This window comes from Erinaceus europaeus, chromosome X (assembly GCF_950295315.1).
Source record: "Erinaceus europaeus chromosome X, mEriEur2.1, whole genome shotgun sequence".
NCBI lineage: Eukaryota > Metazoa > Chordata > Mammalia > Eulipotyphla > Erinaceidae > Erinaceus > Erinaceus europaeus.
The window spans coordinates 56,293,222-56,365,310 of NC_080185.1; the positions used below are offsets into that span (position 1 = coordinate 56,293,222).

The 72,089-nt window shown below is 43.6% G+C and overlaps 1 protein-coding gene across 1 annotated transcript; it reads left to right on the forward strand.

Annotated features, from left to right (window-relative positions):
• Positions 1-15,608: 15,608 nt before the first annotated feature.
• Positions 15,609-45,630, forward strand: LOC132535747 (ribose-phosphate pyrophosphokinase 1-like). Its single transcript, XM_060182657.1, has 7 exons — positions 15,609-15,815; positions 26,841-27,024; positions 28,148-28,246; positions 31,168-31,292; positions 37,900-38,073; positions 40,065-40,224; positions 45,538-45,630. The coding sequence occupies exons 1-7, from the start codon at positions 15,694-15,696 to the stop codon at positions 45,628-45,630; spliced, it is 957 nt and encodes a 318-aa protein (XP_060038640.1). The 5' UTR covers positions 15,609-15,693.
• The last annotated feature ends 26,459 nt before the right edge of the window (positions 45,631-72,089 follow it).

Below are 72,089 nucleotides of genomic sequence, written 5' to 3' on the forward strand. Positions count from 1 at the left end.
CTCTTATCTGATGTATGGCATGTAAAGATCTTCTCCCATTCTGTGAGGCGTCTCTTGGTTTGGGTAGTGGTTTCTTTTGCTGTGAAGGATCTTTTTAATTTGATGTAGTCCCATAGGTTATACTTGCCTTAGTCTTCTTTGTAATTGGATTTGTTTCATTGAAGACGTCTTTAAAATATATGGGGAAAATTGTTTTGCCAATATTTTCCTCTAACTATCTGATAGTTTGTGGTCTAACATCCAAGTGTTTGATCCACTTGGAATTTACTTTTGTATTTGGTGAAATACAGTGGTTCAGTTTCATTCTTCTGCATCTTTCAAGCCATTGTTTCCAACACCATTTGTTGAAGAGACTCTGCTTTCCCCATTTAACAGTCTGGGCCCCTTTGTCAAAGATTACATGTCCATAGGTGTGGGGGCTTACATCCCACTTTCTTGCCAGACTTCTCGCTGAGCATTTAGCACTATTTGGCATACCACACCCTTTCCTTTCTTTCTTTCTTTCTTTCTTTCTTTCTTTCTTTCTTTCTTTCTCTCCTTTCTTTCTTTCTTTTCTTTTTTTTATTTTCTTCCTTTCTTTCTTTCAACCAGAGCACTATTCAGTTCTGGCATATGGTGGTGCAGGGGATTGAACCTGGGTCTTGGAGCCTCAGATATGATAGTATCTTTGCAAACCCATTATGCTATCTACCCTTCGCCCTCCACACCCTTTCTTTAGCCACTAATTGACTGTTTAAAAATATAAACATGAAGGGAGTCGGGCGCACGTGGCGCAAACCGCAAGGACCGGGGTAAGGATCCCAGTTTGAGTCCTCAGTTCCCCACCTGCAGGAGCGTATCTTCACTGTGAAGCAGGGTCAGCAGGTGTCTTTCTCTCCCCCTCTCTGACTTCCCCTCCTGGCTCCATTTCTCTCTGTCCTATCCAATAACAACGACATCAATAATAACTAAAACAATAAAAACAAGGACAACAAAAGGGAATAAATAAATATAAAAAAATTTAAAAAATATGTAAACATGATGAAAGCAGGAGTTATTGATTATCCACCATTGTATTCTCAGTGTCCAGAACAGGGTCTGACACATAAGAAATATCTAATACATATTTATTAGATGAGTGACTCTCTTGAGTGTAAACTCTGCATTGTTCTCTCAGTGCTCAGCATGCTGCCTTTTTTTTCCCTTTCACCAGAGCACTGCTCAGTTTTGGATTATGGTAATGCAGGGGATTGAACCTGGGACTTTGGAGCTTCAGGCATAAGAGTCTGTTTGCATAACCATTATGCTATCTACCCCCGACCCTACCATACTGCCTTGTATGCTGTAAAGCACACAGTAAATATTTTATGTGTAGCGCTAATGGGGAGACTACCAATATTCTGCCCTGCAGTATATATATTCAAGCCCACATTAAATTCTGAATTCAGAAAAGTATGATAGAATGTTGTTAAAGTTTCAGGGCTCCAGCAGGCCAGACTAGCTTCGTGGCGGCGAACAGAGACAGAGGCGTGGGGACACACGGCTGGGCTGAGAAGCTGCAGTTTAATCTTTATCCATGAATGGGCAAATCACCACACCATGTGCTTCCCCATCAGTCTCTCTCCGCGGCTGCTGCTGGGACTCTGGACGTCCTTAGCATAGGGGGCGGGGAGAAAGTGGGGCAAGAAACTAGCAAGGGCCAAACCAATTCTCTCAGAGGTTGGGGGGAAGAGGAGCAAACCAATATGAAACATACCAACAATTCTCCCTTCTGTTTTTAACTAAATGACCATGGTATCAGGGGTGTGGGGTGAACAGAAACCTATGTCGTACAGGCATTTTCAAAAAAGAAACTGGCACAAACATGGAGAAACATGTAAGCGAGTAACAAGAACCAGTGTGCTGCCAAGGGAAGGCCCGAGGGGGCCATTTTTGCCTCTGTGGGCAAAGCTTTATCAGCTAAAGAACCTTTGCTGCCTCTGGGGGCTTTTGCCTAGATGGGCATTTTTTTTTCTCTGTGGGCATTACCTAGCATGGGGGCGGGGATATGGCCTAGAGTCACAAGGCAGCTAGCTGCAGTCAGTCTTTGAGAAACCCAGCAGCATAAGGGGAAGCTGCTAGTTTTGTGCAAAGTGTCCAAGAGTTGTACCAGTGAGTCTGATAGAAATGCGAGGCCAAAGCAGATGTCCACCGAAGAATTGCACGTCTGTCTCGATGGAGAATGTCAGCCATCAGAATTCTGCTTTTCTGTAGAGAACTTGACAGCTGCAATTCACTTACTTATAAAACAAAACTTGTAGCAGGTTAGAAGTTTACCACAATTGATAACTCTATTACAATTGGAAGTCCCTTCCAGCACGATTCCAAGGCTATTTAATGTTCAAACAATAAAATGTGGAAAGGCAAACATGAACCATGTTTGAAACCACTTTGAAAGCGGTGAAGCAGGTCTGTAGTTGTCTTTCTCTCCTCCTCTCTGTCTTCCCCTCCTCTCTCGATTTCTCTCTGTCTTATCCAACAACAAGGGAAACAAAATGGGAAAAATAGCCTCCAAGAAATAGGCTGGGGGTATGGATCAACTGGCCAATTTCCATGTGTAGCAAAGAAGCAATTAAGGAAGACCGAACTCCTACCTTCTGCACACCCCTCCCGACAATTTTTGGTCCATACTCCCAGAGTGGGGTAAATATTAGGGGTAAATGACCAGAAGTAACTGAACATTACACCTGGATTTCTTTTTTAACCATAGCACTGATCGGCCCTGGTTTATGTTGGTGTGGGGAATTCAACCTGGGACTGGACTTTGGAGCCTCAAGGCTCCAAACCGGTGGCTTACTGATGCTTGGTGAACAACCGGTGGCTTATTGATTAGGTCCTGTATCTAGAGGAAAGGGCAATGAATTTTCCATCTCACACTAAGCAGAAAAGCAACTATACTTAAAACTTTAAAACTACTGCATCTAACATTCCCCACTAGTCTTAGCTAAGAATCAAATCTTTGTTTCATCTTCTTCCTCTTCCTCTGTATAAGCTTCTATATACTCTGTCCTAAGGACCATTACCTTCTCAGATTTTCTCCTGATCAGGGAGATCAATGATGTTAATAGACAGGGTCCTAGGGTAAAGATTAGGAGTAAGTGATCAGGGCCCTGCCAATGAGCTGGCCAGTGTCGTCAAGCAAGGGGGCCAGGAGAATAAGTTTGTAAACCAGTTGCCCCAGTTGCTCAGCTCCTTCAGGCAGTCGCCCCTGTCCTCTATTCTTTTCTTCACTTCACTTAAAGTCTCCCTTATCATCCCCGAGTGGTCAGCATAAAAGCAACAAGCCTCATTTAGGGCCACACATAATTGTCCCTGTTTCATGAACAGCAAATCAAGCCCCCTACGGTTCTGCAGGACCACCTCGACCAAGGATGACAGCGACCCTTCAAGGGATTCGATGGTGCCCTCTAGTGTCGCCATATCCTGAGTGATCTGAGTGTCTAATTGTACTAGAGTGGTCTCTTTGGTTAAGCCGTAACGCCTATTGCTTTTGACCCCGCTATTCCTGCCACCACAAGTAGGGGGACCACTACTGGGGTGTGCTTCCTTCTTATTGGTCCAAGGTGTTCCTTCCCCTCGCCGTTCAAGGTACACCCACCCTACCTCACCATGGGAATAGTACACATGTGGCAGAATGTGGGTCAAAACACAGAGGTCCTCCTTACTCATTCCATAAGGGGTAATACAGGGAGACATGCCTGAAGTGCAAGCCCACCAGGTTCCCTCGGGGGACTTGAGGAGAATGGCCCACTCCTGGGTTTTACTAACTTTAATGGTCTGGTTGCAATTGCCCATATATGGGGAGGAGTCCAGTTTATAACTGGCTGTGGAAATACAAGTTCCTTTTCCCTGAATATCCCCCAGTGTCAGGTGAGGCTGCACTCCCCACTTACACTCCGGGCCTTTAGAGTTGCCAGAGGATAGAGTCAGTTTCCTGATGTCCCCCTTCTGGCTACCTATCCCAGCAGAAGCAGCCACACCTATATAATAAGGAGGCTAAGGGTGTAAACACAGCCAGCAGTCTCTAGTTATGTTGGGGTTAGACTCATTCAAGAGATGATACATTAATTCCACAGTCTCTACTAATGACTTCACCCTGGGATGCAGGGGCTCCATGTCAGTTGGCCTAGTGCCATTGGGTTTAGTGTCAGTTCTATTAGTATCAGTCCCATTCTTTCTCTCTGTCCCTGAGGACAGGGACGATGTTGGTCGGGGGTCCTTATCTAAGATGATTGGTCTCAATGGTGCAATAGGATTTTGAGTCCATGGCAGCATCCGCAGTCGGATAGTGAATAGCACACTAGAGTCTTTCCCCGTGAATGCTATCTGGATGCCCCACATCCTCCCGTTCACCCAGGAGTCAGTTTCATACCAAGTCTTAACCTTCACTTCCATAGGGTTACAGTCCCCTATGTTGCAGGTACCCGGTTCAGGTGGGGCGCCTGGGTGAAATACTCTTGAAACCTTCAAATGTTTATCTCTGTCCCTCAGCGGAGATGCTGTCAAGCATTCTCCCCTTAGTCCACAGAAAAAGTATGTCTCTCCTCTGCACTCGCTGGGGCGGCCTACCCTGGGGCAGACGTAGTAGGGTCTGTCCCAAAGGCGACTCTCTAGGGCGTAGGAGCCACACCCTCCATCCGAAGAAACCTGGCTGGACCAGTTTGCACTGGACCATTTTGCACCAAACAAATCACACAAATCAAAAGAGAATATAGGCTGCCCAGCGGTTGGCTGGCTGACAATCACTTTCCCTTCCTTATTTGATAGTTCCCATATGATCAGTGGGGACACCTGGGGATGAGTGGCGTGAGAGGTCAAGCCGGAGCAGAGCAAAAGCGCAAGAGTCAACAGGAGACCAGCCGGACCTTCATTGGGTCTCTGGTAGGCATGGCACGCCATCCTCTTAGGTCCTCTGCTACCGGTGGGTCAGCAATGGATCTCTTCAGGCGAGTGTGATGAATCCAGTGGCGCTTCCCTGCGACCTTTGCGGCAGTCGGTGTACTCAGGATCACGGTGTATGGTCCTTCCCACCGGGCCTCAAGGTGGTTGGGATGCAGCTTCTTTACCAGTACAGAGTCACCAGGCTCAAACAGGGGGGCTCGGTCTCAGCTCTCCTCTCTCCGGGTTCCAGGCTTTGCATCCCGGACAGTGGCTCTGGCCTTCCCTTGCACCACCTGTAAGGCCTGTAAAGACTTAAGGAGACTGCCATGCAACACCTCAGCCAATTTCACAGCCTCAACCCGGGTTACAGGCTTGGTTGTTTGCCATACATAATTTCAAAAGGGGTGAATCCAGACACGCATGGGGTATTCCTACTTCTAAGCAAATCAAAGAGTAAAAGAGAAATCCAGTCCCCGCCAGTCTCCATTTTTAACTTGGTTAAACTTTCCTTAATAGTCCTATTCATTCTTTCTACTTGCCCCGAACTCTGGGGGCGGTAAATGCAATGTAACTTCCACTTAATTTTTAAAGTTTCAGCCAATTGTTGGGTGACCTTGGCAATGAATGCCGGGCCATTGTCAGACCCCAGTGTATAAGGGAGCCCAAACCTGGGGATAATTTCAAAGACCAATTGTTTCACCACTACCTGGCGAGTCTCTTTCTTAGTTGGGAAAGCTTCAGCCCATCCTGAAAAGGTATCTATCATGACTAAGAGATACTTATATCCTCCTCGAGTTCCAGGCATCTCAGTGAAGTCTAGTTCCCAGTGTTCTCCAGGTTCCTCTCCTCGCCACCGGGTTCCGTTCCTTCACTTGCACTGGATTAGCGTTGACTCTGGCACACGTAACACAGCGGCCTGCCACACTCTGGGAGATTCTATGCAAACCGACTATCAGATAGAATTTACTGATCAACTCAGTTAATTTGTTTCCCCCCACGTGGGTATCTTGGTGCGTCTGATTGACCACCTGTCTTCCCAGTGACTGGGGCAGTAGAATTCTCTCATCCGGGAGGATGATCCATCCTTCCTCGTTGGGTCTTCCCCCAAGCTTCTGGCTCAGCTTCTCTTCTTGTTTGGAATACTCAGGTCTCTTCTCTTTGGTAATTTCTTCTGGTGTGGCCACCAGCTACTGGGTCTTGGTCCCCACTAGTCTTTGGGCTGCCTCCCGGGCTGTCTGATCTGCCAACCAGTTGCCTCGCAAGACAGAATTCTGAGTCATCTTTCTGGTGTCCCTTAGAGTGGATGACAGCAAACAGCCGCTAGCAGGGCTAGTATTTCCTGGGCATGCTTGATAGCTTTTCCTCCAGCTGTCAGCAATCCTCTCACTTGGTACAGAGCCCCATGAACATGGACAGTGGCAAAGGCATACCTGCTGTCGGAATATATATTCATCTTCTTCCCTGCTCCCGACTTGAGTGCTTGAGTGAGGGCGATCAGCTCCACCTTTTGGGCTGATGTCCCTCGTGGCAAAGATTCAGCCCACAGGCCCTCCTGGCTTGTGACTACTGCGGTGCCTGCGCACCATACACTGTCCTCCACAAAGCTGCTTCCATCCGTGTAGAGGGTTCCCTGTGCATCCGGCAGTGGGACGTCCGTCAGGTCAGCTCTCAACGAGGTCCGGGCTTCCAAGATTTCTCCACAATCATGGGTGACATCTTCTTCTGGGTTGGGGAGCAGGGTGGCTGGATTTAAAGCTGCAGTCTGCTTAAAAGTAATGCGAGGTGGGTCCAGCAACAGTACCTGAAAATGGGTGACCCGAGAATTGGTCATCCACCTGTCCGGAGGGCAGTGAAGTAGGCTGGTCAGGTTGTGGGCTGTGGCAATTTCTAGGGTCTGCCCAAAAGTCAGCTTGGTAGTCTCTTTCACCAGTAGGGCAGCTGCTGCCACTGTCCTCAAGCACCCCGGCCAACCTGCTGTTACTGGTTCTATCTGTTTAGACAGGTAGGCAACAGGCCTCTTGCAGGGTCCCAGAGTTTGAGTGAGTACCCATTAGCCACACCGGCACTTTCTTCTACAAATAACTGGAATGCTTTGTTAAGATCAGGGGGACTCAAGGCGGGGGCACTCACCAGAGATTTCTTCAGTGCCTGGAAAGCCCTTTCCTCTGTCTCAGTCCATCTCAAAGGTGTATCGCCTCCGCCGATGGCAGTGTAGAGGGGTTTTGCTAGCTTGGCGAACCCTGAGATCCATAGCCTACAGTAGCCCACCGCTCCCAAGAAATCTCGGAACTGTCTCTTTGAAGTGGGGGTCGGGATCTTCAAGACGGCCTGGATCCTTCACTCAGACAGGGCTCGTTGCCCCTCCTTGATCTGATAGCCCAGGTAGGTTACTGCCTGAGTACACAACTGAGCCTTTTTAGCGGATACCCTGTACCCCAAGTTTCCCAGTACCTCGAGCAGGTCTTTGCTGTTTCGCAGTCCTTCCTAGGGGGGCAGCAACGAGCAGGTCATCCATGTACTGCAGAAGGTTGCACTGGTGTGCAACCTTCTGCAGTAGTATTCCATTCCTTCTGAGTAGTAGTATTCCATTCCTTCTGAGTAGTATTCCATTGTGTATATATACCACAAGTAGCTCAACCACTCATCTGTTGTTGGACACCTGGGTTGCTTCCAGGTTTGGGCTATTACAAATTGTGCTGCCAAGAACATATGTGTACACAGATCTATTTGGATGGATGTGTTGGGTTCCTTAGGATATGTCCCCAGGAGAGGAATTGCAGGGTCATAGGGTAGGTCCATTTCTAGCCTTCTGAGAGTTCTCCAGACTGTTCTCCACAATGGTTTGACCAATTGACATTCCCACCAGCAGTTCAGGAGGTTTCCGTTGACCCCACACCATCTCCAGCATCTGTTACTGTTACCTTTTCTGATATATGACATTCTCACAGTATCCCCAATCTCTCTATCAAAATGATACAGTATCCCACTTTCTTTTTTTCCTTTATTGGGATATTAATGTTTTACATTCAATAGTAAATACAATAGTTTGTACATGCATAACATTCCCCAGCTTCCCATATAACAATACAATCCCCACTAGTTCCTCTGTCATCCTTCTTGGACCTGTGTTCTCCCCACCCCAGAGTCTTTTACTTTGGTGTGATACGCCAATTCCATTTCAGGTTCTATTTGTATGTTTTTTTTCTTCTGATCTTGTTTTTCAACTTCTGCCTGAGAGTGAGGTCATCCCATATTCATCCTTCTGTTTCTAACTTATTTCACTTAAGATGAATTTTTCAAGGTCCATCCAAGATCGGCTGAAAACGGTGAAGTCACCATTTTACAGCTGAGTAGTATTCCATTGTGTATATATACCACAAGTAGCTCAACCACTCATCTGTTGTTGGACACCTGGGTTGCTTCCAGGTTTGGGCTATTACAAATTGTGCTGCCAAGAACATATGTGTACACAGATCTATTTGGTTGGATGTGTTGGGTTCCTTAGGATATGTCCCCAGGAGAGGAATTGCAGGGTCATAGGGTAGGTCCATTTCTAGCCTTCTGAGAGTTCTCCAGACTGTTCTCCACAATGGTTTGACCAATTGACATTCCCACCAGCAGTTCAGGAGGTTTCCATTGACCCCACACCATCTCCAGCATCTGTTGCTGTTACCTTTTCTGATATATGACATTCTCACAGTATCCCCAATCTCTCTATCAAAATGATACAGTATCCCACTTTCTTTTTTTCCTTTATTGGGATATTAATGTTTTACATTCAATAGTAAATACAATAGTTTGTACATGCATAACATTCCCCAGCTTCCCATATAACAATACAATCCCCACTAGTTCCTCTGTCATCCTTCTTGGACCTGTGTTCTCCCCACCCCAGAGTCTTTTACTTTGGTGTGATACGCCAATTCCATTTCAGGTTCTATTTGTATGTTTTTTTTCTTCTGATCTTGTTTTTCAACTTCTGCCTGAGAGTGAGGTCATCCCATATTCATCCTTCTGTTTCTAACTTATTTCACTTAAGATGAATTTTTCAAGGTCCATCCAAGATCGGCTGAAAACGGTGAAGTCACCATTTTACAGCTGAGTAGTATTCCATTGTGTATATATACCACAAGTAGCTCAACCACTCATCTGTTGTTGGACACCTGGGTTGCTTCCAGGTTTGGGCTATTAAAAATTGTGCTGCCAAGAACATATGTGTACACAGATCTATTTGGTTGGATGTGTTGGGTTCCTTAGGATATGTCCCCAGGAGAGGAATTGCAGGGTCATAGGGTAGGTCCATTTCTAGCCTTCTGAGAGTTCTCCAGACTGTTCTCCACAATGGTTTGACCAATTGACATTCCCACCAGCAGTTCAGGAGGTTTCCGTTGACCCCACACCATCTCCAGCATCTGTTGCTGTTACCTTTTCTGATATATGACATTCTCACAGGAGTGAGGTGGTATCTCATTGTCTTTATTTGCATTTTTCTGACAATCAGAGACTTGTAGCATTTTTTCATGTGTTTCTCAGCCTTTTGGATCTCTTCTGTGGTGAAAATTCTGTCCATGTCCTCCCCCCATTTTTGGATGGGGTTATTTGTTGTCTTGTTGTTGAGTTTGGCAAGCTCTTTATATATGTTGGTTATTAAACTCTTGTCTCATGTATGGCATGTAAAGATCTTCTCCCATTCTGTGAGGGGTCTCTTGGTTTGGGTAGTCATTTTTTTTTGCTGTGAAGGAGCTTTTTAATTTGATGTAGTCCCATAGGTTTATACTTGCCTTAGTCTACTTTGTAATTGGATTTGTTTCATTGAAGACGTCTTTAAAATATATGGGGAAAATTGTTTTGCCAATATTTTCCTCTAACTATCTGATAGTTTGTGGTCTAACATCAAAGTGTTTGATCCACTTGGAATTTACTTTTGTATTTGTTGAAATACAGTGCTTCAGTTTTATTCTTCTGCATCTTTCAAGCCATTGTTTCCAACACCATTTGTTGAAGAGACTCTGCTTTCCCCATTTAATAGTCTGGGCCCCTTTGTCAAAGATTACATGTCCATAGGTGTGGGGGCTTACATCCCACTTTCTTGCCAGACTTCTCGCTGAGCATTTAGCACTATTTGGCATACCACACCCTTTCCTTCTTTCTTTCTTTCTTTCTTTCTTTCTTTCTTTCTTTCTTTCTTTCTTTCTTTTCTTTCTTTCTTTCTTTCTTTCTTTTCTTTCTTTCTTTTCTTTCTTTCTTTCAACCAGAGCACTATTCAGCTCTGGCATATGGTGGTGCAGGGGATTGAACCTGGGACTTGGAGCCTCAGATATGATAGTATCTTTGCAAACCCATTATGCTATCTACCCTTAGCCCTCCACACCCTTTCTTTAGCCACAAGTTGACTGTTTAAAAATATAAACATGAAGGGAGTCGGGCGCACGTGGTGCAAACCGCAAGGACCGGGGTAAGGATCGCAGTTTGAGTCCTCAGTTCCCCACCTGCAGGGGCGTATCTTCACTGTGAAGCAGGGTCAGCAGGTGTCTTTCTCTCCCCCTCTCTGACTTCCCCTCCTGGCTCCATTTCTCTCTGTCCTATCCAACAACAACGACATCAATAATAACTAAAACAATGAAAACAAGGACAAGAAAAGGGAATAAATAAATATAAAAAATTTAAAAAATATATAAACATGATGAAAGCAGGAGTTATTGGTTATCCACCATTGTATTCTCAGTGTCCAGAACAGGGTCTGACACATAAGAAATATCTAATACATATTTATTAGATGAGTGACTCTCTTGAGTGTAAACTCTGCATTGTTCTCTCAGTGCTCAGCATGCTGCCTTTTTTTTCCCTTTCACCAGAGCACTGCTCAGTTTTGGATTATGGTAATGCAGGGGATTGAACCTGGGACTTTGGAGCTTCAGGCATAAGAGTTTGTTTGCATAACCATTATGCTATCTACCCCCGACCCCAGCATATTGCCTTGTATGCTGTAAAGCAGACAGTAAATATTTTATGTGTAGCGCTAATGGGGAGACTACCAATATTCTGCCCTGCAGTATATGTCCTTCTCCAAGGACATATATATATTCAAGCCCACATTAAATTCTGAATTCAGAAAAGTATGATAGAATGTTGTTAAAGTTTCGGGGCTCCAGCAGGCTGGGCTAGCTTCGCGGCGGTGAACAGAGACAGAGGCTCGGGGTCACACGGCTGGGCTGAGAAGCTGCAGTTTAATCTTTATTCACGAACGGGCAAATCACCACACCATGTGCTTCCCCATCATTCTCTCTCTGCGGCTGCTGCTGGGACTCTGGATGTCCTTAGCATAGGGGGCGGGGAGAAAGTGGGGCAAGAAACTAGCAAGGGCCAAACCAATTCTCTCAGAGGTTGGGGGGAAGAGGAGCAAACCAATATGAAACATACCAACAATTCTCCCTTCTGTTTTTAACTAAATGACCACAGTATCAGGGGTGTGGGGTGAACAGAAACCTATGTCGTACAGGCATTTTCAAAAAAGAAACTGGCACAAACATGGAGAAACATGTAAGCGAGTAACAAGAACCAGTGTGCTGCCAAGGGAAGGCCTGAGGGGGCCATTTTTTGCCTCTGTGGGCAAAGCTTTATCAGCTAAAGAACCTTTGCTGCCTCTGGGGGCTTTTGCCTCGACGGGCATTTTTTTTTTCTCTGTGGGAATTACCTAGCATGGGGGCGGGGATATGGCCTAGAGTCACAAGGCAGCTGGCTGCAGTCAGTCTTTGAGAAACCCAGCAGCATAAGGGGAAGCTGCTAGTTTTGTGCAAAGTGTCCAAGAGTTGTACCAGTGAGTCTGATAGAAATGCGAGGCCAAAGCAGATGTCCACCGAAGAATTGTACATCTGTCTCGATGGAGAATGTCAGCCATCGGAATTCTGCTTTTCTGTAGAGAACTTGACAGCTGCAATTCACTTACTTATGAAACAAAACTTGTAGCAGGTTAGAAGTTTACCACAATTGATAACTCTATTACAATTGGAAGTCCCTTCCAGCACGATTCCAAGGCTATTTAAAGTTCAAACAATAAAATGTGGAAAGGCAAATATGAACCATAGAAAGAAAAAAGCCTCAGGCATGAGAATTATTAGCATAACCATAGCGCAATCTAACATTTCTAATTGAGAAGGAATTTGAGAGTTTTACATATCAACAGCGTCTTTCTAAACTTTTGTTACACCCATTCAAGATGGAGACACACCCTAGGTGTGCACAGGTTTTTTTTTTGACCAACTTAGTTAAAATATATTGATTTTTAACTAATTTTTACCTCAGACTTTAAATGTAAGTTAATTTTATCTTTATGAGAATTACGTTTAAAACCTTTTTCATTTAACTTTGCCTGGTAAGAATTTAGCCTTAAAGTTACGTTTTTAACCTTAAAGTTACTGTTTACCATACTTTAAACACACACATAAACATGGTCATTAATACACAAGTAGAGAAACCTTTGTTACGAAGACATGTCATTTTAAACACGAATTTAAATCTGTACTGTCTTAGCCTTTTGGGGAGTGCGTTGTCCAGAGGTGGCCTCTTGGGCAACTTCACTTCTAGGAATTGCAGGTGGCGATCTCTGGATGAATCTCTGTGTATTCTAGCTTGTCTGCCTTCAGACCCAAGCTGGAGATCTCGTCCAAGGAGGCCCAATTTTGGCAGGGAGCCCGCAGTCTCCAGGTGGTCCAGGATCTGCCCAGACTTCATAGCACGAGGGTGGGCGGGCCAGCCGTGCAGAAGGCGCGGGCCAAGGTGCCCTGGGGTGGCAGCCAGGATAGGCCGCCATGTCTGCTGCCCTGTTCCAAGCAGCCGAGCAGCGTGGAGGGAGCCCACGCCCAATGTCCTGTGCCACGTTTCGGAAAGCCGGCTCATGCAGGCTGGTGTTGGGCTCCTGCGGGCTGGCGTTGGGTGGAAACCACAGAGTGGTCCAGAGATAAATGTTCCAGAAACAGCTAAACAGTCTTGTGAAGAAAGGGCAGAGGCCTTTGGAGATCTCTTCACAAGCAGAAGAGAAGGCCATAGTACATACGGAGCCAAATTGTCTTCACTTATCTGAGAGAAGCGCAGGTCAGGTCCACATGAGCGCCATTTGTTGTTAAAGTTTAGGGGCTCCAGCAGGCCGGGCTAGCTTCGCGGTGGTGAACAGAGACAGAGACTTGGGGACACACGGCTGGGCTGAGAAACTACAGTTTAATCTTTATTCACGAACGGGCAAATCACCACACCATATACTTCCCCATCATTTTCTCTCAGCGGCTGCTGCTGGGACTCTGGACGTCCTTAACATAGGGGGCAGGGAGAAAGCAGGGCACGAAACTAGCAAGGGCCAAACCAATTCTCTCAGAGGTCAGGGGGCAGGGGAACAAACCAATATGAAACATAGCAACAATAGAAAGTTCAAAGAAATCCTCCATGTATGTCACTGAAAATGGTTGGAAGAGAAAACCAGGCTGCTAATGGGAGTATTTTCTGCCTTTGACACTTGGACAAAACCCTTCCATCTCTGAGCTAAGAATCACCATATGTAAAATGAAGCTAGTGACTAGATGATTGCCAAAGTCCCTTCTATTTTCACAGCTTGCACTGCGGTGAGCATGACTAAAATTGTTTGATTCTAAAATGGGAATTTTTTATTGTTACAGTTTAAAGTTGTAAGCTTTCCTCTTCAACTAACCCATCATCAGAAGATACTTAGTGGAAATGTGATGCAAGACTAATGGCCCTCAGAAAGGGAGACAACAGGGGTCTGGCGGTGGTGCAAAGTGAAAATGACTGGCGTAAGGATCCCGGTTCGAGCCTCCGGCTCCCCACCTGCAGGGGAGTCGCTTCACAGGCTGTGAAGCAGGTACGCAGGTGTCTATCCTTCTCTCCCCCTCTCTGTCTTCCCCTCCTCTCTCCAATTCTCTGTCCTATCCAGCAACGAACAACACCAACAATGGCAATAATAATAACCACAAGGAGGCTACAACAACAAGGGCAACAAAAGGGGGAAAAATGGCCTCCAGGAGCAGTGGATTCATGGTGCAGGCACCAAGCCCAGCAATAACCCTGGAGGAAAAAAAAAAAAGAAAGGGAGATAACACAGAATGCATGTCTGAAGGCCCAGAGGCTACAGGCTCACTCCCCAGAGCCACCCTGTGCCAGAGATGAGCATTAATCTGGACTTAAATATCTCATATTTTCTCTTTCATAATAACAATAAATGAATACATCTTTTAAAGGGGGGGGAGAAGGACTGGACTCTCTTTGGTCCAGCTTATAGTCATAGAAAAATAGTAAGACATGGTAAGTAAGGTTACATTTGCAGCATGCAGATGATAATACTGAGGTTCACGTGAAGCAAAGAGGACCAAAGCCATTTTTTCTCTCCTTCAGGACTGTTTATCTTAAGTCCCACAAGTCGATTATATTTGTTATCCTTCTCAAGGCTCAGTCAGACCTACATTGCCCAGTTATTTTGGAAAACGCTTCACTTGTTTTAAAATATTTAATTTCTTTATATTTATTTTTCCCTTTTGTTGCCCTTGTTGTTTTTCACTGTTTTTGTAGTTATTGTTGTTGTTATTGATGTCATCGTTGTTAGATAGGTCAGAGTGAAATGGAGGGGAGGGTAAGGCAGGGGGGGAGAGAAAGATATGTAGACCTGCTTCACCGCCTGTGAAGCGACTCTCTTGCAGGTGGGGATCCGGGGGCTCGAACCGGGATCCTTATGCCGGTCCTTGCTTTGCGCCACGTGCACTTAAGCCGCTACACTACCGTCAAACTCCCCTTAAAAATATTTTTTCTGGATGACTCAGGTGTTATGCCTTTAGCCACTTTCCCTTTGGGACTTGTCTTTCCAGGCAAATACAACACCACAGCTAAAGAGGGGCAAAGGAGCCCTTTAGATATGCCTGTGTTATGGGTGGTTGATGTGAAAGTGTTAAGTCAGCCTCGTTCTTACAAAGAGACAAAACCATGCTCAACATATGCAAGTGAATTCATGTTTAGGTCCCCCCAACCCCCCTTTCTGATCAACCGTGGCTGTCAACATTAAAACAAAAGAAAAAGGGAAAGGAAAGAAACTGTAGACTTGAGTCAGTCTTAACTTTCACGTTCTGGGAGGGAAGAAGGAGGAGGAGGAGGAGGAGGAGGAGGAGGAGGAGGAGGAGGAGGAGGAGGAGGAGAAGAAGAAGAAGAAAGAAGAAGAAGGAAGAGGGGGAGGGGGAGGGGTAGAGGGGAGGGGTAGAGGGAGAGGGAGAGGGAGAGGGAGAGGGAGAGGGAGAGGGAGAGGGAGAGGGAGAGGGAGAGGGAGAGGGAGAGGGAGAGGGAGAGGGAGAGGGAGAGGGAGAAGCAGCAGCAGCAGCAGCAGCATGTCCAACTTCCCAGCTACTGGGAAAGATCAAGCCATACTTCCCACATAGATCCCTCCACCCCCATGGTAATGCAGATGGTCGACTTTACAAGATGTTCAATCAACCCAACTTCTTGGTATCATCCACCCTCAAACCCTCCAAGCCAATATTTGAGAGAGTCAGGAGGAGTTACCGCGAGAAACCGCCCCTCGCAACATGTCAACCAATCACAGTGTGAACATGTGTCCTCCCCCCCCACCCTCTGACCCCGCCTGCTTGGCACCAGGCAATTTAGAGCCGCGTGCCTGGCGGGAATGTAAGAAGGCAGAGTAGTGATCCTAGGCAGTTAGTACAGAATCTCAGGGGTCACTTCGGCTCACGTCTCCTCAGCAGGTGTAAAGTGCTGAGCGAGGAGTGTTTGGGGTACTTGGCCAGGATGCCGAACATCAAAATCTTCAGTGGTAGCTCCCACCAGGACTTGTCCCAGAAAATTGCCGACCGCCTGGGCCTGGAGCTCGGCAAGGTGGTGACTAAGAAATTCAGCAACCAGGAGACCTGGTAAGGGCGACGTCGGGACCCCAACTAACCTCATCTGCCGCGGCGGGACGGGGCTTGGACAGCAAAGGGCAGGGGGATGGGCCTGCCGCGGGATTTCACAGGGCCCTGGGCAGAGGCGGGGGAGCAGAGCAGGAAGGGACTGCTGTCTGGCGCGTGTGCCCCACGGGCTCTTTCCGTCATTATTATTACTATTTTCTCTTGCTTGAGGGTCACGTTCTCACCTTTGCAGTGGGGCAGTGTCCAGATGGAGCATGAGGGCCAAGCTGCGGATTTTGGATTTTTGAATTCAGGATAGTGGGTTACAAGGACCCGACGCGGCGATTGCGGCTGCACTGAGCGGCATGAGAGCAGAGAGAGCTTAGCTGGGGTCCTGCAGACACGTGGCTTTGTCGTTTCACTGTTGAGCCACCCAGGCCGGGCTGGCTTGCCTTTAGCTTTGGAGCCAGCTTGCATGGAAGATCCTACAGCTTACCTATTCCTCTCTGTTGTTTCTCCTGGAGTCTGGGAAACAGCTTTTGCATTCGGAACGGTTTTCAGTCGGGTTTGATGTTAAGAGAACCTGACATTCTTTTAAATTTTTTTTAAAATTTATTTCTTTATTGGGGAATTAATGTTTTACATTCAACAGTAAATACAATAGTTTGTACATGCATAACATTCCCCAGTTTCCCATTTAACAATACAACCCCCACTATGTCATTTATCATCCTTCATGGGCCTGTATTCTCCGCACCCACCCACCCCAGAGTCTTTTACTTGGGTGCAATTTGCCAATTCCATTTCGGGAACCTGACATTCTGTACTGAGGGCGCCAAAACTATTAGCAAACAACTACCCCTAGATTGGCGTGTGTCGATTTTTCACATCTTTCGAATCGGAGCCAGACTTAAATTTAGTCGATTGGATAACGTGATGCATTAAACTCTGCATCCCCATGGCCAGCATCTCGGTTGGAGCCGTCTAGAAAGTCTTAGGGAACCTGAATTCTGAAATCGTTGACCTTCCTCTGTGCTGCTGCTGCTGCTGCTGCTGGTACAGATAATAATACAAAAGCTTATTTTTCAGCAGAATCAGAGCTGTATGAGGGTATTTAGGAAGCTATTATTGTATTTTTTTCTCTTCTTATCTCTTTTTTTTTTTTTTAGTCCAGAGCACTGTTCAGCTCTGGTTTATGGTGGTACGGGGGATTGAACCTGGGACTCTGGAATCTCAGGCATGAGAGTCTGTTTGCATAACCATTATGCTATCTACCCACCCGCCCTGTATCTTTGTATCTTAAGATAACTGAGGAAAGATAATGGAGTGAAAGGCTGCATCCCACAGTGCATTGCATCTCTTTTTTTTTTAATTGCCCTGTGGGTAATGCTTGCTTCCTCCCTCACTCTCAGTCCCTATTTCCTCTCCTCATGCACCTTGGGGCCATCTTACAGATAACTTAGCTGCCTGCTCTTTTTGATACCCCTTTCACCCCAACTGTAGACTTTTCTAGTTCTACAGTGCTCTCACACCCTGTTGATCAAATCAGAGCAGTGTCCACAATCTTATAGTCATCTATTAAGGGGAAAGTTTACAACAAACAGAAACACCATTACTTCCATTAGTGAAGATTCCTTTTAACATCTTTTCCCAAATATTTTTCTTTCTTTGGTTAGCCTGCCAAACTTTAGCTCTCCTTGTACTTTTTCAACTCTGCTGATCAAAAACCATTCACCCGAAGTAGACAGCTTACTTCTGGATCTTTTATTGTGTTAATGATTTTGATGGGAATGCTACTGCAAAGATGGATGCCTACAATAACCAGGCAATACCTAAATGGAAAGAGGCTAATTGAGCTGTTGTCTTAAGTTTTGACTGCACCATTAGGACTCTCGGACCATCATGAAACCAAAGCAGAGCCAGCAGATTTTGCAAGTGACAATATAGTTGAGGGGCAAGAGTAATTTTTATCGAAAGGGATCCCATCCACCCAGAGGTGATTCCAGTTTTATGAAATCCTCCTATGCTTCTAGAAAAAAAAAATCAGATTATTTCCTTTTTAACTCTCCCTCCTTTTTATAATGCAACACAGTGTCCTAATAGACTTCTGAGATTAGGCCTGAAAACATTGAATATTAAACTCAATGTGGAGTTTTGCTGACTGGTTAGGTTTCCTTTTTTATGGCTTAATCACTAGCTTTTGGGTTCCTTGGATGTTCGGAAATCTTCAGTGACAATGCCATGGGACACTAACCCACCCACACTCCTCCAATCACCCACAACTGTGACTTTTCTGTGCTGCAGAAATGGTCCTTGCTGTCCCTTCTTGCTCTCAAAGGGTGATGTGGGCCATCAAATGGGATCTGAAGAGCCAACCCATCCTCAGATGAGAAAGCTTTTATTTTAATATTTTATTTATTTATTAATTAGAAGGGTGGGAGGGGAGAAAGAAAGAACCAGACATCACTCTGGCACTTGTGCTGCTGCTGGGATTGAACTCTGGACCTATGCTTGAGAGTCCCAACATTGTATCTACTGCATCAGCTCCCAGACCACAAACTTGCTACCATGCTATGGGAACTATACATATGGCTGTATCTCACAGAAATATGTATAGGAAGGATCTTACAAACTTCAGGCTTATTGCTAGAAAAGCAAATTTGAATCCTTAAACTTTCTTTCACTTGATAACCTGATTTACAAAGGATTGTCTGCCCATATAGCTCCCCTGGGGATTAAGTAGGATAAAGTTCTTCTTTTTTGTTTGTTTGTTTTGTTTTTAGAAAAGGTATATTTATTACAAAATGTTAGGTACTAAAGCTAGAAATATATAAATCCAGGTCAGAATATATTAAAATACACACATACCCCTCTTTGCAAAGGTATTAGAGGTTAAATTAGACAGATACTTAAATAAAATAAAGTACATTTTTATTTAACTGTATCAGTGTAGTGTCATTTTTAAAATTACAGTTGAAAAGGGTAGCTGTCTTCAAAGTCAAACTTAACCAATGCAGTTTTCTAAGACTGCCCAATATGAAGCCACCATGCTGGCTCAGATGGGAAATTTCAGTCATGCCATTGAAGCCTATATGTTAGAAGTCTCTAGTCAGTCACCTGGAATATGAACACAGAATAGTCAGGCGTACATAAAGGGCTATATAAGGGTAAAGTTCTTAGAACATTATTCTGGATGCATAGCCATTAACATAATGGCTATGCAGAAACTCTGTTATGGCCTGAGGCTCCGAAGTCCCAGGTTCAATCCCCCGCACTACCATAAGCCAGAGCTGGGCAGTGCTCTGGTAAAAAGAAAAAAAAATTACTCCGCATAATAAATTTTAAGAAACAGTGGTGGTGGTGATGTTGTTACATGGAATTGGGAAATTACAGAAGATGGGAGAAAAGAGACCTCATATAACTCCACTACCTGACATAAACACTTCACATTTTACTTATAACTTCACGGATGGTTATACATATTTGATTATTTAATTTGTCTAGTTTTACCAAAGCACTGCTTAGCACTAGCTTATGGTTGCCTGGGGAATTGAACCTGGAACTTGAGAGCCTCTTTGCATAACCATTATGCTGCTATCTACCCCCCACCCATGGCTGTGCATATTTGTATGTGTGTGTTTCTATACTTCTTTTTTTTTTAAAAAAGAGAGTTTTAGGCATCTTGTTTGTAGCTTTCATCACTCTGTGATGCATTCTGAATAGCTTCTCCCCTTAATATTTAGTCTATACGATTTTAAATAACTATGCTCTTTATGATTTTTAATTTCAAATGATCTCTCTTATCTCCAGCTTTCATGTTATATGAAAACGTTGGGACATAACTCTGCCCATTTATTGTGATTTCCTTGGGATAAATATACTCAGAAAAGCAAGGCAGTGCCTTGAATTAAATGTCCCACAGTGTATCATATGCATTTTTCTTTCTTTTTTATATTTATTTGTTCCCTTTTGTTGCCCTTATTATTTTTACTGTTGTAGTCGTTGGATAGGACAGAGAAATGGTGAGAGGAAGGGAAGACAGAGAGGGGGCGAGAAAGACACTTGCAGACCTGCTTCACCACTCGTGAAGCAACTCCCCTGCAGGTGGGGAGCCGGGGGCTGGAACCGGGATCCTTACAGGGGTCCTTGCCCTTTGCACCACGTGCACTTAATGCGTTGTGTTACCGCCTGAATCCTGCTTTTTTTTTTTTTTTTTAATATTAATCCATAAGAGCAATTCACATGATACAGAACACCACTTTATGCATATATGTATGGAAATTGATTCAGCAACTTCAGACATACAAGTCCAACATTCTACCAGTTGAGCCATTTCTAAGCCACAAAACTGCCTTATTTTCATTACATTAAGATTACTCTCTTTTTTTTTTTTTGCCCCTAGGGTTATTACTGGGGCTTCTTCTTCTTCTAGCTTTTGCCCTTCTTCCTTAGCCAGTCAACAACATCAGGTTGAGCCTGATGTAAAGTTTCGAGACCTCCTTTGAATCTGGAGAGGTGGCAGTCGTTGACTATGTGGGTCATAGTCTGTCTATAGCTGCAGGGGCAGTTCGGTTCGTCTCTGGCTCCCCAGCGATGGAACATAGCAGCTCACCGGCTGTGGCCTGTTCCATAGCGATTGAGGAGGGCCCAATCATAACGTGCTAGGTCAAAGCCGGGTTGACGCTTGCAGGGGTCTGTGTTGAGGTGTTTGTTCTTTACCTCAGCTGACTGCCAACTCTGTTTCCAAGAGACTGGAACAGAGAAGTTCAGTGTAGGCATAGGGGACCAGATTGGGTGACGAGACGTCAAGCGTCGGACAGGGTGGGCGAAGATATCCGCATATATTAATTAGCAGGTCCGGTCGAGGGAGACTGGGGCTCATTGGTGGTTATGGTCTCACTACAAATCCATTCCTCCTAGTGGCACTTTCTCCCCCCTCCCCCCATTTTATTGGATAGGACAGAAGTTGAGAAGGAAGGGAAAGAGAGGGAGAGAGAGAGCACCTGAAGACCTGCTTTACCACTCATGAAGCATTCCCGATGCAGGTGAGGAGTGGGGGCTCATAAGCTAGTCCTTAAGTAGAGTGCTGTGTGCTTCACTGGGTGTTCCACTACCAGCCCTCCCCCCTCTCCAGTTAAATGACTTTTCAAAGTTATTAGAAGCATATCCTGTCATTACATCTTCCTAGTCCTAAATGTGATTGTGGTAAATGATCATATCTACCAACAGTTGTTGTAACAACCCACACACAGGGGTTCTAGTGATTCTGTTGGAGGATGAACTAATTATGTTTTTAACAATTTCTCAAAACTTGTGATTCTTAAAGGAATTATGCCTTCTAAAACTATATATTTAAAAAGTGGTCTGATGTTTAAATTGACAGTGATCATTTTACTTTAGATTTAATGTCTCCGGGAGTTGGGCAGTAGTGCAGTAGGTTAAGCGCATGTGGCGCAAAGCACAAGGACTGGCGTAAGGATCCCGGTTCAAGCCCTCGGCTCCTCACCTGCAGGGGAGTCGCTTCACAGGCCATGAAGCGGGTCTGTAGGTGTCTGTCTTTCTCTCCCCCTCTCTGTCCTCTCCTCCTCTCTCCATTTCTCTCTGTCCTATCCAGCGACAACGACATAAATAACTACAACAATAAAACAAGGGCAACAAAAGGAAATAAATATTTAAAAAATCAAAGAGTGGTCTGAGAGGTGGCATAGTGGATAAGACATTGGACTCTCAAGGATGAGGTCCCGAGTTCAATCCCCAGCAGCACATGTATCAGAGTGATGTCTGGTTCTTTCTCTCCTATCTTTCTCATAAATAACTAAAGTTTTTAAAAAGAATGTGTTGGTTCGGTAGAGGGATAGAGAATGGGAAAGCTACTGGGGAGGGTATGGGATATGGAGATTGGGTGGCGGGAATTGTGTGGAGTTGTATCCCCCCATCCTACGGTTTTGTTAATGTCTCCTTGCTTAAATAAATAAATAAATAAATAAATAAATAAATAAATAAATAAATAAAAGTATTAATGCCTCACCTACTTTCAGGTGAGGATTTCATGATAATCACAGGTACAAGAGGTTCATTAAGTAGATACATCAGATACCATATAGAACAAAGAACTATAGTTATTGTGCCAAGAATTTGGCATAAAATGATTGCTGGGGTTTAGTGCTACTTTACCTGTATCCCTTGGTTGTCTGGCAGCCAGAGGAAAAAAGGCTTATGCAATGGCTTATGTAGTTATAATTTTCATAAAGCTGTTTAAGACGTAACATTTCTAAGAATTTTGTGAGCCTTAGGGCAACAAAAGTGGAAAAAAAATAAATCTTTTTAAAAAAAGATTTATGAAAGAGAAAGAGGTCAAACATCCTTTCATGAACAGCCGGAGATCATACCCGAGGTCTCGCTTGCCAGCCTTGTGCTCTACTCGCTAAGCCATCCCCTAGGCAAAAAAAAAAAAAAAAGAATTTTGTGAGCAGCATTCCTTAAATAATGAGTACTGGGGGGTCGGGCGGTGGTGCAGCAGGTTAAGCAAACAAGGAGCAAAGCAAAAGGACCAGTGTAAGGATCCCGGTTCAAACCCCTGGCTCTCCACCTGCTGCGGAGTCGCTTCACAAGCGGTGAAGCGGGTCTGCGGGTGTCTAGCTTTCTCTCCCTCTCTTTGTCTTCCGTTTCTCTCCATTTCTCTGTCCTATCTAACAATGATGACAACAATAAAACAGCAAGGACAACAAAAGGGAATAAAAAGATAAATATTAAAAAAAAATAGTACCATAATGAAGAATGTCAGTGACTACACAAGTATTTAAAATATATATTTATTTATTTATTCCCTATTGTTGCCCTTGTTGTTTTATTGTTGTAGTTATTGTTGTAGTTATTAATGTTGTCGTTGTTAGAGAGGACAGAGATAAATGGAGAGAGGAGGGGAAGGCAGAGAGGGGAAGAGAAAGACAGACACCTGCAGACCTGTTTCACCACCTATGAAGCGACTCCCCTGCAGGTGGGGAGCCAGGGGCTCGAACCAGAATCCTTACTCCAGTCCTTGTGCTTTGTGCCACCTGTACACAGGTATTTTCTATACTGACTGATGAGGCATTTGTAAAAAGAGAGAGAAGCTACCATATGTTGATAAGTATGTTTTCTGGTTTTGCTTGATAAATAAGGAAGCCAATACTGTCTTCAGATCAGTTTGTCAAACTGCTAGGCTCTAACTCTTAATCAAACCTCACTCTGGGTAAGTAAATGATTGGGGGGGGGGGCACATATGGTATTCTGTGATCTTGACTGAAACAAGAACTTCCAATACCATGTGTAAGAGATGTGGTTGACTTTTTATTTGAAATGGTGGACGTTATTGTGAGTGAGCGTATCTCACTTGGGTTCTAACCCAGGAGAACTTAACATTTCAGTCAAGGAAGAGGGAGTTATTGGGCAAACTTAAAACTTTTCTCAGTTTTTGAAGTTGCTCAGATCTGGCAGTATTTGGTCAGGACCCCAGAATTGTGTACCATAAAACGTAGAAGGGGCTCTTCTAGCACGAAATCTGTACGTAGTGGTAGTAAAGGAGGTGTGAGAAGCCCCACTAGAAGACACTAGCTTTCTCTGCCAGCCTCTATGGGTGACTTGGAGGTGTTATTTAGTCCTGTCTGTTTATCTTTTAAGACATTTTAATTGGATATTTGTCCCAATATATTTCACATATTATAATTTAAGCATGTACTCAACATAAAATGAGGCTTTTTCCTTTTTGAGATTTTATTTCTTAATGAGAAACATAGGAGGAGAAAGAACCAGACATCACCCTGGTACATGTGCTGCCAGGGATTGAACTCAGGACCTCATGCCTGAGAGTCCGATGCTGTATCCACTGTGCCACCACCTGCACCACGCTTTTTCCTTTTTTAATTGTACCGCCTTCATGATAAGTTATGTGTATAGCACATGTCATTTTTTTTTGTTTGTTTTGTTTTTTAAGGCTTCCTTTCATTTCTTTCTTTTTCTTTTTTTTTTTGGATAGGACAGAGAGAAATGGAAAGAGGAGGGGAAGACAAGAGAGGGAGAGAGAAAGACAGACACCTGCAGACCTGCTTCACTGCCTGTGAAGCGACTCCCCTGCAGCTGGGGAGCCTGGAGCTTGTACTGGGATCCTTAGGCCGCTCCTTGTGCTTTGCGCCATGTGCGCTTAACCGCCTGCACTGCCGCCCTGACTCCCTTCGTTTTTATTTTTATGATGAGAGGGAAAGGGAGACAGACACCTGCTGCACTTCACTATTCGTGAAGCTTCCCTCCTGCAGGTGGGGATTGAGGGCTTGAACTCAGGTCCTACGTGTTGCTTCTGTTAAGATTTTTAGGTCACTTTTAGTAAGGTGGATAGGGTCAATACATAGATTGGAGATCTAAGAAATGAAAGAGCTTTAGGAAGAGCAGTCCAGGTAGTGGGAAAAAGTGTGAACTTTTGAAATGAAATGGGGTGTATTTGAGGAAAATAAAGGGAGACAGTGTGACTGCACGGTAAATTAAGAAGAGACTATTTCAAGAGGAGCTATATCTCAAAACTAAAAATAAGACTTTTAATGTCTTCACAGTTCTGAAGCTATGAAGTTGATTTGATAAGTCTTCGAGAGGTTTATCAGTTTTATTTATTTCCCACTCCATCCCTAAAACCAACTTTTTTGTTTCATTGATTTTTTGTCTCGTCTGAAGTTGCATCAGTTTCTGCTCTTAGAGTTATTTACTGTTGTTCTTGCTAAGTTTTATTTATGTTTAAAATTTTTATTATCTTTATTTATTGGATAGAGACAGCCATAAATCAAGAGGGAAGGGGTGATAGAGAGGGAGAGAGACAGGGAGACACGGAGACAGCTGCAGCACAGCTTCACCACTTGCAAAGCTTTCCCCCTACAGGCGGGGACCAGGGACTCGAACCCAGGTCCTTGAGGATTGTAATACGTTTGCTCAACCAGGTGTGCCACCACCCGGCCCCGCTAAGTTTTATTTTTGTTTATTTACTTTTATTATAAGAGTACTGCTTAGAGTGTGGTCCAGGGGGGTGGCGCAGTGGATAGGACATTGGATTCTCAACCATGAGGTCCTGAGTTCGATCCCCAGCAGCACATGTACCAGAGTGATGTCTGGTTCTTTCTCTCCTCCTGTCTTTCTCATGAAAAATAAATTCTTTAAAATAAGTAAGTAAATAAATAAATAAATAAATAAATAAATAGTCTGTGTTGATGTATCAGGCAAGAAGAGTCTGCTTACACAACCATTAGCTATCTACTCCACCCAGCTACTGGTACAATAAGTGGCATACAAATGGTCAACATTTATGACAGGTATTGTCAATATAGCATATAGAGAAATCTCATTACAGAGTAGTGGTGTTTGACTCTGTTTTTCTTTTTCTTTATTTTTTTATTTTTATTTTTATTTATTTATTGGACAGACAGCCAGTAATCGATCGGGAAGGGGGCTGATAAGAGAGAGAGAGAGAGAGCAACGAGAGATGCCTGCAGCCCTGCTTCACCAGTCGTGAAGCTTTCCTTCTGCAGGTGGGGACTAGGAACCCCAGGACCTTGAACCCAGGACCATGTACATTGTTTTTTTTTTTGTCAGTGATTTTTATTGGAATAGATGAAGGACCTTGTACATTGTAACATGTGCATTCAACCAGGTGCGCCACCACCCGGCCCCAGCTTTCTTTCTTTCTTTCTTTCTTTCTTTCTTTCTTTCTTTCTTTCTTTCTATCTATCTTTCTCTCTCTCTCTCTCTCTCTCTTTCTTTTTTAAACTAGAGCACTGCTCAGCTCTGGTTTACGGTGGTGCGGAGGATTGAACCTGTGACTTTGGAGCTTCAGGCATGAGAGTCTCTTTGCATCACCATTATGCCATCTGCCCCTACCCTGTGTTTGGAGCTTTTTTAAAAAATATTTTGTTACAGGAGTCACGTGGTAGCGCAGCGGATTAAGTGCAGGTGGCGCAAAGCACAAGGACCCCCCTTAAGGATCCTGGTATGAGCCCCCGGCTCCCCACCTGTACGGGAGTCGCTTCACAAGCGGTGAAGCAGGTCTGCAGGTGTCTTTCTCTCCCCCTCTCTGTCTTCCCCTCCTCTCTCCATTTCTCTCTGTCCTATCCAACAATAACAGCATCAATAACAACAACAGTTAATAACAAGGGCAACAAAGGAATAAATAAGTAAATATTAAAATATTAGTGTTTAAATTTTTTTACATATGAATCGTGAAAGTCACAACTACTATAGGAAATTTATTTTCACATGTTAAAAACCTGAATGAAATGAGAAACAGTCTGCCTGCTGGAATTTTGATCCAATTACTTATACGTTGATCTCTTTCGTGTCATGTTACATGTAAAAACAGGTAATATTTATTTTCATAGTACACGTGAATAAACTGCTTCTGGTGTGGTAGACCTCCTTTAGGATCACCTAAAGTGAAAAGGGTGCAATGCCCATATGTAGTTGTTACCTATTTGTAATGTATTACTGTAGAGAAGCTATACTTTTTTTAAACATTTATTTCTTTATTCCCCTTTTGTTGCCCTTGTTATTTTATTGTTGTAGTTATTATTGATGTCGTTGTTGTTGGAGAGGACAGAGAGAAATGGAGAGAGGAGGGGAAGACAGAGAGGGGGAGAGAAAGACAGACACCTGCAGACTTGCTTCACCACCTGTGAAGCGACTTCCCTGCAGGTGGGAGCCAGGGGGCTGGAACCTGGATCCTTAGGCATTTCCTTGTGCTTTGCACCAAGTTAGCTTAACCTGCTGTGCTAACGCCGACTGACTCCCGAGAAGCTATACTTTTTAGACCTTACTTACTGTCTGTAGAAACATCATACATGGGTGGGGTGGATAGCATTATGTTTATGCAAACAGACTGTCATGCCTGAGGCTCCACAAAGTCCCAGGTTCAATCCCCCACACCATCATAAGCAAAGCAAGAGTTGAGCAGTGCTCTTGTTAAAAAAAAAAAGAAAGAAAGAAAAGAAACATCTTACAGTGCTTTATTTATTTATTGTTCTTCCTTTCCTATAATAGTGTGGAAATTGGTGAAAGTGTACGCGGAGAGGATGTCTACATTGTACAGAGTGGTTGTGGTAAAATCAATGACAATATAATGGAACTTTTGATCATGATTAATGCCTGCAAGATTGCTTCAGCCAGTCGAGTTACTGCAGTCATACCCTGCTTCCCTTATGCCCGACAAGATAAGAAGGACAAGGTAAGACCAGTGTCTCCATTACAAATTTATAACCGGGGAAACAGAAACACTTGCCCAAAGTCATAAACATTTCTTAGTGATTGGAATTAACACACTTTCTTAGGGTACTGCTGGTCTTCAAAAACAGTAGGCTTGTGATAGAGTCATACAGTTGTGATGTTTAATTTATTTCAGTTCTAGTTGTGACCTCTTCATAGAACTTGAAGTCTGTTTTCTTTTTTTTTAATTTTATTATATTTTAAAATTTATTTTCCCTTTTGTTGCCCTTGTTTTTTTTTATTGTTGTTGTAGTTATAATTGTTGTTGTTGTTAGATAGGACAGAGAGAAATGGAGAGAGGAGGGGAAGACAGAGATAAAGACAGACACCTGCAGATGTGCTTCACCGCCTGTGAAGCGACCCCCCTGCAGGTGGGGAGTCCGGGGCTCCAACCGGGATCCTCACACTGGTACTTGTGCTTTGCGCCACGTTCACTTAACCCGCTGTGCTACCGCCAACTTCCTTCTTCTTCTTCTAGCGTTTGCCGCCCGACTCCCTGAAGTCTGTTTTCTAAGTACTTGGTTAAGACACACCTTATTTATGTGTTTGAGCATGTGTACATTAAATCTAATAGGATTCTTTAAAAAAAAAGTTCCTGTTTTGGGGCCAAGTGGTGACGCACCTGGTTAAGTGCACATGTTACAATGTGCAAGGACCCAGGTTTGAGTCCCAGGTCCTCACCTGCGGGGGTAAGCTTCACGACTGGTGAAGCAATGCTGCAGGTGTCTCTGCCTCTCTTCCTCTCTATCCCCCCTTCCCTCTTGATTTCTGGTTGTCTCTATCCAATAAATAAATAAAGATAATAAAAAATTTAAAATTCCAGGCTTGCCTAGCAAATTGTACAGATTAAAATGTACCAGGAAAATATTTTTTGATGTTTACTAGTTGGAAAAGTGATGTTCCACTAATATTTATCGTAAGTTGAGATCTACTCATTCTCAATGACCATGTTACTGTTCATGATTTCCTGGTGGTGTAGTGCCTTTAAACATAGAATATGCACAACAAATAAATGTTTATTGAGCAAAGCAAATGTATTGTTTCTCAAATGTGACTTTTTTTTTTTTGCTTTCACTTCCATTTAGAGCCGGGCTCCCATCACAGCCAAGCTTGTTGCAAATACGCTGTTGGTAGCAGGCATAAATCATATCATTACCATGGACCTACATGCTCCTCAAATTCAGGTATCAGTGGAGGAGGCTAACTATGGGAGTTTAGAAAAGAAAACTGCCTTGAAAACCGCTCAAATAAAATTAACACTCTCAGTAGAATAAACATACTCGTCTCAGTCATAGTTCGTAGTTTGTGATCAAGAGAATTTAGCTTTGCTCATTTGCTTTGTAATCTTGGGCAGAATAAATAACCCATTGGGTGTCTGATAGTTACTTATTCCCCCTCTCAGACCACAGTTATTTAACTTCTTTGGACATACACTGGTTTGTTATTTTAATTTTTTTATTTCTTTATTGGGGAATTAATGTTTTACATTCAACAGTAAATACAATAGTTTGCACATGCATAACATTCCCCAGTTTCCCATATAACAATACAACCCCCACTAGGTCCTCTCATCCTTCATGGACCTGTATTCTCCCCACCCACCCACTCCAGAGTCTTTTACTTTGGTGCGATATGTCAAATCTATTTCAGGTTCTACTTGTGTTTTCTTTTTTTTAAATTTCTTTATTGGGGAATTAATGTTTTACATTCAACAGTAAATACAATAGTTTGTACATGCATAACATTCCCCAGTTTCCCATTTAACAGTACAACCCCCACTAGGTCCTCTATCATCCTTCATGGACCTGTATTCTCCCCCCTACCCACCCCAGAGTCTTTTACTTTGGTGCGATACGCCAATTCCAGTTCAGGTTCTGCTTGTGTTTGCTCTTCTGATCTTGTTTTTCAACTTCTGCCTGAGAGTGAGATCATCCCATATTCATCCTTCTGTTTCTGACTTATTTCACTTAACATGAATTTTTCTTTTTTTTTTTGCTTTTTTTTGTTTGTTTTATTGTTTTGTTTTTTTTATTTAAGAAAGGATTAATTAACAAAACCATAGAGTAGGAGGGGTACAACTCCACACAATTCCCACCACCCAATCTCCATATCCCTCCCCCTCCCCCGATAGCTTTCCCATTCTCTATCCCTCTGGGAGCATGGACCCAGGGTCATTGAGGGTTGCAGAAGGTAGAAGGTCTGGCTTCTGTAATTGCTTCCTCGCTGAACATGGGCGTTGACTGGTCGGTCCATACTCCCAGTCTGCCTCTCTCTTTCCCTAGTAGGATGGGCCTCTGGGGAAGCTGAGCTCCAGGACACATTGGTGGTGTCTTCAATCCAGGGAAGTCTGGCCGGCATCCTGATGACACCTGGAACCTGGTGACTAAAAAGAGAGTTAACATACAAAGCCAAACAAATTGTTGAGCAATCATGGACCCAAAGCTTGGAAAAGTGGAGAGGAAGTATTAGGGAGGTACTCACTGCAAACTCTAGTATACTTCTGCTTTCTTACTTTGGTGCCATACTCCAAACTCAGTCAAGTTCTGCTTTGCGTTTCTACTTCTTTTTTTTTTTTACATGCATAACATTCCCCAGATTCCCATTTAGCAATACAACCCCCACTATTTCATTCATCATTTTTCATGGACCTGTATTCTCCCCACCCACCCACCCACCCTAGAGTCTTTTACTTTGGTGTAATACTCCAATTCCATTTCAGGTCCGACTTGTGTTTTCTTTTCTAATCTTGTTTTTCAACTTCGGCCTGAGAGTGAGATCATCCCATATTCATCCTTCTGTTTCTGACTTATTTCACTCAACATGATTTTTTCAAGGTCCATCCAAGATCGGCTGAAAACGGTGAAGTCACCATTTTTTTTTTTACAGCTGAGTGGTTGGTATTCCATTGTGTATATATACCACAACTTGCTCAGCCACTCATCTGTTGTTGTGTTGTTGGACACCTGGGTTGCTTCCAGGTTTTGGCTATTACAAATTGTGCTGCCAAGAACATATGTGTACACAGATCTTTTTGGATGGATGTGTTGGGTTCCTTAGGATATATCCCCAGGAGAGGAATTGCAGGGTCATAGGGTAGGTTCGTTTCTAGCCTTCTGATTATTTTAAGTTTTAAATAAGGTAGCAAATCCATAATAATTGATGGCTTATGACAGGTAGCTAAATGAGTTGCATCCAGCTGTTCCTTTGAATAGTCAAAGGTTTTAGATGTAAAACCAGAGCTATTAGAATCTATAGAATGCCCTTTGTATAAGGCCATTTCCTTCTACATCACTTTATTAAATGCCAATGAAAGAAAATTTTGGCCGCCATAGAAGGAAATGAAGTTTTCCCAGGACCTACTTTATATAAGATGCACAGTCATTTTCCAAGAATAACCAATAATGTTAGGTGAGGATTTGCCATACATTTATTATTTATTTACTTATTTTGAGAGAGTAAAGCACAATTTTTAAAAGACTTTCGAGTCACCATTTAACATTATCATTTGATTAGTTCTATATTTATACAACAGTAAAGAATTTTAGGGCAGGGGTAGATAGCAAGCATAATGGTTATGCAAAGAGACTTAAGACTGAGGCTCCAAAGTCCCATGTTCAATCCCCTGTATCACCATTATCCAGGTTAAGCAATGTTCTGATTAAAAAAAAACATTATAAAAGAGGGAACAATTAGTTTGAGAACCTCAACATAACTCAAACAACTGGTATTTGAACATAGATCTTCTGACTTCTAGTCTCTTCTTCTCTCTGAACATTTACTATATTCTCCACTAATTTATGTACAATTTATGTATCTCCACACTAGTCAGCTTTTGCTTCTGCCAGCCCACCATTTAGTGGCATGAGGCAGTAAATATTGCTGAGGCAGTTCTGGTCTCAGCTGAACCCAGATGTTTTTCCCTAAGAATTTGTGTGTTTTGGTCAGGGCTCTGTTGCACAGCTCAGACTGAGGACTTCATTTTGCAATCTTCTACACAGGGAATGCCTTCTAATCCATTTGAATGTTGCAGTAAGGTATTCTTTGAACTAGCTGCTATTTTTATACATGGAAGAGGACAGTGAAACAACTCACCTTGCTTCTCCAGGGCTTTTTTGATATCCCAGCGGACAATTTGTACGCAGAACCAGCTGTTCTGAAGTGGATACGAGAGAACATCCCCGAGTGGCGGAATTGCACCATTGTCTCACCTGATGCAGGTGGTGCCAAGAGGTAATGGATGAAAACATTCCCAGTGTACTTCGAAAACCTTTTAGACAACTAGATCAGAAAGTGATGTTTCTTTTTTACACAGGTGACATTTTTTAAGTACTTAGAATGGATATACCAGCTGCTGAGAATAGAAACAATGCTTATTTATTTGCCTGAATCACTTCCTGATGAAGCAGATGATAGCAGAGAAGCATCCCTAAATGGTTATGATGCTGTGGGCTTTGACCGTAACCCAATAGTTATTTTGCACTGCAAAGGTATTAATACTGTTATAAAGTTGTTGGGGATGGTTGGAAATTTGGTTTTCTAATAAGTGGCTTATTACTGAATCACTTGTTAGTGGACAAATACGATTTTACACACCTATAATGCTGTTGGCTAGATCATTTTAATTCTGGGATTGAACTATGAAGCGGGTAGAAAAATAATGCCTGGATAATTTTACTTAAACCTAAGATCTTAAGGACAAACTGATTGCCAGGGACAATCACAGTTTGAAAGCTCACATGGCTCTTGATTTCCTTAGTAGATCACTCATTAGTAATGCATTCAAAATATCACACAGGTTTTGTTGAGGGAAATGAAGAGCTAAAACTGAGATCATTAGGAAAAGCTAATTCAGACCCTTCTCAAAGTTACTCAAATCTTCAGTGACTGTTTCTCAACAACCCCATTATATCAGTAATTCAGAACTTATTGAGCATTTGTTTTATTACCCAGCCAGATGTATGGCTTTGTGAGTTCCATGTAATCACTAGTTACTATCAGTGATGGGGTAAAGGTCACACCTCATCATTATATGTCAGTACACCACCAGTTCGCCATTTCCTTCCCAATCTTCTGTCAATTAGAGGCAACATTCCCCCAATAACTCACTCTCTTCTTTTTCTTCTTTAACTTTTTTTTTTTTTTTACCTGAGCACTGATCAGCTCTGGCTTATGGTGGTGCAGGGGATTGAATATGGAACTTTGGAGCCTCAGGCATGAGTCTCTTTGCATAACCATTATGCTATCTGCCCCCACCCCACTTCCTCCATCAGATAACTTTCTTCCTCCTTAGTGATAGGAGATCCACAGAGAGAGGCTAAAGGTTTGTCCACACTTGCTCTTCCATTTTTTTCTTTTAATTTTTAAAATTATCTTTATTTATTTATTTATTGGATAGAGACAGCCAGAAATTGAGAGGAGGAGGGAAGCTAGAGAGGGAGACAGAAAGACACCTGCAGACCCGCTTCACCACTCACAAAGCTTTCCGCCTGCAGGTGGGGACCAGGGGTTCAAACTCGGGTCCTTGGGCACTGTAACATGTGCGCTCAACCAGGTGCACCACCAACTGACCCCCCCTTTTTTAAGATCCCCTTCAGTTCTTTGGATATTGTAGGAGAAAGCAAGATTTCATCTTCTCTTAAAAGTTAAGTAGTATTCCAGTGTTAAGTAGTATTCCAGTGTTATGATGACAAGTCCTCTGTCTATTCACTTTTGGGTAGATAATCTTAGTACATAAGGATCCCGTTTTCTCCACCACCTCCAGCATTTCTGTGGCTTTTTTTAAATGGACATCAATGTAAAGCTTCTAAAGTAATTCATCAGTCTACCATCCATGATTTTGATATCCATAGATTCAGTTCAGTCAGCAATGGTCGAGAAATAGTATGTAAGATAAGACATTTTGAGGGGAAAATAACATTAATATGTTTGTTATGCCACAGAGCTGTGGTTATTTTAATTTGTTATTCATTATTATTAATATCTTACTGTGCCTAGTCTATAAATTAAACCTTATCATAGATGTGTGTGTATATATATTTACTACAGGTAGAGAGGTGACTACTGCGTTAGTAAAATAACCAGGCATCACATTTAAAAATACAGTAAGTTTGTATTATTGCAGAATGTAATGTTGATCCAAGATCAAGGAATCTACCAATATAATCAATGATGGCCAAAAAAACAATCCATGGAGAATTTTCTATTTTCCAGAGATATTGAAAAATTATGGAAAGAGTCCAACATCCATTCATTTTTTTCCCTATCATTTTATTGGGGGGGTCAAATGGTTTATAGTGCAGTTATTGACACATGGGTACCATTTCTCATCTCCCATGATAAATGTCTGTAAAACACTCTCACCCCCAAGGTAAGTCCTTTTTCACGATCATGCACCAGGACCTCAAAGCCCCTCCCCCCCAGCTTCCTCTCTTCCATCCTTCCCCAGAGTCCTTTGCTTTGATGCAATATGCTAACACTAGTCCAAGTTTGACTTTGTGTTTCCTTTTCTGGTATTGTGTCCTTTTGAATGTAGGCCTTCACAGAGTTGTATTGATTTGGATATCCCTGATAAGTGATGAGCATTTTAAAAAAATATTTATTGTTTTTCCCTTTTATTGCCCTTTTTTCTTGTTGTCGTAGTTATTATTGATATCGTTGTTGGATAGGACGGAGAGAAATGGAGAGAGGAGGGGAAGACAGAAAGGGGGAGAGAAAGATAGACACCTGCAGGCCTGCTTCACTGCCTGTGAAGTGACTTCCCTGCAAGTGGTGAGCCGGGGGCTCCGGGATCCATAGGCCAGTCCTTGTGCTTTGCGTCACATGCGCTTAACCCGCTACACCACCGCCCGACTCCCAAGTGATGAGCATTTTTTTTCTAGTGCATATTGTTGAATCACCTGTTCAGTTCTTTTCATTATTTATATTTATTTATTTCTTTTCTCTTTTGTCGCCCTTGTTTTTTATTGTTGTTATTGAGGCCATTGTTAGATAGGACAGAGAGAAATAGAGAGAGGAGGGGAAGACAGAGAGGGAGAGAAAGACAAGACACCTGCAGACCTGCTTCACCACCTGTGAAGCAACTCCCTTGCAGTTGGGGAGCCGGGGACTTGAACCGGGATCCTTACGCTGGTCCTTGCGCTTCGCGCCATGTGTGCTTAACCAGCTGCGCTACTGCCCGACTCCCTGTCTATTATTTCTATAAATATATATATATATATATATACCCTTTTTCTTCTGTGGTCCTGTCCTCTCTTCCTTTCTAAGACATACCTACATCTATTACTACTTCTGAATGTCCTTTCTCCCACCCTCTTCTCTGGTCCTGATGGAATTGAGATTCAGAGCCCTCTGGCCATCTTCCCTCAGCATTTCTCCTCCTTTGGGAATATGGATCAGAATTCATTTTAGGATGCAGAAGGTGGGAGGTCTGGCTTCGGTAGTTGCTTCTCTGCTGGACATGGATGTTGGCAGGTCAATCCATACCCCCAGCCTGTTTCTTCTATCTTTCCCTAGTGGGAATATTAGCTTCTTAATCAGATATGTTAAGTAAATATTCTCTCCACCCAGTAGGATAGATTTTTGTTCTAATGATAGTTTCTTTTGATATGCAGCCTTTTTGTCTGATGTATTCTCACTTGTTTATTTTTGTTTCCCTTGCTGTTGGAGTTGAGTTCCAGGTACATCTCTGAAGCTTATTATAGAGTGTTCTGCTTATTTTTTCTTCCATGTATTTTATTTTTCCCTTCCGGGTTATCAGTGGAGCTAGGTGCTAGCACTACAGATCTGCCCCCAGCAATCAGTTTTCTTTTTTTTTTTTCTGTTCTGTACAAGAGAGAAAAAGAGAGGAGGGGGAGGCAAAAAGGGAACAAGACACCTGCAGACCTGCTTCACCACTCATGAAGCGTCCCCACTGCAGGTAGGGAGCGGGATCTTGAACTCCTTTTGCATTATACCTTGTGCACTTAACCGGGGGTGCTTCACTGCCTGGCCCCTCTCAGTATGGTTAGGTATCGCTGTAGGCCCGCAAAAACGACACGGACACCAGCGTCTCTTTCCTCAATTTCCTTAATTTCCTTCTTATGGCCTTAAGTACCTTTCAGTGTTACATAGTCAGCTAATGGGCATTAAGCAAGCATGCAGCATTCATAGATCATGCAGCTTTCTACCAATCATAAAACAGATCACCTGTACAGCACGCAGTCTGTTCAGTTGGATCCTCCAACTTCCACAAAGTTGTTTACCACTTGACTGGTTTATCCACCACGTGGCCGGCGCCATCTCAGGAGCATGATATGCAGTGTCATTATGGCTCCCGACAGTTAGGGCTTCAACATCTAAGTTTTTGATCCATTTTGAGTTTCCTATGTGATGTGAGGTGGTAGTCCCAGTCCACTTTTTTGCTTGTGGCTGTTTGGTTTTCATATTGAGACTTCCCTCTCTGTTTTACGTTCTTTACTCCATTGTCGATAGATGAATTGTCCTTATGTTTGAGGCTTTATTTCTTCTGAGTTCTCAATTCTATTCAATTGACACGTGGGTTTGCTTTCATTCCAATAATACAGTATTTTGATTTTTATATCTTTGTAGTATAGTTTGATGGTCGACAACATGACTTCTCCATTCTAAATCTTTTTTTTTTTGCCCCCTTAGGACTACTTTGGGAATTCTGAATCTCTTGTAGTTCTAAGCAAATTCCAGTAATTGTTGTAGTTCCTTTCAGTTGGATTTGAATAGGAATTATTTTGAATCTGTATAATGCTTTGGGCTGTATAGTTATTTTAATGTGAATTCTACCATTCCGTGGGCATGGGATATCCATTTCCTTTTGTCTTCTGCTTGTGACTGTCCTTTTTTGTTAATAATTAGGTATACAAATCGTTTGCTGCTTTGTTAGATTTCTTTCATTACAGTTGTAATTGGGTTGTTTTCTTGACTTTTCTCGCATGTAAAAATTCCACCACTTTTGGATTTTTTTATAGCCTATTATTCTACTATATTTGGTTTACTGTTCCTAAAAAGATTTTAAGTTGAATCTTTTAGGTTTTCCATATTTATGTTATCTGCAAGAAGTGGAAGACTTCTTTCCCAGTTTTGATTCCTTATTTCTTTTTGTTAATTGCTCTGATTGGGACTGCAAATACTGTGTTAAATATGGACATCAAAGCTATACTTTTTATAGTAAGCAAGTATTTTTTTCCCTAAGAGTGGACTATTTTTAAAATGAGTAGCTTTCATTTCTATCTTGGCAAGGTTTTTTTGTTTGTTTGTTTTTTAAGAATTTATTTATTTATGAGAAAGATAGGAGACAGAGAAAGAACCAGACATCACTCTGGTACATGTGCTACCGGGGATTGAACTCAGGACCTCGTGATTGAGAATCCAATGCTTTATCCACTGTGCCACCTCCTGGACTACTTTTTAAAAAATATTTATTTTCCCTTTTGTTGCCCTTTTTTTTCATTGTTGTTGTAGTTATTATTATTGGTGTCATCATTGTTAGATAGGACAGAGAGAAATGGAGAGAGGAGGGGGAGACAGCGGGGGAGAGAAAGATAGGCACCTGCAGACCTGCTTCACCGCCTGTGAAGTGACTCCCCTACAGGTGGGGAGCTGGGGGCTTGAACCAGGATCCTTACGCAGGTCCTTGCACTCTGCGCCATGTGTGCTTAAACCGCTGTGCTACCGCCTGACTCCCCTTGGCAAGGTTTTGAGTGTGTAATTGTAACTTGCACATAGTTCTCAAGAAGTTGTAGGAAATGACTTTCTCCTGCCTTTTATGCTTCATCTAGCACCATTGGCCATTTTACATGAACAGTTTGGGATCTTAATCAAGTGTTTGCCTCAACTAAACAGATTTGATTATGTGCCCATTCAATAATAGCGGAGAGTACAGGGTCTGATTCATTTAGATCAGAGTACAAATACATGCCCGTTTCACAGTTCAAGCTTACATATTCTGTATTATATGGTCACAGGCTCTCTTCGAGCCAGTAAACTCAGATACATGGCTATAGTTACCAGGGGAATAGAACATAATGCTGTAGATCAGTATTACATTTCGAAAAACACCACAAAATGCAGGTCTCTCCACACATGAGTATGGACAGATGTCACTAGGACACACAGTCATTTACATTGTTTCAGCAAATTTTGATGCATTTTTGTTTGAATGAATATGGCAAATATGGTCAAATACGGCAGTTTGTCACCAAACAAATGTGCCTCCTATTCCATCTTCCAACCGGGGTTGTATTATTTGACAAAAAAGGAAAAAAAAATTAGAGATACTTTGGGTTCTACGGAGAGGCTCAACTTGCCTGGTTAATTAAATTTTTTTCCTGACATTTATAAAAGGAATCCCCAAAGTGGGTACAGTTGACATTGGCAGTTGGTAGATTACGATGGGGGGAGTTTATAGTGGAACGGGCTAGGTACTGCTTCTCCTGTTAGATTCAATTTCTCTCATGTCTACATCTGCATGTCAAATTGGGATGATCAGCACTCTAGTTAACTATGTTTTTGTGCTGCTAGCAATACATTAAGTGAAATGGACCTTAGCATTGCTGCTTCCTCATACTGGTGAGGACATCTGTCAGCTACTATAACCCTAAGTGAATTATGATCTGAGTTTGACTAACATTCACAGTCTGCTTCCAAAATATGAAAGCATTAATCTCTAAGATTCAGTTTATGATATAGGTCAAATTTGCATTTTTTCCAGCTCTGGAACTATTTGTTCCAAGGTATAGTCTCCCCTAAAAACAGACCCATTATTTAGTCCATGTCTTTTGCTTTAAGATCCCGACACACAGGCTTAACCGAACACCTTGTTTTGCAGAGTGACCTCCATTGCAGACCGGTTAAATGTGGACTTTGCTTTGATTCACAAAGAACGAAAGAAGGCAAATGAAGTGGACCGCATGGTGCTGGTGGGGGATGTGAAGGATCGGGTGGCCATTTTGGTGGATGACATGGCCGACACTTGTGGCACAATCTGTCATGCAGCTGACAAGTGAGTGCTGAGTAATTGGTACTTAGAACTAACAAGCTGGAGGATTGGGAGATAGCATAAGTTTTCTGCAAAAAAGACTCATACCTGAGGCTCTGAAGTCCTATGTTCAACCCCAAGCACCATTACAAGCCAGCGCAATGCTGTCGGTTCTCTTTCTTTTATCTCATTAAAGTAAAATATTTTTTTAAATCTGATTTGAATCCTTGTTTTTAAGAGGTATGAAAATTGCTATAGCTGATCAACTCCTTAAAATGTCAGTGTCTTAACATAGCTTCTCATAGCTTAACATAACTTCTATGTTAAGACACTGTGTTCCAATGGCAGCATTCACATTTAGTCTAGTGCTGTATTTTTAATGGATTTTTAATTTTTAATGTATAGCTCTAAGAAATTTCATTTTGGCCATGCACAAAGGGAGGAGAAGATAAAGAATCAGTCATGGAATATATTTATAAACAACCAAAAAGTAGTATATACTGAAAGTAGTGCTTACATATTTTCTTTAATTGCCACCAGGGCGAGCACAATTCCTCTGTTCCCTACAGATTTTTTTTCTTTCACTTTCAAGACTGGTGGGGGGGAAGATAAACCACAGCTGGGACCTTGAAAATGGGTAAAATGTGCATTCTACTAGCCTTCTTATCTCCTTGACCCACTGCCTACATTTCTATGGCTAATCAATTCACATATCCTCATCTAATTCTGTAAGGGATAGTAAGAAATAATTTATTTATTCATGAGAGAGATAGGAGGAGAGAAAGAACCAGACATGCCTCTGACACATGTGCTGCTGGGGACCGAACTTGGGACCTCATGGTTGAGAATCCAATGCTTTATCCACTGTGCCACCTCCCGGAACACAGGGATAGTAAGAAATATATTCAACTATGAGTCTCGGAAAAAGAAGAGATAGATTTTATTGAGGAAAGTAGTCCGTGTTCACTAATTTGTGTGAATCCAAATCTATTCTGATTTTTCTCCAATATGAATTCGTATGTTGATACTAACCCATTATGATGGTATTTGGAGGTGAAGGCTTTCAGAAGTAGATTTGAATGAGGTCTTGATAATTTGCCCTCATGATGAAGAGATACCAGGGTTGGAGAGATAGCACAGTGGTTGAGGTCTAGACTTTCATGCCTTAACGGCCACAGATCCCAGGTTTGAACTCTTATCAGCTGCAGATGAGTAGTGCTCCGGTCTCTCGCTCACTAAAATTAAATAAATCTCCAGAAGGAAGAAACACCAGAGAGCTCACTGATTCCTGCTTGTTTCATGTGTCCACACATGTAAGCACACAGCCAGATCGGTGGCCAACAGTAAGGTGAAAGATAATTCCTTTGGAATAAGCTTCCCAAATAGGCACCTTGATCTTAGACTCCTAGCCTCCAGAATCATGAGGAATAAGACTCTCGTCATTTCGTTATGATATCCCGAGTTTACGAATGTATTCCTTGCCAGGCTAGCGTGGGGGTGCCTCTCCCTGGGTGCATACTTTGGGTTGGAGAGAACTCAACCAGAGCCAGCCTGGGCTGCTACTCACTCAGTGACTCAAGGGAGATGACTCAGGAACAGTCACATGGTGGCGAGACAATGCAATGTATTTATTGATCAGAGAGCCCAGGCTTTTTAAAGGGCAGACCCGGAAGTGGCAAGTCAGAAACAGAAATCACTAGGAAAGGGGCAGAGAAAGGCAAAAGGGCCTGGGAAGGTAGACACTTCCTTAGCAACTGTTGCAAGGGTTTTAACTGGTAGGATAAATATTACCCTGCAGGCAGGGAGAGTTTCGAGGTTACAGAGAAAATAGATCAAAGGAATGGAATGGGTTGGGATCTTTCAGGCAAAACAGTGATTATGTAGATAGGCCATAGTATCAGGAATGCAGGGTGCTTTGTGAGGCTCCTCACAATTTCCCGACAATTCCTAAATTGCATTCTGTAGTGACAGGTAAGATCAATCCAGATTAACTGTTTTGTTTCCCCCCCCCCCAGACTTCTCTCAGCTGGAGCCACAAAAGTTTATGCTATCTTGACTCATGGAATTTTTTCTGGTCCTGCCATTTCTCGTATCAACAACGCATGCTTTGAAGCAGTAGTTGTCACCAACACCATACCTCAGGAGGATAAGATGAAGCATTGCTCCAAAATACAGGTGAGCATGAGATTCTTGCAAAAACTCTAGTCTGAATATTTAGCCAGTGGTTTTTTTATGTTGGGTCAGGTGTCTGAGTTCACGTTTAGTCTGTCTTCAAGGTCTCTGGAGGTTGGAATTCTGTGTTCTAGATTTTTTTAATACAAAATAACATTTTTATTTCTAAAAAGGAAACATTGACAAAACCATAGGATAAGAGAGGGGGACAACTCCCCACAATTCCCACCACCAGAACTCCGTATCCCATCCCCTCCCTTGCTAGCTTTCCTGTTCTTTATCCCTCTGGGCATATGGAGATAGAGCATATGTTCACAAGTATCCATAAATTAGGGCAAAATATATACCTGAAAGCAAAAGTACACAATAGTCTGCAGTGAGTCAGTATAAAGTTCAAAATAAAATAGTGTCTAGTTACATACCCTCCTCACCTACCTCCTGTTATACCTCACTCACTCACTCCAAAGCTAATCTTATCAAAGTAAGGGCTGCAAAAGCTGAATAAGGATAAGAGACTGGCATACTTTAACGATGACTTTTTAGTCACTATCAGGCCACCATGTCAGCTGGAGCCCTAGTCAGGGAGTCATGAGTTTCCCAAACATACATGATGGGCCTAGACCTAGAATAAATCCCTCTCCCCAATATTACCAGTCATCTCTATCAGGAACAACACAATAGACCCCTTTGTGGGCCCCCATAGGACCAGGCGCTCAACTTGGATCAACAACGGTAGAGAATGTTCCATCCTTTGGAAGGAGAATGGACAACATACTCTGGGTTCTAGATTTTAACAGATACTCCCAGTCCTTGTGTTACACTCAGGTTTCCAAGTCCACACTTCACAATAAATGAAAAAAAAGTGTGTTCTGGAAACTGCCTGTAAAACCGGAGACCCTAGGACCAGTACTTTAGAGGAATCCCTCAAACAATTCCTAGGCACTAAAATGTAAGTGCTGTTTCTAATTCAAAGCATAAGCCTTTTTTGATGAATAATGTGTACACAATAGATGGTTCAATAGGTAGAGCTCATGTCTCAGGCCTCAGGTTTGATTCTTGGCAAACATAAGATCCATGGACACCATACCAAGGGAACTTTTTTTTAAAGATAGATAAAATGAGAAATTGAGGTGAGGGGGGAGGAAGAGGAAACACCTGCACACCTGCTCAACCACTCATGAAGTTTCCCCTTGTGGGGACAAGGGTCTTGAACCTGAGTCTTTGTGCGTTGTGAATTGTACACTCAGACAGGTGCACCACCACCTGACACCCCACTAGGACCTCTTGCATGCTGAATAGATCAATTTTTATTCTGTTTTTTATTGGGGGGGAGGCAAATTTACTAAAGTATCAGTGGAGTTCCACTGGTGTTGCCCATAGTATTCCCATGTGGTATATCTAATCCAGGGCCCCACCTGTGATAGGTGTGTGTTTATTATTAGCTTGACCATCTTCTAGACTCTAATTCAAGCGATCATAGACAGGGCCTCATGAATATAAGACTTGCACTCTATTCCTAAGTCACTCTGCCTGCCCCTCATCCCTAAGAATTTGTATGTATCTGATTTTAGTGAGTTACAAGGGTCATAAGGAATAGCTCCACGTTTTGCCTCCACCTTCACAATGATAACCACTATAGTTGTCACAAAATGTTAAGAAGTTTAATTGCTTCTTCTGTTTTAGGTTTGTTTATATGTTTGAGTTCTCTAGATTCCATATATGAGTGAGATCATCTAGTATTTCCTTTCATCTCTTCACTTATTTCATTAAGCATAATCACCTCCAGTTTCATCCATTTTTATACCAATGGACACAATATCATATATATTTTTTATCACAAAGTAGTATTGCACGGACTATATCCTATAAGTTTTTTTTTTCAGTTATCCATCAGTGGGCATTTAGGCTGCTTCCACTCTTTGGCCATTGTAAATAATGCAGCTATGAACCTAGGGTTGGATATGTCCCTTCAAATCCGTGATTCCCTGCCTAAGAGTAGTACTGCTGGGTCATAAGATATTGTCTGGCTAGCGATGTGCGAGAGAGATGACCCAGGAACCAACCTCGTGGCGGTGAGGCAGTCCTAGTCTTTATTTATCCGAGCGCCCCAGAGTCCGGCGGTAGTACACTTGGTTAAGCCATGTGGCGCAAACCCGCCCGCTTTTCCAGGTTGGAACAGGGAAGAGCCAAGTTGGAAACGGAAGTGGCTTGACAATACCATACATGGTTAGGAAAGGAGCAGAGAGAGGTGAAAAAGGTAGGAACTTCCTTAGCAACTGTTGCCAGGGTTTTAACTGGTAGGATTAATAATACCCTGCAGTCTTGAGAGTAGAAAAGGAATATATTAAATGAGCAGAATGGGTAGCGGAATAGGGTAGAGGACTTGTTATTTGTTAGACAAAGCAGAAGGTTGATAATGTAGATAATAAAAGGAGGGGCTATAGTATCAAGGAATGCAGAGTGGAGTAGGGGGAGTTGGCGTAATGTTTTAAGGAATGCCGGGCTCCTGGAGGCAGAAAAATGCAGGATGCTTTGTGAGGCAGGAAGTCTGATAAGAAAGGGAAACCTTTAGGGTCCTTGTGTCCTTCTTGTTCAACTTCTCGGTAGAGAGAGAGACTGACAGGATAGACGCACCCCTCAGGTCAAGCCTTGCCAGGCTCTACTACATCCTCACAATTTTCCTACAGATATTTCCAGTTTTGTTTGCTTAAGATCTCTATACAATCTTCCAAAGGGGCTTCAGTAGTTTGCATTCCCACCGGCAGTGTAGTAGAGTCCTTGTTTCTCCACAACATTGTCAACAACTGTAGTTTCCTGTTTTGTTGATGTAGGCCATTCTCAAGTGTGAGGTGAAATCTCAGTGTAGTTTTAATTTGCATTTCTCTAATGATTGGTGAAGTGGAACGTTTCTTCACATATCTCTGAGCCATGTGTGTATCTCTTGAAAAATCTTTTTTTAACACCAAAACACTGCTCAGCTCTGGGTTATGTCGGTATCAGGGAATTGAACCTGTGACTTTTGAAGACTTGAGCATGAAATACTCTTTGCACGACAGTTATGCTATCTACCACTCAGGTCTTCTTCCCTTTTTTGAGCCATGTGATTTAATAGATGTTTGAAATCAAATCATTGTTGGATGTGTGGTGTGCAAATATTCCTAGGATTTTTTGAATGCTACTCTGTCTCCTTGGTGAGCTTGAGTCAGGATTGTTTTTCTTTCTCTTTCTCTACTCCCCCTCTCTTTCTTTCCTTGTTTCTTTCTTTCTTTCTTTCTTTCTTTCTTTCTTTTTTTTTTTTTTTTTTTTTTTTTTTTTTTGAGAATCTTTTTTTTTTTTTTTTTTTTTTATTTTTTTTTTTATTTAAGAAAGGATTAATTAACAAAACTATAGGGTAGGAGGGGTACAACTCCACACAATTCCCACCCCCCGATCTCCATATCCCACCCCCTCCCCCGATAGCTTTCCCATTCTCTATCCCTCTGGGAGCATGGACCCAGGGTCATTGAGGGTTGCAGAAGGTAGAAGGTCTGGCTTCTGTAATTGCTTCCTCGCTGAACATGGGCGTTGACTGGTCGGTCCATACTCCCAGTCTGCCTCTCTCTTTCCCTAGTAGGATGGGTCTCTGGGGAAGCTGAGCTCCAGGACACATTGGTGGTGTCTTCAATCCAGGGAAGTCTGGCCGGCATCCTGATGACACCTGGAACCTGGTGACTGAAAGGAGAGTTAACATACAAAGCCAAACAAATTGTTGAGCAATCATGGACCCAAAGCTTGGAAAAGTGGAGAGGAAGTATTAGGGAGGTACTCACTGCAGACTCTAGTATACTTCTGCTTTCTTACTTTGGTGCCATACTCCAAACTCAGTCAATTTCTGCTTTGCGTTTCTACTTCTTTTTTTTTTTTTTTTTACATGCATAACATTCCCCAGATTCCCATTTAGCAATACAACCCCCACTATTTCATTCATCATTTTTCATGGACCTGTATTCTCCACACCCACCCACCCACCCACCCCAGAGTCTTTTACTTTGGTGTAATACTCCAATTCCATTTCAGGTTCGACTTGTGTTTTCTTTTCTAATCTTGTTTTTCAACTTCGGTCTGAGAGTGAGATCATCCCGTATTCATCCTCTGTTTCTGACTTATTTCACTCAACATGATTTTTTCAAGGTCCATCCAAGATCGGATGAAAACGGTGAAGTCACCATTTTTTATAGCTGAGTAGTATTCCATTGTGTATATGTACCACAACTTGCTCAGCCACTCATCTGTTGTTGGACACCTGGGTTGCTTCCAGGTTTTGGCTATTACAAATTGTGCTGCCAAGAACATATGTGTACACAGATCTTTTTGGATGGATGTGTTGGGTTCCTTAGGATATATCCCCATTGTTTTATATATATATATATATATATATATATATATATATATATATATATATATATATATATATCCCCATATTGTTTTTCTTTCTCTTTCTCTACTCCCCCTCTCTTTCTTTCCTTGTTTCTTCCTTTCTTTCCTTCTCTCTTTCTTTCTTTCTTTCTTTCTTTCTTTCGATTTGGGTACTAATGAGAGAGGGAGAAAAGAGCACCAGAGCTTTACTTTGGTGGATGCAGTAGCTGAAATTAAACTCGGGACCTCATGCTTATGTATCCAATGCTTTATCCATTATACCATTTTGTGGGATACCCATTATAGTACTTTTGACTCCTAAGTGGTTCATACTAAAAAACATGAAGAATGGAGGGGGGGTAGGACCTTGGTGCACGGGGCTAAGTGCATGTGGCACAAAGCGCAAGGACCAGCATAAGGATCCCGGTACAAAGTGCAAGGACCTGTGCAAGGATTCCGGTTTAAGCCCCCTGCTCCCCACCTACAAGGGGTACGCTTCACAAGCAGTGAAGCAGGTCTGAAGGTGTTTGTCTTTCTCTCCCCTTTTCTGTCTTGCCCTCCTCTCTCCATTTCTCTCTGTCCTATCTAACAGTGATGGCATCAGTAACAATAATGACAACTACAACAGTGAAAAACAACAAGGGCAACAAAAGGGAAAATAAATAAATGAATATTTTAACAAGGAGAAAAAAATGGCCGCAGGAACAGTGGATTCATAGTGCAGGCTTGATCAAGCCCCATTGATAACCCTGAAGGCAATGAATAAATAAGAATATCTCAGTGTAGGACCCTGAAGAGAAATTGCACAGTGTAATGGTTTTAAAAGGAAGAATCTTTGTTGGGCTGTTCATCAGTTTCTACAGGTTTCCCGGTCAGTCCTGTCCATATGATACTAACCTGATGTCCTTCCTTCTTTTCTAGGTCATCGACATCTCCATGATCCTTGCAGAAGCCATCAGGAGAACTCACAATGGAGAATCCGTTTCCTATCTGTTCAACCATGTCCCTGAATGATAGTATAATTTCTGAGGAGTTTAAAAGATAAAGTAAGCCCCATCCCTTGTTTCCCCTATTTGACTCCACCTGACCCCTTGTCTTCGTTTAAAAAGTTCAGCTTGCTCCAGTGTAGTTTACCCACAATGAGGTATTATATAACATTTCTCCTAAATTAGAGAAAGGCAGATTGAGACTAAGTGCTGGAATTTCCTATGGAATTGTCTCAGCTCAGTTGCAGTAAAGATTCAGAGGGCATTGTGTAGAGGAGTTGTGTATGGGGAAGCATGTAATTGCTTTAGGGTTTCCTTGGCTCAAAACTACTAGCTAGAAAGCAAACCCAATCCCCACTTTCCCACTTTTGACAAGTTCTATAAGGTCTATGATAAATGACTACAAGAGCCCTGTTGTGTAGCCCCTGTTAGGCAGGAGCTGGCAACTCTCAGCTCAAATACCTCTCAGGCTAATGTCTGAGGGGAGACTGTACACAGTGCAGCAAATTCTTCTTGGGAGGAAAAAGCCTGATCCGTCACCCTCTGCTTGGGGACTGTGTTACATGGATTCTTCTTTGTACCCATTCCTTTCCATTTGGCTGGAATTTCAGCCATCGCACCCTTTTCCTGGCCAAATATCTCCTTGAGCCCAAATATTCATTGCTACCTTTGTCTTCTGGAAAGCAAAATTCTGCTAATCTCCAACATTTGTATGAGATGAGTCCTGTAGTGTATTCTCAGCCTATTACCACTGTGGTTGTAGGTTTTTAAGTGTTGGCATAGTGCCTTTTGATTAATTTAAGTATTTAATTTTTACCTTCTTGGGAATTATTTGGCCTCTCATGATCTGATATTTCTGTTAAAAAGATTATTACTGTCTTGTGTAGAAGTGACTAATAAAGTGTTTGTGTGTTGATGATGAGTCTTATAATATACTGGTATCTGTACTGGTCCTTCCAAAGATTTGGCTTGGGTGTCTTGCTATGATAGCTTTTGGTTGCATTGTTGAGTCAAGAAAAGACATTAGTGGGGGCTGGGCAGTAGCGCAGCAGGCTAAGCTCACATAGCATGAAGCGCAAGGACTGGTTTAGGGATCCTGGTTCCAGCCCCTGGCTCTCCACCTGCAGGGGTCTCTTCACAAGCAGTGAAGCAGGTCTGCAGCTGTCCATCTTTCATGCCACCTCTCTGTCTTCTCTTGATTTCTTGCTGTCCTATCCAACAATAACAATGATAAACAACAAGGACAACAGAAGGGAAAAAACAGCCTCCAGGAGCAATGGATTCATACTGTAGGCACCGAGCCCCAGTGATAACCCTGGAGGAAAAAAAAAGACAGTAACATTTTGAAATAAACATCAATTTCTGGGGTCCACTGAGACACAAATGAAATATAAATCTGGCGGTAGCGCAGCGGGTTAAGCGCACATGGCGCACAGTGCAAGGACCGGCGTAAGGATCCCAGTTCGAGCCCCTGGCTCCTCACCTGCAGGGGAGTCACTTCACAGGTGCTTTCCCCTCTCTGTCTCCCCTCCTCTCTCGATTTCTCTCTGTCCTATCCAAGGATAGCAACAACAACAATAGTAATAATTACCACAACAATGATTAAAAAAACAAGGGCAACAAAAGAGGAAAAAAACGGTCTCTAGGAGCAGTGGATTCATGGTGTAGGCACTGAGCACCAGCAATAACTCTGGAGACAATGTATATATGTGTATATATATATATATATATGTATATATATATATATATAATTCTGTGCATTTAGGGTGAAAAATGCTTGCTGGATCTCTCATTCTTATTTCTGAAGTTATATAACATGGGAAGTCTAGTCTCTACAACATTCCTATTGAATCAAATTTGGCAAATGTGACAATTCCCACTCACCAGGAGATAGATTTGGCATTTAATTTTCAGCCCTTCTCATCAGAAACTATTTGGAAAAGAAAAATGTGCAAAACTTAAAAGGGAGGTAGAAAGCATTGTGGGAAATTTTTTTTTTTAAGATTATGAGATCTGAGAGAATCAGCACCGGGGCATATGATATGGCTCAAACTGAGGACTTCATTGATTGCTTTTTTTTTTTTTGCCTCCAGGGTTATCGCTGGGGCTCGGTGGCTGCACTATGAATCCACTGCTCCTGAAGGCCACCCCCCTTTTGTTTTTTGTTGCCCTTGTTATTTATTGTTATTATTGTTCTTGTTATTGCTGTCATTGTTAGCTAGGACAGAGAGAGATGGGGAAGACAGAGGGGGAGAGAAAGATAGACACCTGCAGACCTGCTTCACCACTTATGAAGTGACTCCCCTCCAGGTGGGGAGCTGGGGGCGCGAACCGGGATCCTTAGGCTGGTCCTTGCGCTTTGCGCCACATGCACTTAACCCGCTGCTTTACTGCCTGGCGCCCTACATTGCCTTTTTTCCGTGGCACTACTTCCCAGGTTGCCTAATGGATTTTAAACCCCTTTATAATGCAGTGCCTGGGAATGAGCCCAGAAACTTGTATTTGGACAGTACTGTTGAAATGCTGTGGGAAAAGCTACATGAAGCCAGTAACTTGCTGATTATGCCACTTTTGAAAGTGTCAGATCAGTTGAGCAGGACTTGACACTATTCTGACATATGACTACTCTGAACTCCTTTGGTTAACTAGTTCCTAATAGGCTATAAGGTTTTGAGTTATTCAGGTTATGCACATTATCCCATTTTTGAACTGCCTTGGTATAGGTCAATATTTAGTTCCCTGTGATTTTTCTGGAAGATGTCATAAGCACCTCCACGTGTGCTCCATTTTTCTTCCAGTAGGAGAGACCTAAGTGTCCTGAATGACAAATGACTCTTGACTGGGACCGGGTGACAGGAACAGACCTGGTGGGGCTGAATGCCATTGCCATCAGAGCAACTAACTACCTGTGGTAGCTGTAAAGTCTATTCTGAGTCAAAGGCCACCTTTCTGTCCACCTTATCTAGAGAAAAAAATTAGTTGGACCAAAGCTAAACTAGTCACTCCCCCAAGCGATTTCATCTGAAATTGGAGCAGCTGTTCTTTCCAGATTTGGAATAAAACTTTTTTTTTCTTTTGGAGGGTTTATAAACTGCTCATTTCTACCATGACCTTAAAGTTAAAGTAGATTAGAATCATGTGAAGTTTAAAAAGCACACCGGATCCTTCCTTATTCACCCATCATGCCATTTCCCTCTTAATAGCTTTTTGGTTGTGAGGGGGAGGGGAAAGGGAAGTCCCCAGAAAAGAGTCCAGTCACTGGTATTAACTCACACACGACAAAGAACTCTGAAAGGAAGCTCTTGCCATTGCTCCCAGGCCTACAGCATAAGAGATCACTGATGGAGCAGATGCCCTATTTGTGAAAGTCATTGGGGCTGTGCCTCCACTCTTGAATCCAATCGACTGACTGGCTTCTGGAGCCTAGTGCATCAGCTGCCTCCACCTTTACCCTCACTTTCTTTCTTTCCCTATCTTTTCTGTTTTATTTGACAGAACACAGAGAAGTCAAGAGCAGAAGGAGGAGATAGACACTTGTAGATCTGCTTCACTGCTCTGGAAGCTTCCCCCCACCTGCAGGTGGAACCAGGGGCTCTAACCTGGGTCCTTGAGCATGATGACACGTGTGCTCAACCATGTGCACTACCACCCAGTCCCTTTCACCCCTCCCCATTTCCACTTCTGCCAACTTTACTGCAGATCTGCCTGCACTACCCATTCTTGTTCTTTTGCAACCTGTGTATATATAGTAAGACAGAAAGAGGTTTGAATACAGGGAGGTCAGATGTCTGGGGTTCTATAGCTATGTCAGGATGCAGTCCTCACCATCCCATGGTAACAGATCATCTCAGCTGCAAATGCGAGGAGGGGGAATTGGAATACACATAATTGTTGAGCAGAATTACATTCAAGTTAACACAGTAAGTACATTGCTATCTCAAGGACTGACTAAACCACCTGTCTGTTATCTTTGGCCAACTATGGACTTAAACACTAGGTCTGTTTTCAAAGACTCAGCCTTTTGTAAATGAGTCTCCCCCAAATTGTTGGTACCCCCTGATGTTTTTGTCACAAGGTCGTGGATTATAAGCAAGGGTAGTTTATAGCTATGGATTCTTTGCTATGTTTGAGACCTGTTTTTCATTTGCAGAGTCTTATTTTGCTGGTCTCCTTATCTGAGGATAAAGCAACAGCTTGGGAAGTGGCTCTGTGGACAAGATACTGGGAGTCTTCAAGCATAAAGCCCTGAATTTAGTCCCAGGAATTCATGTGCCAGAGTGATGCTCTGGTTCTTGATCTTTTTTTTTTAATTTTAATATTTTATTTATTCATGGGAGAGACAGAGAAAGAAAACCAGGGGCCGGGTGGTGGCATACCTGATTGAGCACACACGTTACAATGTACAAGGACCCGGGTTCAAACCCCCAGTCCCAACTGCAGTCCAGAAAGCTTTGCAAGTGGTGAAGCAGGGCTGTAAGTGTCTCTGTGTCTCTCTTCCTCTCTATCACCCCCTTCCCCCTTGATTTCTGGCTGTCTCTATCCAATAAATAAAGATAATTTTAAAAATTCTAAACAAGAAAGAGAACCAGACTTCAGTCTGGTACATGTGCTGCAGGGGATCAAACAAGGGACCTCATGCCCAGGGGTCCAAGGCTTCACCCACTGCACTGCCTTCCAGTCCATTTCTTGCTACTTCTTTCTCGCCAACAAATCTTTCAGCAAATTCAGAGAAAGTTACTTGTCTGGTAGAGCACATGGATACATTCTCATGCTCCAGGGCGTGGGTTCAAGCCTCAGACCCCCAAATTGGGGTAGGAAAAAGCTTCATGAACAGTGAGGTGAGGCTACTTGTGTCTCCCCTTCTCTTTGACTCTCAATCTCCATTTAGAAATGGCCACCAGGAATGGTAGAGTTGTGTAGGCATCAAGCCCCAATGATAACCCTGGTCGTAATAATAATAATAATGGATTATAAAGCAAATTCTCCCAATTATAGAATCTTAGGGACTGGGTGGTAGAATCCTTGGTAGAGCACATATATTATAATGTGCAGGGACCCAGGTTCTGCTGCAGAGGTCTCTCCATACCTCACCACATCCCTATCAATTTCTCTGTCTCGATCCAATAAATAAATAAATAACATATTTTTTAAGAAGGATCTAAATCATGGTGGGGATAAATAGCATAATGGTTATGCAAAGGGACTCTCATGCCTGAGGTTGCCAAAGTCTGAGGTTCAGTCCTGCACCACCAGAAACCAGAGTTAAGCAGTGCTCTGGTTAAAAAAAAAAAAAAGTCCTAAATCATCTTTCAAAGTCATGTGGGAATTTGTAGAATAACTGCTTAGGGTATTTGGGGGCCCCTTCAGATCCCTTGTACTATATGCATGGTAGGGTTCTGCTCAACCTTGCCATTGGTTCTTGGGTTGTACTTCTGCAATGATGCAGCTGCCCAAAGTCTTCCTCAGAAGACCACTATGAGGAACCTATGTTTAAAAAAAAAAAAGGAGAGGGGAGTCGGGCAGTAGCGCAACGGCTTAAGCGCAGGTGGCACAAAGCACAAGGACCAGCACAAGGATCCCAGTACCATTCCTTGGCTCCCCACCTGCAGGGGAGTCCCTTCACAAGCGGTGAAGCAGGTCTGCAGGTGTCTATCTTTCTCTCCCCCTCTCTGTCTTCCCCTCCTCTCTCCATTTCTCTCTGACCTATCCAGCAACAACATCAATAACAACAATAATAACTACAATAAAACAACAAGGGTGACAAAAGGGAATGAATAAATAAATATTAAAAAGGGAGAGGTCAGGCAGTGGCACACCCAGTTAAGTGCACAAAGTATCAAGCACAAGGGCCCAGGTTCAAGCTCCCAGCTCCCTACCTGCAGGGGCGATGTTTCACAAGCAGCAAAGCAGATCTGCAGGTGTCTGTCTATCTCTCTCTCTGTTTTCCCCTCCCCATCTCTCTCAATTTCTCTCTGTCCTATCCAATAAAATAGAAAGAAAAGGCAGGGAGGTGGTGATGCACTTGGTTAAGCACACATAGTAGTGCAAGGACCCATACAAGGATCCCAGTTCGATCCCTCGTTTCCCTACCTGTGGGGGACTGAGGTGGAGGTGAGTTGCTTCACAAGTCATGAAGCATGGCTATAGGTGTCTGTCTTTCTATGTCCCCCTCTTTCAATTTCTGTCCTATCCAATTAAAATGGAAAAAAAATGGCCACCAGGAGCCGTGGATTCATAATGCTGGCACTGAGCCCCAGCGACAACCTTGGAGGCGAATGAATGAATGAATAAAAATGGGGAAAAAAAATGGTCACCAGGAGCAGGGGATTCATAGTGCTGGCACCAAGCCCTAGTAACCCTGGAAGCACACACACAGAGACAAAAAAGCAAACCTTATTTCCAAACTAAGATTAAATGTAAGATTAGATACTGTCAAAATCCAAAGGAAATTCCTGAAGTTCAGTGTCCCCGGAACAGAATGTTTTCAGATGGGGCGGAAGCCACCACTGTTTTCGTTTGAGTGTTTCTTCTTGTGGGGAAGGGCACACAAAATAAGTGAACAGCAAATAAGCAGCAGGCGGGTGCAGTGGTGGCACACCCAGCTGAGTATGTGTTACCATGTGCCAGGGCCTGGTTGAATCCCCTTCCACTGTCCCCACTTGCAAGGAGAGAGCTTCAGGAGCAGTTGAAGCAGTGCTGCAGAACTCTGTCTACCTATTTCTCTATATCCATCTCCAATCTCAATTTCTCTCCTATCAAAAGAAAAATGTTTTTACCAGAAGCTGTTGATTTTGTCCTGTAGGCATTAAGTCCCATAATTAAGTGATAACCCTGGTGGCAAGGAAAGGGGCAAGGAGAAGCAGTAATGGCCCTTTCCTTAAAGCTCCAGGAAGTTGCATTAGACTAAAAAGATGGCCCATGGTAATGGCATAGTTGTTGCTCTCTCGGAGGCCCCTAAGACTGCCAAGGTTAAGTAAGGGCTTAAAGGGACTGACATGTTTCTTTCTGATGGCCTTGCCCTTCCTGAGGCTGCTTAATAGTTTCAGCACAGAAGCCTCTGAGGATGTACTTCCTGACTACCACTTTGTTTTTTAAATTTCTTTATTAAGGAATTAATGCTTTACATTCAACAGTAAATACAATAGTTTTTACATGCATAAAGTTTCCCAGTTTTCCATATAACCGTACAACCTCCACTAGGTCCTCTGTCATCCTTCTTGGATCTGTATTCTCCCCACCAACCCACCCCAGAGTCTTTTACTTTGGTGCAATACGCCTATTCCAGTTTTGTTTTGTTTTGTTTTTACCCCTCCTGGGTTATCGCTAGGGTTCAGTGTCTGCACTACAAATCCACTGCTCCTGTAGACCACTTCCCCGTTGTGTTGCCTTTGTTTTTATTGTTGTCATTGCTGTTGTTTGATAGGACTGAGAAATGGAGAGAGGAGGGGAAGACAGAGGGGGAGAGAAAAACAGACACTTGCAGACCTGCCTCACAAGTGGTGAAGCGACCCACCCCCCCATGGAAAGCCGGGGCTCGAACCGTGATTCCTGTGCTTTGTGCCATGTGCACATAATCTGCTGTGCCACTGCCTGGTGGCCCCCGCCCTATACCACTTTCTTTTTAAAAATATTTTACTTATTTATGAGAAAGATAGGAGGAGAGAAAAAGAACCATACATCACTCTGGTACATGTGCTGCCGGGGATCAAACTCCGGACCTCATGCTTGAGAGTCCAAAGCTTTACCACTGCACCACCTCCTGGACCACCCCATACCACTTTCTATACTGCTCTTCCCAACTGCTTTTGCCTAGAAGCCTGGATGTCTTTCATGTTACTTGTTCTTAGTGTAGGCGTAGGGGACCAGATTGGATGACGAGACGTCAAGCGTTGGACAGGGTGGAGGAAGATATCCGCGTATATTGGCAAGTCCGGTCGAGTATAGACTTGGGAAATGAACTTAGATGATGCCGCATCCCGACAAATATCTGGCAGGGCGATGTTGCTAAGAACTGGCAGCCATGGAACTGGGGTGGAACGGATGGTTCCAGAAATTATCCTCATGGAGGAATATAATTTGGAATCGACCAAGTGGACATGGGGGCTACAGAACCATACTGGGCACAGTATTCTACAGTGGAATAGCATAATGCCAGAGATGATGATCGTAGTGTGGAAGCGCTCACGCCCCATGAGGAGCTGGCCAGTCTTTCAATGATGTTATTCTTCGTGCCCACCTTTGCTGCAGTTTTTATGAGATGTTCGTGAAATGACAGAGTGCAATCGAGAGTAACGCCAAGATAGACTGGCTGGGCTTCATGCCGGATTCTCGTATCGTCAAGCTGCACATTAAGCTCACGCGAGGCCGAGGCATGGTGTAGATGGAAAACAGATGATACCGTTTTTGCAGTGCTAGGGATTAGTCGCCATTTTTTACAGTTATCAGATATCAGAGACATGTCTTTCATGAGTGTTTCCTCGAGGATGTCAAACTTGGATGCCTGAGTTGCACAGCAGATGTCATCGGCATAGATGAACTTCCTTGAAGAAGTTTCTGTGAGGTCATTGATGTAAATATTAAATAGCGTAGGAGCCAGAACAGAGCCCTGGGGAGGCCACTTGAGACAGGTCTCCATCTGCTAGACTTGTCACCCAGATGCATCCGGAATCTTCTGTTTTGGAGAAGAAACGATATAGTGTTGGCCACCCATGGAGGCAGGCATCTTGAGATCTTGACTAGGAGACCACGGTGCCAGACCATGTCATAGGCTGCTGTGAGATCAACAAAGACAGCACACGTCTTTAAATTCTTCTGGAATCCATTTTCAATGTAAGTGGAGAGGGCCAGGGCTTGTTAGCAAGTAGATCTTCCTGGGCAGAAACCAGCTTGGGCGGGTGATAGGAATTTCTCTGTAAGATGAGAAATACGTGACAGAAGCAGCCTCTCAAGGAATTTGTAACACGCAGAGAGGAGAGAAATTGGTCTATAGCTAGCGGCCAGTGTTGGGTCTCTCTTTGGTTTCAAAACTGCTATTATCTTCACACAACGCCAAATTTTGGGCATAGATTCAGATTCCAAGATGTGGGACAGGAATGTAGTGAGCCACTTCTTTGCCACGGGGCCCAAGTTAAGGATGATGTTATCATAGCCAGCAGCCGTTCCCGGTTTAACCCTCTTCAAAGCGTCTTCCAGTTCAGACAGTGTAAAGGGAGAGAGTTTTGGAGATGGACAAGATAAATGGAAGTGGGATGACCACTCATGGGAAATTTCTCTTTTCCAGACTGGGTCGATCTTAGCACATCCAACTTGAGTTAGGTGACTTGCCACTGAGTTTGGAGATACGGGAGGATGGGAGACGGGAGCGGGTTGGCTAGCGACACCCAGACTATGAAGAAGCTTCCAGGCCTTCCTACTTGAGGGGTGAAGTTCAGTCTTTCCGTGAGTTGTTGCCAGCGGGCTTGGCGTGCTGCATCCGGGGAGGCAATGAGATGGTCAGCCACATCTGTGTCGCCCGACTCATCATACTGCTTTAGTAGTTGCTCGCATTCAGCATCAAGGCAAGGCATATAGTTAGCACGTCTCCACGAGGAATAGCTTGGGAAGCTGCTTTGAAGATGGCTTGGCAGAAGCGCCTGTAGGAATCTTCAGAGGGGATAGAGTTAATTGGAATTGCAGGAATAGATTTGTTGGAAAGATCACTGAACAGATGCCAGTTTGCTTTCCGAAAGTTCCATCTTAGTTTCTCCGAGCACAGAATCAGTGGGAGCTGGAGACCAATGTGGATGATAGCTGGGCGGTGATGACTGTGCAGGATGATCTTGAGAATTTGTCTCATAGCGGGAAAGGCTTGGCCATTGACTGAACTTCTCTGTTCCAGACTCTTGTTAACAGAGATGGCAGTCAGCTGTGGTAAAGAACAAACACCTCTGTGCACCTCATCACAGACCCCTGCAAGCGTCAACCCGGCTTTGACCTAGCACATTATGATTGGGCCCTCCTCAGTGTTGTTAAAATTTCGGAGGCTTTTGCCGGCCGGGTTGGCTTCACGGGCGGGTAACAGAGACGCAGAGACGACGGCTGGGCAGGGAAGCTGTATTTCTTTATTCAGGAACAACGATTCACAAACTAAACCAATCACCAAACAAAACTCTGCTGTCTCATTGCGGCGGCACAAGCACTCTCTTACTCTCGAACTCGGGAACTCTCCGACTCTGGCACTCTGGAACTCTCGTACTTGAGAGCCCTCTGAAACTGGCACACTCGAACTCAGGAACTCAGGAACTCTGTCTAACTCAGGAACTCAGGAACTCTCCAACTCTCGAACTCAGGAACCCTCGAACTCTGTCTCTCTGGCACTCTCTCTTACTCTGGAACCCTGAAACTCTCGAACTCAGGAACTCAGGAACTCTGTCACTCTCGAACTCAGGAACCCTCTCTCAGGGTTCCTTGGGGCGGGGCCAAGCAGGCCCGCGAAATTAACAGGACTGATCCAATTCTCTTGGCGGGGGGAGGGCTAGGACAAACCAATGTAAAGCATACGACAATTCCCCCTTTTCTTTTTAACTAAATGACTATCAAGGGTGTGGGGTGAACAGAAACATATATAACAAAAACCAGCATGTTGCCAAGGGAAGGCCTGAGGGGGCCATATCTGAAAAAAAAAAAACATTTCTTGCCTCTGGGGGGCTACTTGCCTCGACAGGCAATTGCATGGGGGTGGGGAACGGCCTAGGGTCCCAAAGGGAGCTGGCTGCAACTTACTTACTATGAAACAAAACTTGTTATTAGCATATCTACTGCACGATCTAACATTTCTAATAGAGAAGGAATTTGAGACTTTTACATATCAACAACGTCTTTTAACCTTTTGTTACACCCATTCAAGATGGAGACACACCCTAGGTGTGGGCCGGAGAGGAAACCTCAGGCATGAGAATAATTAGTATAGCCATTGTGCGATCTACCATTTCTAATAGAGAAGGTAGTGTTTTACATATCAACAAGTCTATTTAACCTTTTGTTTAGACCAACTTAGTTAAAATATATTGATTGTTAACTAATTTTTACCTCAGACTTTAAATGTAAGTTAATTTTTATCTTTATGAGAATTACTTTGAAAACCTTTTTCATTTAACTTTGACTAGTAAGAATTTAGCCTTAAAGCTACTGTTTATCAAACTTTAAACATACACATAAACATGATCATTAATACACAAGGAGAGAAACCTTTGTTACGAAGACATGTCATTTTAAACACGAATTTAAATCTGTACTGTCTTAGTGGTTGGGGGGGATCACCATTCGGAGGTGGCTTCCCGTGCAGCTCCATTCCCGAGCAGCTCCACTTCTAGGAATTGCAGGTTGCGATCTCTGCACAAGTCTCTGCGTACTCCAGCTTGTCTGCCTTCAGACCGGACCGGCTGCTGGAGATCTTGTGTGCCCGGTTTCGGCAGGGAGCCCGGGGGTCCGGAAGGCCCGGGATGGTTCCAGAATTCATAGAAAGAGGGCAGGCCGGCCAGTTTTGCAGAAGGCGTGGGCCTAGGTGCCCAGGGGTGTCGGCCATGATAGGCTGCCGCGGCACTGCCCCATGGCCCTGCCATGTCTGCTGCCCTGTTCGCAGTGGCTGAGCAGTGTGGAGGGATCACGCGTCCAGTGTCCTGCGCCACGCGGTGGAGAGCCGGCTCCTGTGGGCTGGCCTCGGGCTCTTGTGTGTTGGCCTCGGGCTCTTGTGTGTTGGCATAGGGCTCCAGCATGTTGGCATTGGGCTCTTGGGGCTTTTGTGTGCTGGCGTAGGCCTCCTGCGGGCTGCGGGGCTGCGGGGCTGCGGGTGCAGTGCGCGGGGTTGTCTGGGCGCAGCCGGCTGGCTGGCTGTTTAACCAGGTGGAAACAGCAGCTCCGTGCCTCGCCTCCCGCCCGCTGGCTCTTTCCACTGGCTGTTCTGAGTTTGCCCGAGGAAGTGGAAACCACAGAGTGGTCCAGAGATAAATGTTCCAGAAACAGCAAAACAGTCTCGTGAAGAAAGAGCAGAGGCCTTTGGAGATCTCTTCACAAGCAGAAGAGAAGGCCATAGTGCATAGGTAGCCAAATTGTCTTTACTTATCTGAGAGATGTGCAGGTCAGGTCCACGTGGGCACCATTTGTTGTTAAATTTCAGAGGCTCTTGCTTGGCGGTTTAGCTTCATGGCGGGTAACAGAGACGCGGAGACAACAGCTGGGCAGGGAAGCTGTATTTCTTTATTCAGGAACAACGATTCATAAACTAAGACAAACTAATCACCAAACAGAACTCTGCTGTCTCTTTGCAGCGGCGCAAGCACTCTCTCTTACTCTGGAACTCAGGAACTCAGGAACCCTCCAACTCTGGCACTCTGAAACTCTTCAACTGTAGAACTCTCTCTTACTCTGTAACCCTGAAACTCTCGAACTCAGGAATTCAGGAACTCTCTCACTCTCCAACTCAGGAACTCTCGGACTCAGGAAGCCTCTCCTGGGGTTCCTTTGGGGCGGGGCCAAGCGGGCCCGCGAAATTAGCAGGCCTGATCCAATTCTCTTGGCGGGGGGAGGGCTAGGACAAACCAATGTAAAGCATACGACACAATGAGATGGTCAGCCACATCTGGGTCGCCCGACTCATCATACTGCTTTAGTAGTTGCTCGCATTCAGCATCAAGGCAAGGCATATAGTTAGCACGTCTCCACGAGGAATAGCTTGGGAAGCTGCTTTGAAGATGGCTTGGCAGAAGCGCCTGTAGGAATCTTCAGAGGGGATAGAGTTAATTGGAATTGCAGGAATAGATTTGTTGGAAAGATCACTGAACAGATGCCAGTTTGCTTTCCGAAAGTTCCATCTTAGTTTCTCCGAGCACAGAATCAGTGGGAGCTGGAGACCAATGTGGATGATAGCTGGGCGGTGATGACTGTGCAGGATGATCTTGAGAATTTGTCTCATAGCGGGAAAGGCTTGGCCATTGACTGAACTTCTCTGTTCCAGACTCTTGTTAACAGAGATGGCAGTCAGCTGTGGTAAAGAACAAACACCTCTGTGCACCTCATCACAGACCCCTGCAAGCGTCAACCCGGCTTTGACCTAGCACGTTATGATTGGGCCCTCCTCAGTCGCTATCAAACAGGCCATGGCCGGTGTGCCGCTATGTTCCATCGCTGGGGAGCCAGAGATGACCCGAACTTCCCCTGCGGCTACAGACAGACTATGACCCACATAGTCAACGACTGCCACCTCTCCAGATTCAAAGGAGGTCTCGAAACTTTACATCAGGCTCAGCCTGACGCTGTTGACTGGCTACAGAAGAAGGGCAAACGCTAGAAGTAGAAGAATTTGTTCTTAAACATCTCTTGCCATGAAGCCTCTTAGTCCCTCCCTCCCTCCATTGTTTTTCATATTCATTAGTGAGAGTAATAACCGGAGTATCATTCTGACTAATACAGAAATGGAGTCTGAATCTCAGTCTTGGGACCTCAAGTTGAGTCTTAGCATCTTACCCATTGTGCTACTGTTAGATGCAGTAGTTTTAAAGTTTTAAGTATAGTTGCTTTTCTGCTTATTGTGAGATGGAAAATTCCTTTCCCTTTCCTCTAGAAACAGGACCTAATCAGTAAGCCACCGGTTGTTTACCAAGCATCAGTAAGCCATCGGTAGTTTACCAAGACCCTGCAAACAGGCAAGGCTTATTAGGGCCTTTGCACAAGGAAATTATCTTCTAGGAATGGGCAGCTGATGGCGGGAGGATGTGCTGACCCTACCTGGCTAGATTCTATTGGTTGTGTGATTTTTCAATGTTTAAAACTAGCCCGCGCTTTGCTTTGAATGGATCATGCTTTTGCTAAGTTTGAAATGATTCGATTTTGTGTTTTCTATAGCCTGTTATTGGATATAGGTTGATAAGGTGATGTGTTCCCCCTCCCTGAGTATAGTCTGAATTCCTATAAATTGTGTGGTTTGAGCCTTGTTCGGGATCGAGCTGGTGGACTGCTGTCAGTCACCTCTTGGCCCAGATTCAAATTCGTGAATAAACAACTTTTGCTTCCTTGCAGTGGATGGTGGTTTGATTATAGCTCACTAACATTTGGAGGCCTCAGCGAGATCTCCTCGAATGATCGAGGATTCCTGAGGATACCCCATCCCGGGTCCAGACCCTAGGAAGCCTTGGAAGCCTTTGCCCGGCGCCGGTAAGTCAGGCCTCTTTTTTTTTTTTTTGTGCAAGAACCATTTGTGTGTCCCCGCGGGGCTTGGGGATCTGTGGATTGTGGGACGCCACGTTGAAATCCCAGACCACAGCAATGGGAAGTGAAGACTTCCTGGCTGCTTGGGTCCGGGATCTGAAACAGGGTCCTGATGAGGATCTGAAACAGGGTCCGAAAGTCAGGGTCTGAAATAGGGCCCTGAAGAATGTGTATAGCTGGGTGAGGCCCAGGACTGAGGTTTGATGGATTGTAGGGCTTCGGACTGACAGGTCAGGCACCAGCACCTTACCAGGACATGCAGGAGGACTGAGGTCCCCACTCAGTCAGGGGTCTGAGGTCAGGCGCTGGTTCGATGGTATTGCAGCCGCCAACAAGGGCTGAAACGTGTTGTTGAGCGCAGGCTGCGGAGAAGAGAGAGAGGAGGGGTCTGGAGCGAAGAGGAAACACAAATCTTTATTTGCTCTGGCACCTCAGAGTTGGGTGTTAGAGAAGCAGGTTGGGCCACATGGAGGTAGTGAAAATGGCGGCCTCACGCAGTAACCTTTCCTGTGTCTGAACACCGGAGTGAAGCGCTGGCAAGAGAGCGAGGTGCGGAAGAAGAAAGGCTTTTATAGGAGTAGCTTTTGTTAGAATGGGAAGGGGGAGGAGTAACCATAGCACTTCAGGATAGGATGATAACTCTGGTGAGAATGGGAGGGGGGAGGAGTAACCAAAGCACTCCAAATTTCGCGAGGATATAGACAATGTTCTGAGGGCATAACATGGCAGAACAGGCACTCCGAGAATGTCCAAACTCTCACGGGCACTAGTAGGCTGAGAGAAAAGCATGGCAGATGTGAATGCATCTGCACAATTTCCCAGCATCTCCCCCTTTCCTTTTATCTAATGCCCAGGGCAACAGTGTGTAAAGTCTGTGAACTACTCAGGGTCAGTCTATGAAAAATCATCAACGTGAAGGGAAGAAAGCTGCTGTAAAATTGTCTAAAGTGTCCAAAGGGTATAACCAGCAAGTTCGATAAAAGTCTCAATCCAAAGTAGGTGACTAAGGGGAGAAATGGCAGGGGATGAAATGCTGCATGAGGAAGGTCAGCCTCTGGAGTTCTGCTTTTCTGTAGAAAGTGAGCTGGAACCGCCATAACGTGACAGGTAAAAGCAAAAGCAGGAAAGGCTGACAGGCAGTAAAAAGGTTCTGTCCTTGGAGTCTGTGAATCAGGTTCTTCAGATCGCGTCAGGTGACATCTAGGGTTTCAGGGGGGTGTGACACTGTAGTTGTGCCATCTAGTGGGTGATGTCAGGGTGTGCAGGGGTCCAGATGTTTTTTTTCTGGAATTCCTGTGGAAGACACACAATCTGCTTCTCGTGTTTAGCAGGGCATTTGATTTGAATGCTTTATAGAAAAAGAGGTTTGGGATTCGACTTCCAGAGGTGAAGCTACGAGCAGCAGATTGCTTTCTCTCCTCTCCTCTCCCAGATGAACTAGGAATACCAAAGGAGACCACCCGGACCGAAACAAGACAGGACTAGAATGACCACAGGAACCCAGTAATTCACCCGTGAGTACAAACTCACGTGGCTGGTGACAGAGAGGAGAGAGGGGCCTAAGGAGAGATTAAGTGACTGCTAATATTCAGCAGTTTATCAGTGGAGACACCACCTCCAATCTGCTCCACAACAAGGAGACAGCTGAAGGAGGAAAGGACTCCCCAGAGACTCACCAAGTGCAACTCTGAGTCTCCATTGATACTACCCTCAGAATCTGGAGCAGCAACAGGGAGGGAAAAGGGAGACAGAGATCTAACCGGGAAACTCAGGAGAAGACCTATACCTCCTTGGCATAGCTGAGGGGCTGTGAAAGTCTCTTTGCATAACCACTGGATTAACTCTGCCACACCCTGCTTTATCTCTTGGTCAGGAGTCAGTGATTAAGCTAAGAAGCCTATTGATAGTTTAAAAGCCCTCAGGCTCTCAGAGCCTACAGGGAAGGGGAAAAAAAGAGGCTTTTAAACCACTGAGCTCCAACTGAGGGATTGAAATAACTGTTAACTTCCACCACTGTGAACCCTTTAATTAACTTACTTAGACACAAGTCAATCCAGGCAATAGTGATCAATAATTTGAAAAGTACTGACAAAGTGAACTCATAACATAATATATAAAATGGTTAAATCAACAAGAAAAAATATTGGAGAATTGAACCAGAACAAGAGTCCAGCTAAAAGTCCTCCAGAGGGTGAAGCACAAAATAACGAGTTCAACATCCAAACATTAGCTAAGGAAATAATAACAGGAGTGAGTAAAGAATTTGAAAAAATTGTAATCAGACATGCAGGAACAACAAATGAGAAAATGGAAGAGAATACTAATTATCTCATGGTTATTAGAGAGCTGAAAGCTGAAATCGCTGAGATAAGAAGGCAACTAGCTGAACAGGCTAAAACAGTATCAGAGCAGGGCAACAAAATAGATGAACTCCAGAAAACAGTAGAGGGCAAAGAAAATAGAATCTATGAGGCTGAAGACAGAATTAGCAAGATTGAGGATGAATTAGAGACAACTAAAAAAGAAGTAAGAGATCTCAAAAAGAGATTAAGAGATGCTGAAAACAACAACAGAGTCCTGTGGGATGACTTCAAAAGAAACAATATACGCATTATTGGCTTACCAGAGGAAGAAAGAGAAGGAGAGGAAGAAAGCATTCTCCAGGCCATAATAGCTGAAAACTTCTCTAGTCTAGACAACACCAAAGACATAAAGATTCAAGAAGCCCAGAGGGTCCCAAGGAGAATTAACCCAGACCTAAAGACACCAAGACATGTCATACTTAGATTGGAAAGGAATAAGGATAAAGAAAGGATCCTCAAGGCTGCAAGAGAAAAACAAAGAGTCACCTACAAAGGAAAACCCATAAGATTAGCAGCAGACTTCTCCATACAAACACTACAGGCCAGAAGAGAATGGTAAGATATCTATCGAGTGCTCAATGAGAAAGGCTTTCAGCCAAGAATACTATATCTTGCTAGATTGTCATTCAGACTAGATGGAAGCATCAAAACATTCTCAGACAAGCAACAGTTGAAGGAAGGAACCATCACCAAGCCTGCCCTGAAAGAAGTTCTGAAAGGTCTCCTATAAACAACCAGACCACCACAAATAGGACATATATCAAAACACTCTAAAACTCTACAAGAATGGCGTTAAAATATCTTCAATCTTTGATATCAATAAATGTCAATGGCCTGAATTCACCTATTAAAAGACACAGAGTAGGAAGATGGATCAGAAAACACAACCCAACAATATGTTGTCTACAGGAAACTCACCTAACGCAACAAGACAAACACAGACTTAAAGTGAAAGGATGGAAAACTGTCATTCAAGCCAATAGCCCACAAAAAAAGAGCAGGAACAGCTATTCTCATATCTGACATGATAGACTTTAAAATAGATAAGATTAAAAAAGATAGGAATGGACACTACTTAATGCTCAGAGGATCAGTCAATCAAGAGGACTTAACAATTATTAATATCTATGCACCCAATGAGAAGCCATCTAAATACATCAAACTTCTACTGAAAGAGCTACAGCAATATATTAACAGTAACACAATCATAGTAGGGGACTTCAACACCCCACTATCTCAACTTGACAGATCATCCAGGAAGAAAATCAGTAAAGACATAATGGAGCTAAATGAAGAGATAGATAAACTAGAACTATTGGACATTTTCAGAGTCATTCATCCCAAGAAACTGGAATACACATTTTACTCAAATCCACATGGGTCATTCTCAAGGATAGACCATATGTTAGGCCACAAAGACAGCATCAGCCTATTCAAGAGCACTGAAATCATCCCAAGCATCTTCTCAGACCACAGTGGAATGAAACTAACACTTAACAATCAACAAAAGATTAGTAACAGTCCCAAAATGTGGAAGCTCAACAGTACACTTCTTAACAACTTCTGGGTCAAAGAGGAAATCAAGGAAGAAATCAAAATGTTTCGAGAGTTCAATGAAAATGAAGACACAAGCTATCAAAATATTTGGGACACAGCTAAAGCATGCCTAAGAGGGAAGTTCATAGCTATACAAGCACACATTAGGAAACAAGAAAAGGCACAAATAAACAGCCTGATTGCACATCTTAAAGACCTAGAAGAAGAACAACAAAGGAATCCTAAAGCAACCAGAAGGACAGAAATTACTAAAGTTAGGGCAGAAATAAATAACATTGAGAATAGGAAAACCATACAAAAGATCAATGAAAGTAAATGTTGGTTCTTCAAAAGAGTAAACAAAATCGACAAACCTTTAGCCAGACTCACAAAACAAAAAAGGGAGAAGACCCAAATTAATCGGATAGTAAATGAAAGAGGAGAAATCACAACAGACACTGCAGAAATTCAACATATCATGCGAGGCTTCTATGAACAACTATATGCCACCAAGCTAGAGAACCTGGAAGAAATGAATGATTTCCTAGATACCTACCAACTTCCAAAACTAAGTAAAGAGGAAGTGGATAACATGAACAGGCCCATCACAGCTAATGAAATTGAAACAGTTATCAATAATCTTCCCAAAAATAAAAGTCCTGGACCAGATGGTTTTACAAATGAATACTACAAAACTTTCAAAGAAGAACTAATACCTCTACTTTTAAAAGTCTTCCAGAAGATTGAAGACACTGGAATACTCCCTGCCAGCTTCTATGAAGACAACATCACCCTGATACCAAAAGCAGACAGGGACACAACCAAAAAAGAAAACTACAGACCAATATCTCTGATGAACATAGATGCGAAAATATTGAACAAAATTCTAGCCAACCGGATACAGCAGTATATCAAAAAGATTGTTCATCATGACCAAGTGGGGTTTATCCCAGGCATGCAAGGTTGGTTTAATATACGTAAATCAATCAATGTGATCCACCACATCAACAAAAGCAAGACCAAAAACCACATGGTCATATCAATAGATGCAGAGAAAGCCTTTGACAAAATACAACATCCCTTTATGATCAAAACACTACAAAAATGGGAATAGATGGAAAATTCCTGAAGATAGTGGAGTCTATATATAGCAAACCTACAGCCAACATCATACTCAATGGTGAAAAACTGGAAGCATTTCCACTCAAATCGGGTACTAGACAGGGCTGCCTACTATCACCATTACTATTCAACATAGTGTTGGAAGTTCTTGCCATAGCAATCAGGCAGGAGCAAGGAATTAAAGGGAGACAGATTGGAAGAGAAGAAGTCAAACTCTCCTTATTTGCAGATGACATGATAGTATACATGGACAAACCTAAAGAATCCAGCAAGAAGCTTTTGGAAATCATCAGGCAATACAGTAATGTGTCAGGCTATAAAATTAAGATTCAAAAGTCAGTGGCATTCATCTATGCAAACACTAAGTTAGAAGAAATTGAAATCCAGAAATCAGTTCCTTTTTCTATAGCAACGAAAACAATAAAATATCTAGGAGTAAACCTAACCAAAGAAGTGAAAGACTTGTATACTGAAAATTATGAGTCACTACTCAAAGAAATTGAAAAAGACACAAAGAAGTGGAAAGATATTCCATGTTCATGGGTTGGAAGAATTAACATCATCAAAATGAATATATTACCCAGAGCCATCTACAAATTTAATGCTATCCCCATCAAGATCCCAAGCACATTTTTTAGGAGAATAGAAAAAATGCTACAAATGTTTATCTGGAACCAGAAAAGACCTAGAATTGCCAAAACAATCTTGAGAAAAAAGAACAGAACCGGAGGAATCACACTGCCAGATCTCAAACTGTATTACAGAGCCATTGTCATCAAAACTACTTGGTACTGGAACATGAACAGACACACTGAGCAGTGGAATAGAATTGAGAGCCCAGAAATGAGGCCCCACACTTATGGACATCTAATCTTAGACAAAGGGGCCCAGAATATTACATGGGGAAAGCAGAGTCTCTTCAACAAATGGTGTTGGAAACAATGGGTTGAAACATGCAGAAGAATGAAACTGAATCATTGTATTTCACCAAATACAAAAGTAAATTCCAAGTGGATCAAGGAATTGGAGGTTAGACCAGAAACTATAAGATACTTAGAGGAAAATATTGGCAGAACTTTTTTCCGCATAAATTTTAAAGACATTTTCAATGAAACGAATCCAATTACTAGGAAGACTAAGGCAAGTATAAACCTATGGGACTATATCAAATTAAAAAGCTTCTTCACAGCAAAAGAAACCACTACCCAAATCAAGAGACCCCTCACAGAATGGGAGAAGATCCTTACATGCCATACATCAGATAAGAGTTTAATAGCCAGCATATATAAAGAGCTTTCCAGACTCAACAACAAGACAACAAATAACCCCATCCAAAAATGGGGGAGGACTTGGACAGAATATTCACCACAGAAGAGATCCAAAAGGCCGAGAAACACATGAAAAAATGCTCCAAGTCTCTGATTGTCAGAGAAATGCAAATCAAGACAACAATGAGATATCACTTCACTCCTGTGAGAATGTCATACATCAGAAAAGGTAACAGCAGCAAATGCTGGAGAGGGTGTGGGGTCAAAAGAACCACCCTGCACTGCTGGTGGGAATGTCAATTGGTCCAACCTCTGTGGAGAACAGTCTGAAGAACTCTCAGAAGGCTAGAAATGGACCTACCCTATGACCCTGCAATTCCCCTCCTGGGGATATATCCTAAGGAACCCAACACATCCATCCAAAAAGATCTGTGTACACATATGTTCTTGGCAGCACAATTTGTAATAGCCAAAACCTGGAAGCAACCCAGGTGTCCAACAACAGATGAGTGGCTGAGCAAGTTGTGGTACATATACACAATGGAATACTACTCAGCTATAAAAAATGGTGACTTCACCGTTTTCATCCGATCTTGGATGGACCTTGAAAAAATCATGTTGAGTGAAATAAGTCAGAAACAGAGGATGAATACGGGATGATCTCACTCTCAGGCTGAAGTTGAAAAACAAGATTAGAAAAGAAAACACAAGTCAAACCTGAAATGGAATTGGAGTATTACACCAAAGTAAAAGACTCTGGGGTGGGTGGGTAGGTGGGGAGAATACAGGTCCATGAAAAATGATGAATGAAATAGTGGGGGTTGTATTGTTAAATGGGAATCTGGGGAATGCTATGCATGTAAAAAAAAAAAAAAAAAGAAGTAGAAACGCAAAGCAGAAATTGACTGAGTTTGGAGTATGGCACCAAAGTAAGAAAGCAGAAGTACACTAGAGTTTGCATTGAGTATCTCCCTAACACTTCCTCTCCACTATTCCAAGCTTTGGGTCCATGATTGCTCAACAATTTGTTTGGCTTTGTATGTTAACTCTCTTTTCAGTCACTAGGTTCCAGGTGTCATCAGGATGCCGGCCAGGCTTCCCTGGACTGAAGACCCCACCAATGTGTCCTGGAGCTCAGCTTCCCCAGAGACACACCCTACTAGGGAAAGAGAGAGGCAGACTGGGAGTATGGACCGACCAGTCAACGCCCATGTTCAGCGGGGAAGCAATTACAGAAGCCAGACCTTCTACCTTCTGCAACCCACAATGACCCTGGGTCCATGCTCCCAGAGGGATAGAGAATGGGAAAGCTACTGGGGAGGGGGTGGGATATGGAGATTGGGTGGTGGGAATTGTGTGGAGTTGTACCCCTCATACCCTATGGTTTTGTTAATTAATCCTTTCTTAAATAAAAAAAAGTAGAAACGCAAAGCAGAAATTGACTGAGTTTGGAGTATGGCACCAAAGTAAGAAAGCAGAAGTATACTAGAGTTTACAGTGAGTACCCTCCCTAACACTTCCTCTCCACTATTCCAAGCTTTGGGTCCATGATTGCTCAACAATTTGTTTGGTTTTGTATGTTAACTCTCTTTTCAGTCACCAGGTTCCAGATGCCATCAAGATGCTAGCCAGGCTTCCCTGGATTTAAGACCCCACCAATGTGTCCTGGAGCTCAGCTTCCCCAGAGACCCACCCTACTAGGGAAAAAGAGAGGCAGACTGGGAGTAAGGACAGACCAGTCAACGCCCATGTTCAGCAGGGAAGCAATTACAGAAGCCAGACCTTCTACCTTCTGCAACCCTCAATGACCCTGGGTCCATGCTCCCAGAGGGATAGAAAATGGGAAAGCTACTGGGGAGGTGGTGGTATATGGAGATTTGGCGGTGGGCATTGTGTGGAGTTGTACCCCTCCTACCCTATGGTTTTGTTAATTAATCCTCTCTTTAAAAAAAAAAAAGAAAAAGAGGTTTGGCACCTTGACCAACTGAGTATTGGGGTTGTATCGTTCCTATTCATTTATGATTATATTTTATATTATTTGTCATGGTAGTCAGCCGTTATCTGGAAGGTCCTGGGTGATTCATGGGGAAAAAGAACTTATCTTTTAACAAAGACTCTAAGGTGTAGGGAAGCAGGAACTATCTTATCGCTCTTTTGTATTTTGCGTTTTGTTGCCCTAGTTGTTTTATTGTTGTAATTATATTGTTGTTATTACTGATATTGTGGTCGTTGGATAGAACAGACAGAAATGGAGAGAGGAGGGGAAGACAGGGGGAGAGAAAGACACCTGTAGACCTGCTTCACCGCCCGTGAAGTGATTCCCCTGCAGGTGAGGAGCTGGGGGCTCAAACTGGTATCCTCAAGCCAGTTCTTGCACTTAGCACCACCTGTGCTAAACCTGCTGCACCACCGCCCGATTCCCAGGAACTATATTTTAACATAAACTCGGGCCATGCCAACAGCAACCTTGAGGGCACATGTGGCTCCCCACATGTCCCCCTGTGTTATATCATGTTTTGATGTTTGGCGGACTTTGTTTTGTGGCAGGGTGGACTGTGCCTGTCTTAGGTTGGGGATCAGCCTTCCGTCTTACCCGTCATTGGAACACCTGGTCATTTTTGCCCAGTAGTACCAGGTGCCCTGTCTTAGGTTGACTGGATAGCGCTAGTTTCCTCTTACCTGTCATTGGCTAGTCAGCCCTCTACATGGTGGACGTTCTGATGGAGGGGGGCAAATCCTCCACAGCAACTCAATATTCTTCCATGTCCAGCCTATAATAGTGAGTTTGTATAGGTTGCATCTTTATGACATCAATCTGTTGCCGCAAAAAGCCATGAGCTTGTTAAGAATTATAGGACCGTGGTCTGGGAGGTGTCGCAGTGGATAAGGCGTTAGACTGTCAAGCATGAAGTCCCAAGTTCGATCCCTGGCTGCATGTGTACCAGAAAGATATCTGGTTCTTTCTCTCTCCTCCTCTCTTTCTCATTAATAAATTAATTAGAATGTTTAAAAAAATTATAGGACCTATTGTGAGCAGAAGAAGTAAAACAAACTAGGGTCCTACAACTAAGGGTAGACAGGTAAGGAAGGGGGAATGTAGCTATTGTATGAAGAGGTGGGATCATATCTCAAGTCTAAGGGAAGCAGTCAGTGGATGTGATGTCTAGGGGAACGGCCATTTGTCTTTAGGGGTAGTAAAGGATGTCCATGGCATGGGTGATGTTATAAAGGGAAACATCTTTAAATTGTTGGCTGACAAAGGCAGGCCTATGGTGGCAAGACAAGATACACCAGTTAAGTGTACAAGAATATGTGAATGTTGTTAATTCACATAGGTTGGATATGGAGGAACTTCTTACAGTTTACTACCTTACCATATGAACAGATGATTCTTCATATGAAGGCTTGATAGCTGTACTCACTTACTTGTGAAAAAAAATAATAAAACTTGTAACAAGTTAGAGGTTAACTATAATTGACTTTGGACTATAAGCAGACTCAGGTTACTTAGAGAGTTAACGCATGTTAGTGACAATGGTTTTAACATTTAGAGTACTCTGAGCAGATGATGTTGGGTAGTATGCCAGCTCCCCCTAGCTTCTGCTTAACCAAGCACCGGTATGCCTGTATAGGGATTGGTTTGATCCCATTCAAAGCAGTCTATTTACATAAATCACTTTTACGTTTACATAAAGCACCACACTCCCTCCAGGGCATTAGTGGTTCAGTGGTAGAATTCTTGCCTGCTCCGCCCCCTCTCCTTGTCACACCCGGATTTTCACCAGTCACTTTTCTCTCCACCCTCTGTATGTCACATCTTGTTTACACCCTACTAGGAAAGTATGTAAGGACAACATTTTTCATTTTAGTTAGTTGGTAGTTGTGTTACTTTTAGTCTAGCTCGGCTTAGATTGCGCTGCGTCCTGCATGAATAAAGAGATACTGTGTACAGATCAACCGTGAGTCCCTGGTCGTCTGTTACCCGCCCGTGAAGCCAGCCCGTCGAAAACAACAGCAACGGGGAACCGCACTGCCCAGGGGGCCTAGGGCTTTTTGTGGCAGGACTAGCTCCTAGTGTCTGCCTCTGCTGCCAGCAGCGACCCCGGGGTGGCGAGGAGCCTGTCGTGGCAGGACAAGCTCCTCCTCATTGTGTCTGTGTCTGTATACTGTTTGTTTTTGGTCTCTGTTCTTCTCTCTACTTTGGCGATTCACGAAAAGGTTGACCTTATTAGTGCAACTGACGGAGTCTGGCCGGAGCTACTCTCCAGCGACCCCTGAAGGCCTGACTTGTAACACCTTAGTAGCGGCAGCCGGTATGGTAATCGTCCCCTCTTGACTGAATGAATGATCTGTTGCGAATGTTTGTGTGCATGTTGTGTGCCTCACGGTCAATAGACTACGGGGCTTGATTGGGCTCTAACCTGCGTGTCCGTGGAGTCGTCTAGCTCAGTGGAGATTCTCAATTTATTGAGACCGGGGCCGAGGATAAAATGGCTACTCCTAAGCTAAGACTCCTTAAGGCTCCATGAGGGGCCCGGCCAGGCGAGCACAGCTGATTGCCTGTCGCCCCACAGGGGTGGCAGTTCTTTTCCAATTTCTAATAAATTTTTTTGAATCTGTGTTTGTGTGTCCATGTGGTTAAGCACCCAGCAAGCTGGAGTCCTCATTGACTGAGGCTCTGTGCAACCCCAGTAAAGGAGAAGGTCCTGAGTGGACACCCTTTGGTTTAGTTGGGGAAGTGCGGGGGAGTGAGAGGGATTGTAAAAGTGTATGGTGCGGGTAAGGACAAGAGTGAAAGGGGTCCTGGGGTTGATTGCTAGAGGCAGTTTTGTACTGTTTGTCTTTCTTCTGTTTCATTTTGACGAAAAGATGGGGCAGAGTCAGTCCAAGAACTGCCAAGTCACCCCCCTTGAATGTTTAAGAATTTTTCAGATTTGTCGAAGAGAGCCACTGGTTACGGAGCCCAGGGTCCCCAAAGATCACACCGTGCAATGCTGCACACTTTCCCAGGTCGAGACTCCCCGTCTCAGCCAGCTGACCTTAAAGGTTGGCCAGTCCCTTTCACAGAACCTCCTCAGTGTGAAGGAGCACCTCTGCTGCTTGAATTAGCTTGAGGAAGTCAAGGCTTCTCCAAACCCCGGGAGCCTAGGGTAAAACTCTCGGTAGGGGTAAAATTAATTGACTTTTTGGTGGATACCGGGGCCACCCATTCAGTACTTCAGCAACCAATTGGACCCACTGGGAAAGACAAGGTTAAAATGATAGGGGCTTCCGGGGATGCAAAGAGCTATCCAAAGTCCATAGGACGAATCGCTGGCCCCAGTCTAGAGACCATCACCCACTCCTTCCTGGTAATTCCCGAATGTCCTAAGCCACTGCTGGGGAGGGATCTCCTACAGAAACTACAGGCCACCATTTCCTTTGATGCCAACGATGGACCAACAGTATAAGCAGGCGGGCGGTTCTTGCTTACCATATCCACAAAGGAAGAATACCGCCTCTATGAAACCCCAAAGGATGCAGGTAATCAAGACTTGTTGGCACTGTGGAAGCAGGAAATCCTGAGAGTATGGGCTGAGACCAACCCCCCAGGGCTGGCTAAGCATGTGACTCCCATAGTAGTCCAACTAATCAGTTCAGCTACCCCGGTCCGCGTCCCACAGTACCCCATGAGTTGGGAGGCCCAGGATGGTATCAGGAGTCATATTTGACGCCTGAGGGAGGCTGGCATCTTGGTACCCTGCAAATCAGCATGGAGCACGCCCTTCCTTCCGGTTCGAAAGCCTAGGATGAATGACTTCAGACCGGTGCAGGACCTGCATGAGGTAAACAAGAGGGTAGAGACTATTCATCCTACAGTCCTCAACCCCTACACTCTCCTCAGTCTCCTGCCTCCCGATCGAACATGGTACAGTGTCTTGGATTTGAAGGATGCTTTCTTCAGTCTTCCCCTAACC

Excerpts from the sequence above, each read along its gene's own strand:
- LOC132535747 (XM_060182657.1), top strand. The coding sequence starts at position 15,694 with ATGCCGAACATCAAAATCTTCAGTGGTAGCTCCCACCAGGACTTGTCC. Across the intron at positions 27,025-28,147 it reads GACAAGATAAGAAGGACAAG|AGCCGGGCTCCCATCACAGC; the intron begins GTAAGACCAGTG and ends ACTTCCATTTAG. Across the intron at positions 40,225-45,537 it reads AGCATTGCTCCAAAATACAG|GTCATCGACATCTCCATGAT; the intron begins GTGAGCATGAGA and ends CTTCTTTTCTAG.